The sequence below is a fragment of the Abramis brama genome (genome assembly GCF_963993115.1).
Source record: "Abramis brama genome assembly, chromosome: 8".
NCBI lineage: Eukaryota > Metazoa > Chordata > Actinopteri > Cypriniformes > Leuciscidae > Abramis > Abramis brama.
In genome coordinates, this window is record NC_139970.1 from 44,281,295 (window position 1) to 44,352,154 (window position 70,860).

General features: G+C 38.3%; 2 protein-coding genes across 3 annotated transcripts; both read left to right on the forward strand.

Annotated features, from left to right (window-relative positions):
• The first annotated feature begins 8,126 nt into the window (after positions 1-8,126).
• LOC311087991 (uncharacterized protein) lies at positions 8,127-40,673 on the forward strand. Its single transcript, XM_084121597.1, has 18 exons — positions 8,127-8,343; positions 10,640-10,669; positions 10,926-10,967; positions 14,737-14,784; positions 19,782-19,844; positions 22,125-22,157; positions 22,289-22,330; positions 23,357-23,398; positions 24,913-24,939; positions 25,052-25,093; positions 28,091-28,246; positions 31,738-31,824; positions 31,900-31,947; positions 32,483-32,533; positions 33,397-33,429; positions 38,188-38,304; positions 38,422-38,472; positions 40,040-40,673. The coding sequence occupies exons 1-18, from the start codon at positions 8,280-8,282 to the stop codon at positions 40,066-40,068; spliced, it is 1,005 nt and encodes a 334-aa protein (XP_083977723.1). The 5' UTR covers positions 8,127-8,279; the 3' UTR covers positions 40,069-40,673.
• Positions 40,674-41,636: 963 nt separating this feature from the next.
• arsh (arylsulfatase H) lies at positions 41,637-60,577 on the forward strand. Of its 2 annotated transcripts, none has more exons than XM_084121640.1 (11): positions 41,637-41,808; positions 42,015-42,099; positions 42,179-42,322; positions 43,082-43,203; positions 48,678-48,800; positions 51,792-52,215; positions 54,212-54,348; positions 55,630-55,752; positions 56,544-56,706; positions 57,841-57,962; positions 58,335-60,577. In XM_084121640.1, exons 2-11 carry the CDS (start codon positions 42,071-42,073, stop codon positions 58,697-58,699), a joined length of 1,752 nt encoding a protein of 583 aa, XP_083977766.1. In that variant the 5' UTR covers positions 41,637-41,808; positions 42,015-42,070; the 3' UTR covers positions 58,700-60,577. The 2 variants fall into 2 exon arrangements, with proteins under 2 accessions (XP_083977766.1, XP_083977767.1); XM_084121641.1 differs by having other exon boundaries at positions 42,049-42,099.
• Positions 60,578-70,860: the final 10,283 nt, after the last annotated feature.

Here is a 70,860-nt window from a genome sequence, read left to right on the forward strand (position 1 = left end):
ATATATTGAACCCTGCTAAAGAACAAAGAGTTTTTAAGCATATAATAATAATAGACCATTTTCAAGATTATCAGCCGATAACTGTTTGGTTAAAAACACTGGATGGTTTTCTCAACGCTCACTTCCGTTGAAGACACTCATTCTCCTGTAAAACACTCGTGAAGTTTCAGTGCCAGCTGTTCCACGACTAAAGCCCTGTCGTCTCAGAGAATACAGGAGGACTGCGTTTATCCTCAGAGCAGAATCAGCAAGAAGTGCTGACAAGTTATGAGAGAGAGAGAGAGAGAGAGAGAGAGAGAGAGAGAGAGAGAGAGAGCAAACATTTCCATGCCATGCTGTTCATTACCAGCCGATGTTAAAGCATTCACCGGTGCCACACGTTACGCTTCTGACTATCCGATTCAGGATGACTTTGCCATGATCCAAATTATTTGCCATATATTTGCTCCAAATACTCCGTTTTCCGTGCATGAGCTGAGAGAAAACTGAAAGGCAATTAAATAAGTCTTGCTGTATATTTCACAATGACCTTGAGATTAGACAGTATAGTGGGCGAGTGAGGATATTCATCATTAGGATATTAAGTAAAGATCATGTTCCATTAAGATATTTTGTAAATTTACTACCTTAAATATATTAAAAAATATATTTCTGTGAGTGAATGCAGCACAATCGCCAGCATAAATGAACAAGTTTAAAGGAGATTTTCTCAATGTTTCGATTTTTTTGCACCCTCAGATTCCAGATTTACAATAGTTGTATCTCGGCGAAATATTGTCCTATCCTAACAAACCATACATCAATGTAATGCTTATTTATTCAGCTTTCATGTGATGTATAAATCTCAATTTTGAAAAAAATTACCCATAAGACTGGTTTTGTATTCCAAGGTCACATATGACGAAAATATTAGATTTTTTTTTTAAATATGTTAAATATGAGAGAAAATCAGGTTTTATTTTATATGAAAAAAACCAGCAAAACAAAAAGCTGACAAAGAAAACATTGACTACAACATAATCAGTAATTAATATTTCATTGGTTCTCTCTTGTTTTTGCATATATGTTCATAATTTCTGGCCAAATTATTATCACAAATAAAACCATCGACTCCAAACACAACTACTACAAAATCTTTAATAATATTAAATAAAGCATGAAGATGTGAATTTTCCTCGGCCGGTCGTCACTCATGTGGGCACAACAGGTCTCAAGATCACCACATAATGAATTACAACAAATTATACAACTACTATATGCATATCCAACCTTACCTGGACATATACGGTACACTCAGGTAAAGCGATATACTATATATATAGCAACTCTCCACTGCTTGATTGTTTATATCATCACAAAATGTAACTATAATATCACCAAACTCTATTTATATTCTGTTTTCATGGATTTTAGTTTGCATCACATTGTTTTCCTGCGTTCTGTTCCTGTTTCCTTTGTTTCCAACGTTCCGCTCTTCATTTGTTGTTATGGTTACTAATTACGTTGCACACCTGGTTCTGGTTAAGTTTGTCATTGAGTCTTGTCATCACTCTGTCATTGTTTTGTAATTTAATTAGTTGCTTCTGCTGTAATTGCACTGAATACTGTATAGACTGTAGAACAATTCTATATAAAACAAACTGTTACCCACTTTTAGTAGCTAAATAAAATAAAAATGTGTGCAATGTAACCACACGGAATTTGCCGGCCATGTAAACGGAGCATTTCTAATCCAATTGAAATCTGGATTACACCAACAGGCAGTTAAAAATGTAACTTTACATAACGGTTGACTCATATGGTCTATTTATAAACCCTTTTCTTTGGCGCATCCATGTCTGACTTTATTATATCTCCTGTGTCACACAGCAGCTTGGCTGGAAGGAACCCGACTGACAGCTGAAAGTGAGCGTTTGGCGCTTTCGCAGGAGAGAAACATGGACTGCTTCAGATTCGTCCCGAGAGAACCCGTTCTGGCCCACTTTCTATGATTGCCACTCGATTACGTTTCCAGGAGTTCCTTATCTCTGATGCCTCCTCCTCTACCTGACCAAACACAACCTCGCTGCCTTCTCACGGGCAAGACACCCGCCGGCCAGATGATGATCCTTAGACACTTAATATTCAGTAATATTATCCATTTGACTGCATTGACACATTCATATTGAATGAGGTCTAAAGTACAGTATAGTGGCCTAAAACAGATGTCCAAACTAGGAAAATGTACATCTTCAACCTTTATTCAAATATTATTAAAGATATTATTGAAGTCATATTGCGTAGTTGTTCTTGAAGTCGATTGTTTTATTTGTGATAATCAGCCGACATCATTTTTGTGCAGACTGTCATACAAAGAAATTATGAACACATGCAAAAACAAGAGAGACCCAACGAGATAGGTTATTAATAACTGATTATGTTGTAGTCAATGTAAGCTTTTTCCTATCAACCTTTTGTTTTTCTATGCATTTTTCTGTTTTTGCATAAAATCAAACCTGTAGCTGTATAGTTTGCCTTTTTTGCTAAATCATTTTGTCAGATAAATACCTTAACCAAGTTTAGTGTTTTGTTCTTCCCTCATATTTAAAATATTTAAAAACATAAAATATTTTCCTCATATTGTGATGGTGCTTGTAGGGTCATTAAAAACAAATATTCCCTCCAGACATCAATTTCTCATTTATGGTCATAAACATGCATGCAAAGTTTTGAGACTTGTTGTGTTGTGAAATGACAATTTTAATGTTTGTGCGCAATTTCATGGTTAACCGCAGATGCACAGACCCAAACTAAAAATGAAAAAATTATGTATTTTTTGTGTCCGTTTATCAACTACACTCCGAGGGTATTTAAATTTACATTCATGCATTTCACAGACACTTTTATCCAAAGAAATGTACACGTGTTGAAGGAGTACATGTTTATCAGTTCAGGAATGTTAATTTCACTGGGAATCGAATGTAAGATGTTGGCGTTGCTCCACTGTTTGAGCTTCAGGAAAGCACACAAAAATAAAAAAAATAAAACATATGTGTGAGAAGTAATATTAAAGGTTTACTGTTTTACCTGTTTTTGCTGCTGTTTTTCAGTGTGATTTTTCACGAAATGCATTGAATCTAATTAGTGAAAATATCGTAACCAGGATTCGAGCATACAATAAATCATCCGATTGCCAATGCATCCTCTGAATGGAGATGAGAATGTAAGCAGAATGACATTTCAGTGATGCACTGAAGGGTTCCCTCAATACTGCTTTGAAACACAAATAAATATAGATTTATGTGGAGCTTTTCATATACAAGCTAGTCTTACAAAGCATTGCCTTCAAAGGACTGAATAAAGGGATTCAGATCAAGTGAATTCCCAGCATGACCATCAAAACCTGTTGAGTGACAGACAGGCAGACAGTGGTGAAGCACTGGACCAGCAGGAGCACTTGATATGAGTTACCTGGGGATGCACCTTCTGTCTGTTCCCATTCCAGACCACACTGGGAATGACAATAAACTTAACCATTTCAACCCAGATCTATTCATGCCTCACTCAAAAACACTTGATTTGACATATGCATTAATAAATTTGCCCAACTTTGCCAGATTAAATTCTATTCTGCTAAGTGACTGCATGGTGTAAATGCAGTAAAATGTGACTGATTCGTATGAATTCGTACGATTTGTCTAAACCCCAGTGACCTTTAGGTTTAGGGGCGGGGTCAGGGGTAGGTCATTCGTACGAATTCATACGAATTGGGCAACTCGTAAAATAATCGTACAAATTCGTACGAATGAGGTCGTATGAATTCGTACGAATTAACCACCTCGTAAAATTCGTACGAATTGCCGTGAAATCGGGTTGGAACAGCAGTGTCAGTGTTCGTGAACCCTGCTGAGATGAGTTCAACAGTGCGCTCCTCAAACACACTGCAGTGGGGGATATTTGCATCTGCCCTTGGGTTCTCCTTCACAACCCATAATGGCCATTTTAACCAATAATGTGAGCATGTAGAGCATGAAAATATGCATGGTTCACATAGAGTTTAGAGCGCTTCAACTAACGAGAGATGTTAGAGAGATTAAAGGCACGCGTTTAAGGATTACACGAAGACAGTAAACACGGTAAAAGAAGAGTGTTTTTCGCGATCTCTATAGGGAAGTAGCAAAACCTTATACTCTTTATACAGGCTGTATGTCTCCTCAAGTCCCAGATCTGCAACGATGAAATGAATGAAATGCTTTTACCAAGTTTACAGACCACAGACTGCGATAAACTGCTGCAAAGCTGCGGTCAGAGCCAGGAAAAGAGGAACGTTTAATCCAAAACATTAGACAAATATTAGTAGCATGCAAGTTAAAAAACAAACAAACAATCGATTGCAATAGCAAAATGGTATAAGAATTGGTTAATTTGTGAAGATGCTGTTTGCATGCGTTGGACTTTTGTTTAGTAACTTGTTTTCGACAATGGAATCTGCGTTGAAATGCTTGGAAACTGAAATTGGACTCACCGTTATGCTCTAGTGATCTTATCGTTAATAGGCTATGGGTTTTATTAGCTATTTTGGGGAACCGATTCATCACGTTCTAAGAATATTATTGTTTAATTTATTTTTTAATAAACATAAACTACCCTTAGCAGAACGTGCATGCGAGCAAAATGTGTTCCTGAGCGCAATGGATAACGAATGCATTCAATTATTCGTAAATAAGCGCGCGCGTCGTTCATTGTAATGAACAATATGCTTGAGTCACTGCAGAGTGACATTTCTATCACTTCAAAGCGTTCAATAGTGAGATATAACGGATGTAATGGAAAACGAACGATGCATAACTCATAATGATTTCTATCCACTGTTATTTCGCGATGCAGGAAAGATAAGGTGTTAATGAGGAAGGACTTACCGAGGTCACCCTGACTTCTCCACTGATCAGTGCTTCAGATGCCGTGATCACAGTCCACGTCTCTGCATATATACCACAGTATTACATACAGGATCAGCAAAATGGCAAAAATAAACAGCGCTACAAGGATAGCCTTAGTCACTGGTGATATGAGAGACTGCATTTCAGTTCAATTCGCAACAGTCCACTGAGGCGCATGGATGCTCTACCATCTGAGCAGATCTTTGGGTTTTGATGGAATCTCCTGCACTAACATTCCCCGCGAATTATTCAGAGCTGAAGACATCACGAGCGATCATCCAGAGAAAGGCAGATTGTCTTGATCATGTTGGAGAGGAGAGACTCAGAGGCTCTGGTGTGGAACAGGTTGATTCGCCTTTTCAACTTCATCAAATGGAATTGTCCAATGAAGCTCTGCGTGAAGGGGAGACCGCATTGACTCTCATTGATTAATTTAGGGTTTAAAGATTTCTGGGGCGCATGTTGGGTCGTTTTGCGGAATCATTTTTGCATATGAAACCAAATGTAGGCTAAACTATGTTTTTACTTTAACAAAACACTTACTTTGTGACATGTTTATGACACAACTATAAAATTCCAAATGAGACAAATCACTGTTTCGTCAACATCTGATGGTTGATGGTGAGTGTTCGTGGTTAATGTTGCGTCGAAAAGATTGTATTTACGAGCTGAACGCACATGAACGCTACCACAGAGTCGTAAATAAGAGTGGGAAGCTCGGGATTTTCTTTAAGCCCCGATGTTTACGAGTTGGGGGCGTGTCAGTGAGAGACGTATATTATTTAGGCCTATAGCAGTGACATTGTCCGGCTTTTTTATTTACAACAAAATGCTAATTCCCGGCACAACATATAATTACATTGTAATATAACAATTTAATTGCTCGTGTGCAACGATAAAGTCTACAGCGACTTAATTAAAAACATTAAAAAAGCTAAACAGACCTGATGCACATTTTTGGTGTTTTTAGGAGTAGGGTTTAAAAAACCTTGCAGCATTTTTGTGTGTTAAATAGGCTAAGAGAATGTAGGCTACACCGCCATCTTGCTCCGACGAAAGGGAACCGACTTCCCACCTTGTAAATAAATACGAACTTCCCGGGAGGACTTTGACAATTGCTGATTTCGCGAGCGTCTAATAATGCCAGTTGAAATTCGCACACTGATTAACTTGTAAACTAAGTTAATACACTGTAAAAATGTTTCTTACAGTCGTAAATAAAACAACGATTATTGTAGTGCGTATTAAGAGAAAATATGCTAGGCTACTATATTTCAGTCTCGAAATTTCACATTTACTTGCCTTTTTTTGTGAAACTGGGCAATTTCTTGGGGAAACTGTCTCTAAGTAAATCCTACTCCATTTCCCCCCCCCCCCTACACTTTTTGTGCTTACTTACAAACCACAAAGAAGAAGAAAAAAAGAACAAAAAAAAGAACTGTTCTCTGGACTAATGTTGGAGGATCAAGTCACACCCTAGGCTACATTACATATTATGTAAACAAAGAATTTTCATTTTGTAAGTTTTACTTCATGGTTTTACCAAACCTGTTTTAAGAGATAAGCTGTTGGATTATTAACTCCTGAGCGATTTGTCCATTGCGGATCTATGGCAAGCTGTTTTAGCTTAAAATGTCCCCAGCCTCACTCGTCGTAATTCCATTCTAACTAGTAAGAATTAAATTAGAGAGCTCTACAAATATTTTTTTCCTAGACATGTCTCCATTGACTTCCATTTATGTATTTTTAATACAGAGCTCTACAATTGATTTATTAGTAAGAATTCAAATTAGAGAGCTCTACAATTCAATTCTTAATACCATAGGTCCCGATTCCACGGTCGAGCACCCACATTAGAGAGGTCTCTAATTGAATTCTTACTAGTAAAAATGCAATTATGACAAGTAACTCTGGGAACATTTTAATACATTTTTAACATTTTAATCCTATAATGCCCTTTTCACAAGATGTAAAATAACTGTCACTAGAGCGCCTTTTGAGATCAGAGGAGTGAGGTTTTACGTTAGAACGCCTATTGAGATCAGAGGAGTGAGGTTTTACTCGCACAGCGACTACTAGCTGGCCTCCGTTACACTCACCCCCCTAAACCTCACTCCCATCCAGGTCACGGCACCAATGTAACCCCTCCACCCGGGTCCTATTCGCCCTGCTCTATGCGGGCCTCGAACCCGGGTCTCCAGCGTGAGAGTCAGGCGCTCTAACAAGGAGGCTAAAAATAAGATAAAGAACAATAATATTGATCTCCTGCATTGACACCATTATGAGAACTGAACTGAGCTGGACTGACATCATGGTTTTCTCCAGAGGCTATCTATTGTAAAAAGCACTAAATAAATAAATGTGACTTGACTTGTCCTACCGTTTGTTGTAGTCCTTAAAAAGCGATTTCTGTAAAATAAAATATCTCCCTTTGCTTTGAACTTTGAGCTTCGTAACTTTGCAGATGTTGTTTATGCTCAAACAGCAACATTACACACTAACTAAAGTTAAGTTAAGTTAAGTAAGAAAAGTGAAATCATAATCAACCACCCTTTTAAGCTAAAACGGCTTGCCACACTGTTCGCCCGCTGGGTGGCTCAAGTTCAATAGTTATAGGTTTCCTAATCGTTGCGAAGGAACTTCCCCAGAGCAACGAAACGAATGAATGGAGCTGTGTCTTAAAACCTAGAGGCATGGGTGGGTTTCTAGCAAGCAGAAAGCCAAAACCGATGCCTAGGTAGGCAGCTCACTGGGTTTTAAAACAGCTCCATTCATTCGTTCGCTTCGTTGTTCTGGGGAAGTTACTTCGCATCGTTCAGGAAACGTTTATCGAGACGCGCTGTTTCGCGGGTTCGGGTGTGTGTTGCACGGAAGAGGGCAAAGGGCTTTCTGTGCATGTAACACATGGTTGAATTGTTTATGCATGTCAAGAAACACCGCTATGAATTTAAATTAGGTTTCTAAAGGGAAACGAGACAGAAGGATCAATAACCTCTCTCAACAGAAACGCCATCCACTGCGCTATATGTCTATATGCATGCTTGTTGAAGCTATGTCATGATGATATGATACAGATACAGGAGGGGGAGGAGGGGATCCTCGTGCATCCTCCGTGCATGAGACTTTACTGAGAAACAGAGTCAAACCTGCAATTGGATCCTACACAAGTCAATCCCACATGTGGGTGGGCATTAGATTCAGAGCTGCACACCCAGGAAAGTTTGTACAACAAAAGGTTGTCGGAAAGTTGCACACCAACCACATGCGTGCGAACACGAAGTGTACTACGAAAATCTACACGCGTTAAAAGCATTAAGATTCGTTTAAGACCTCATTCAGCTCAGTTTCATTCAAGCCACAATGATGTCATACGTGTGGATTTTCGTCCTTGGAAGTTTAATCGTGACTGGAGTAAAGATGCAAGGTAAGGAACAGTTTTGCCAGAAGAAAAAAAAAAAATCTTTCACGTTTTAAAGAAAAGTAGCCTACCAAAATTTGCTAACACTTTATTGTACAGTGTCATTGTTACATATGTTACATGTAGTTACTATATTAATAACTATAAATTATGCATTATTAAACCAAACCCTAATTATAACCATAGAGTAAGTACATGTAGTTACTTAATATTACTCAGTAATGTATAATTACAGTGTAACAAAGACACCTTAAAATAAAGTGTAACCCTAAGTTTCTTTGTTTTCTGCCTCCATGCTTGTTTAGTGTGTATTTATGAACTATACATGTATTAATATTGTATAAATTAATACATATCACAAAGAGAGAGTCCTAGATGAAATGGGAAGCATGCATGTCTTTGTTTAGTAGAGTGAGTCTAGATCAGCTCCAGGATCACGTGTTTGGCATAAAATGACTATTAATATACATATATATGAGTGTAAATTCAAGCATTATGAGTTATGTGTTATTGATCACTAAAATAAGACCCTGTGAGAATGACTTGTTAGACATGCTGAAGCATGAAGTCTTACCCAGCTCTTTGTACATTGTGTTCTTGACTAACAGCTTTGGCTGCTCAGTCTCTCAATGACTTCATGCATGTACAACACTTCTGAAATATTCACAGGATGGAACCAAATGTTTGGGATCAGGAGGAACGACTTTTAAAAAAGGCCATTAAAAATCTGAATATTGGGGAAACATGTTCCTTCTTAATGTCTATGGCGATTTATGGGGGTGTTTGCTGCAAATATGTGAAATTTCATCCAGATGTAGACGGGAGACACGCATTTAGTTCAACGTTGTAAATTGAGAAAGACTGAGGTGTAGTCCCAGAAATTCAATCTAGTCCCAGATGTAGACACACCCTACACGGAAAACGCATTGGAGTTACGAAAGGGATGCTTTTGATTCACCCGAGGGAGTTTGCGTGCCTCTCTCTCTCTCCCCAACACACAGCAATGTCTAATGCATTCATTCCTACAGCCTTGGAGTTTTTATTTTGCGAGGGCGACCGTCTTTGTTCACAGGCTCCTGTGTGTGTTTGTGTGGACAGGTGTGTCTCCATCCTCCTCATACTCACAGAGTAAACTTCTTTTGTCTCTTAATCTGACAACTGTGCCAAAAACCTCAAAGAGCGGCGGTTGAAATTAAAAGCCTAGGGAAGTAAATCACTTAAGTGTGTTGAATTCATTAGCAATTGTGGAAATACAAGCAGGATTTCGCTTGAATTGAAAGATGGTGGATCTGCGTCATATTATAACCCCAAAAGCGTGAAGTTCATGTGTGAGTTCCCTAATAAAACAAAGCCAATGACAGATTACACAATCTACATTTGCATTAAAACTGCAGCTGTGTCTGGTTCAGTCAAAGATCATTTTAAACCAGATCTCTTCATTAGTAGCAGACTTATTCCTCATTACATTTTAGAATAATAGTTATTTTGATATCAAAATTGTGATCACGTTATGCCTGATAACCAATTGGTACATTTTAAACTTTTTTGTCTGTAAAATAAATGAAAAATAAAGCAATAACTACTAAAATCAGTTGTTTTAAATGCAACAAGTGAGTTTGTGCATCATAACATTTAAATGTACAGTACGAATAAAAGATTTAGATCGATAAAGATGTTATTACTAGCACTATTATTTGTAATATCTGTTAATAGTCACACTTTAGATTCTAGTCAATTTTCACTATTAACTACGACTTTTGACTCAATAAACTCCTAATTACTGTTTATTAATAGTTAGTAATGTCGTTTTTAAGTTTAGGTATTGGGTGATTAAGGGATGTAGATTATGATCATGCAGAATTAGGCATTAATATGCGCTTTATAAGTACTAATAAACAGCCAATATGCATGATAATAAGCAACTAGTTAATAGTGAGAATTGGACCCTAAACTAAAGTGTCACCCAGTTAATATTATTTAATGAACTTGAGCTAACATGAAATATATAGTTGTACTTTTATTAACTAATGTTAACCAAGATTAATGGATGCTGTAATGTATTGATCATTGTTAGTTATTGATGATATTAATATTGTGATGGGATTAGTGTAAAGTCTATATACAATAACAGGTGAATTTGTGCATCGCAATATCATGAAAAATGAAAGCTTAAATTAACTCAGCATGACCAAACGTATGACTGGTGGTGTAAATGAACCAGTTTTTACTGGATTTATTAGTTGTTTGGGAATGCTAGGTTCAGTCGAATGTTATATAACGCTGTTTTTTGCCTGTTTTTCAGAGGATGGAGAGGAAGGTGCTGAGAATGGCGGTAAGTTTTGATCATAATAACTGCCAAAGCTGTTTAGCGAACACACCCTTCCCCAGAAAACTTCCTCTGCTCTCTGCCAAAGCAATAAAAAGCAGAATTGGCAAGATTTTACAGCTCTAACGTCAGGTTTATTTCACAGTACCTCATAAGAGCCGTGTGTTTATTCAAGTGAACCTTTTGACGTTGTTCAATATATCACCTGGCACACAGTAAACATGATAAATATGGGTTGCTAATTTACCTATCTCACACTCAGAGTCTCCGGCGGATGACCTTGCTGAAGCCGTTCCTGATGAAGGTGATGATAAGATTCTTATCTCTGAATAATACAGTTCACAGCCGTGCTTCTCAACTGGTAACAGGGAGGAATGATGCCAGAAACACAATTAATCAACAGATGATATTAGAATTATCAGCTTTTAAAAGTGGAAACCCTTCAAATGTCCTTCTTGGTTGTTGACGTCAAAGACTGAATTGGAAGTCAAATTAAATAGATGTCAATGTACACAGACAGCCCTCATGCCTAAAAACCAGCAGCTAAATGAGAAACAAAAGAAAATATGACGTAGATGATATAGGATATGGGTTTGTTATTGTCGCTACTTGATATCCAACAAAACAAATCTGCGTCCTGAGGCGAAACCAGTTGAGAACTATCAATCTACATCATATAACTAAAAGAGTGAGATCTCTATCATGGGAGAAATTTGCGGGTGTGATTGAATTTACAGGAACGTCTCTATCGCATTTCATTCGTGTTGTTGAAAGGATTACGCGTCCTATAGATGCCCATTTCTGATGAAGTGCAGATGTGGGACAAAATATCACTTTAATACACCTTTGTACTGTAATATCTCGGACCTAACTAGGAAGTTGGTCCATTCTTTGCTGTTTCTTACAGATGTATTTTGATATTACACCATTCTGCTGGAAGAAACATATTCTAATATAAAAGTTGCACGAAAAAAAAATATATATATTTTTTTTTTAACGGCTTCAACTGAAATAATGTTCAACCAAACTACACTGAGTTATAGGAACTTCATAATTTGTAGCATAAACACAATTTTTTACATTTAAATTAAATAATTCAATCCAGTCCTGTACAACAATGTTATCAAGAGAATTTAATCAAGTGACTTATTTATTTTTTAAACTTACACTACCAGTCAAAAGTTTAATGTTTATGAAAGAGTCTCTTCTGCTCACAAAGCTGCATTTATTTGATCAAAATACAGTAAAAATTGTGAAATATTATTACAATGTAAATCAGCTGTTTTCTGATTTGACACATGATCCTTCAGAAATCACTCTAATATGATGATTTGCATATTTTTTGTGGAAACCATGTGATACATTAATATTCAATAGTTTGGGGTTTGTAAATTGATATTGATTTAAATTGATAAAGTGTCAGTAAAGACATTTATAATGTTGCAAAAGATTATATTTCAAATAAATGCTGAACTTTCAATTCATCTAAGAATCCTGGAAAATAAAATGCATCACTATTTCCACACAAATATGAAACTGTTTTCAACATGGATAATAACAAGAAGTGTTTCTTGATCATCAAATCCTCATATTAGAGTGATTTCTGAAGGATCATGTGACACTGAAGACTGGAGTAATGATGCTGAAAATTCACAGGAATAAATTACACTTTACTATATATTCACATAGAAAACAGCTGATTTACATTATAATAATATTTCACAAATTTTTACTGTATTTATGATCCAATAAATGCAGTCTTGGTGAGCAGAAGAGACTCTTTCATAAACATAATATTTTTTTAATGATTCCAAACTTATTTACAACACAGATGTACACTTGCTCTCTTGGCACACACACACACACACACACACTATTAAGACTCCTCAGATCCTTCAGTCATTACGCAGAACAGTTTACACAGCGTCCTGTAAAACGGCCTCATGTTCTCAAGCAATGGATACGATCAGATGCCGTTCTCGAGACGTGTGCCCGTATCATTAATGATTCCCCACCATTTCTAACCGTTGGCAGACATTTCTGGCTTTCTCCAAATATAAACCACTGACCAGGTTTTGTGCTCTGGAACGCCCTGTTCTAAACTTCATCTTTGTTCAGAGCATGAAGTGAACTTTTTGTCGTGAAGCTCTCAAAGGCACCGATTCAGAGTTGTTGTTTGCTTTTTTCAGTAACTAGTTAAGAACTGTCTTTCTTCCACCAGCATTTCTTTCTAATGCTGTAATGACTAATGGGCCTGTTCTTCGACTCATGCTCTGAAAACACATATTAAAAGTGTTTAGAGCGTTTTAGATATATTTACTCAGAGTTTAAAGGTATAGTTTACATCAAAAGACACCTTCATTTGGGCATCTGTGATTGTATCATAAGTTCTTATCGGGGTTAACTAAAAATGAAAACTTTTTCTGCGTTTTGGCCGTTCAGTTACACTACAAGAGCGTTTTGGGGGCCTGACAACGCAAACTATTGAAAATGGGTTTCAAAGTGTATGTTTTCGAAAACGATACCTTTATAGTCTCCTTGTAAACTACAAAAACAAGAATTTGTTAAAGCGGTGATGTCATGTACATGCGTGTCACATGTTAAGTCTATAGAAATCCTATGTCTATATTTACAAAGTGACATCACCATCTACTGGCCTGACAACAGAATACAGCGTTTTTAGTTGTTTGCGCGGGTGAATGATTATTGTTTTGACAAACAAGTTGTTAACTAGAAATAGGAAAACTAAAACTGAACTACAATGATTAAAAATCATTGTCAGTAATTAAAATAAAGCTGAAATAAAATATATCAATAACATTTAACAAAAAAAATTAAATATTGCAGAAAAGTTGAAGCACTAAAATGACCAACTGGAAATAAATACAAATTAAAACTGAAGTAAAACTATTAAAAGTCATGGTTACACTTTATTTTAAGGTGTCATTGTTACAGTGTAATTATATGTCATTATGCATAATTTACTGTTATTACTATGGTAAGTACATGTAACATATGTAACAAGGACACTGTAAAATAAAGTGTTACCAAAGTCGTTTTCATTAAAATAAAGCTGAAATAAAATATAACTATTAAATTAAAAATGAGAAATATTGCCTAGAACTAAAGTTACTAATTATATAAAAAACTAAAACTAAGTCATTTTCAGTAATTCAGATAAAGCTGAAATCAAATATAACGATTCAATTAAACAAAAATGAGAAATGTTGCCTAACTGAAATAAGTTGAAGTTGAAGAAGTACAGTCGCTAAATGGAAATAAATAAAAACTAAACTGAACTAAAACTATTAAAAATCATTGTTAGTAATAAGCTGAAATAAAATGAAACAAAAATAAGAAATGTTGCAGAAAAGTTGAATCACTAAAATTACTAACGGTCTGGAAATAAAAATGAAAACTGAACGAAAACTATTAAAAGTCGCTTTCATGAATTAAAATAAGAAAATTGAGAGGAAGATTATCACTAAAGAGTGACATAAAAACATAATTTCACTGTATAAAAGTATATGATCAATAAGTTATGACAACATATGTTTTTACAACTCATCAAAATAAGCGATTTCAAGATTCAATACAAGAATCAACTCATTTTTCAACTCAAGTTCAAATTCATGTCATTTTTAAGTCAGTTTAATTCATTTAAGTTGAAATGACTTAAACATCCAAGTTGACTGTGCTTAAAAATTGAAGGCAGCAACTTTTACTACAGAGTTGAGTTTAAAACACTTGCTTTTTTGATCATGAAAGTGCAGGAAACAACACGAGAACGAGTAAATACGATCCTTTAAGATAATTTATTATTCTATCCACTTTCTTCAGTGATGTTTCCGTGTAATGATGTTTGTGATGGTAAATGTCTTCAGCTCTTATTGTATTAATATTAAGCTAGTGTCATTTGATATTGGTAATGGACGGCTCTTGTGAACGTGATACGGGGGGCCTTGAACAGGTTTGTTCTTGATAAACTCAACGGCTGAATGTTTCTAATCTTACAGTAGAAACTCAGAACTGTCCTGACATGTAACATATGGATTATATATATATATTTGCAGACAACACACCCGCGGAAGATTTACCGCCTGCTTCAGACGACGGAGAGCGTGAGTATCTGATTTATCGTCACCTGTGCGTTTGAGGAAAGATGAGCCAAAGGTTGTGTTTCGCTCGAGGCGCGAGTGAGGCGCCACGTGTTAAAGTATGAGGTCTGAAAACCACTGATGTCACTGTGAAAACGTATATGATCAATATAAGTTATGACAACATATCTTGTTACATTGCTTTAACTCTTCAAAATAAGTAAAGCAGTTTTCATCTTTTTTTAATAAGTTATACAAGATTCAACTCATTTTTTTAAGTCAGTTTAATGTAATTTAAGTTGAAATGACTTAACCATCCAAGTTGATTGTACTTAAAAATTTAAGGCAGCAACTTTACACTGTAAAGATTTGAGTTCACTGAAATTAAAAATTTAGTTAATACAATAAAGGAGATTGGTTTAATAAATAGAAACTCCAAATATTATGTTATCTGAACCACATTAACTTAAAAAAGGAAGGTACCTGGTTGCCTTATGCCAGGTTCAGATTACACGATTTCTTTGTCTGTTATGATAATCACTAGCCGCGTTTCCATCACCCTTCAAATTGCGCAAATTGAAATTGCGAATTGAAAATACGCCCAATGGAAACACATGAATTTCGCACAAACTCCCATTTATCGCAAAAAAGTTTTTCCGCTCGCATGAGGTTTTTTTTTTGGCAATTCGAAAAAGAAATATTCCGCAAAACTGCGATGGAAACAGTTTTTGTGCATGTACAGGTCACCTGACGTAGATGACGCGGTGTGTTTGGACAGAATACGAGACTGAGTTCTTTATTAAACTCATATAAGACAAAAGAATTACAGGATTAATAGAATAATGGATTCTAAACCTCAAATAAATGCCACAATCAAGACCTCACAGCAGTTCTGAGTGAGAAACACCCAGAAACTCCTCATATGAGCCGCTCACAGCTATAATAAGGGTCGTTCCTCACCATTAATGCTTGAAAACACACATACATCTCCTTCAATTAATAATAATGGCCAGTGCAGTGGCTGGGATATAGTACATAAACCCATAGATATCCATATAAAGGCTAGATGTCTTATGGCGGAGTCACTTCCGGCATCACCGGCGGCCATCTTGCCACAGGGAAGCTGTGAATTAAGGTGAGTGATCAGCACGCACACAAATCCTCTTATCTCGCTGAAATCTTTACGGATTTACAAACGGTTTGGTTTCTTACAAACATTATTAAAGTGGCTATAATTCTTTCATATGGAAGTCCATTGTTATAATTATTCATATGTATGCAGTATCATAACTACATCTCTGACGTTTATAACAAACCAAACCGTTTGAAAATCGGTAGAAAATTTAGCAAGTTATGGTTATTTAAAAGTACATGCACCATGTTACGAGTGAGCGAGCACCCTGTGGTAAGATGGCCGCCGTGTGCGGACGTCGACCTCCATTAGCCAGCAGCGCGCACGAGACATCTAGCCTTTATTATATGATATCTATGCATAAACCTACCAACGTCCTTTGCAATGGTTTTTGGAATGATTTTACTTATCGCGAGAGGAAAAATGAAGTTTTAGTCGCGTAACATCGGTTAATGGAAATGCCGTCATTTCGCAATAGTTTTTTGTCGACATTTAGAAAAAAAACGCAAAAGTTTTGCGCAAATCTGTAATGGAAACGCGCCTACTGTGTCAGATTAGCCGGTTTTGACTCCTAAAATCTTGTGTCATGGACAAGAAACATGTCAGACTACGGGCGTGTCTAGGATAAGCCCCGCCTCCCCTGAGAAATGATCTGTCCATCTGATGATATATTAGAAACGAAAAATGTTCGCTATTTTTTTGCTAATTCTGACCTTGTGTTCTCCTTCAGATCAAGGTTCATAATGGGACCGTTCGGTATTTATGGAATGGACCACTGGTGGAAAATAGGGGAGGGTCATGTCTGTTTATTCTTTGTTGAGGGGAGGGTCATCCAACTTTTGTATTCATGAAAACAGCAACATTTCAAAGTGGCTTGTTTTGTGCATATTTTTCCATCGCTAGCAGATGGGTCTGATGGGTCTCTTCTGAAATGGCCACCATAACAGTGGAGTGTGATGAAAGCAGAGGTTAACGCCTGTTTCACACATAGGCCGACTCTGTGTGCAGTGTGAATGCGGTGCAGGAGCAGCTCACGCTATAGTGCTTCACATATCCTGAGTTTGCAGTGCGTAAACCACGGCTGTACCACACACACACACTCACTATTTTTAGTTCAAATCCAAGTTATCAGCAACTTTTATTAAACAAAAGTTTTGTCAACATTGCGATTCTCTTTGTACACATATACACTCTTTAATAGACGTATTCACGTTTAAACACAATTTAAACAACGTATCATTCAATGCATTACTTATATATAGATTTATATATTAAGTTGCTCAAGCAAGTGGGAAAATATTTAAACGTACTAATATTAAAATCGCAAACATTTTAAATTAAAACTTAAAATTGACAAAAATTCGTGCCTTTTCTTTTGCATTTCAATTTTAATATAATAAATCTTGCATGTCACAAAGAACTTGTTTTTCCACCTCCACGAATGAGACGAGTGCTGTTCATTGTCGCCTTGTTAAATTGTAGTTTTCCTTGCTTTACCCCGGTCTTAAAGTAAAAAGATGACTGTGAAAAATAGTAGTATTTGATTAAATACATTTATATAAGTTGACTATATATCTCAAAACTCCTCCGGTAGTCCCTTAAATAAAAAACAAACAGTCCCTAATCAGAACGTTAATTAAAAAACTGTAGCCTATTGCTTGTCTTATGAATCTTATAAGAGGCTACAAGTATTAGCCTGGTTCTACCAGACTCTCGTACATTTCATTTGTACAGAGAGTCTGGCCTCTCTCCATTGAGAAACGTTTACTTCCTTGAAGGCGGGTTCTCTGTTAAAGTTCAAAACTATTGGATCTGCCCAGAGTCACTCAGGATCTGCCATAGCCAATCGCTAACGTGTGGTCGTCCGAAAGATCAGAGGATTATGTTTAGAATAAGATGTCTATCTTTTATAAAGTTTATAAAGCGACGAGAATACTTTTTGTGCGCAAAAACAAACAAAAATAACGACTTTATTCCACTATTCATTTCCTTCTCTCTGTTCCTCGAGTCTTGATAGAGCAGCGCGTCTGTGTTGTACGTCACATGTAGGCTCACTATTGGCCGACGCTAGTCATGTGTGTGATCACATCAACGTCATCGTTCTCAGCCACTCCCTCTGTTCGCTGATTGGTCCTACAAAAAATTGATTTCTGGAAACCTAAGAATATACAGCAGTCCCAGACGTAGTACTGAAGGAAAATGAAATTGAGCGGAAGTGCGTAGGAGGGCGCAGCCAGGCTATACAAGTATAGCTCCTAACTGGCGAATTTAAGAGAAACTCCTAAAAATAATGGGCGTGTCACTTTATTTCCATAAGCACGTCTACGTCTGGGACAGCTTAGAAGAACAAACAAATGAATTTACCTCTTGTCTATACAGACGTGACTTCAGATTCGTTTAAAAACTCTCTCGTCCTTCTCGGGAGCCTATACTCGTGTAGCACGTCTTCTCACAAGCAGACATCTGTCACTCATCATCAGGCAATCACAGTGATCTGATAAATATGAATCTGTCAATAATAAAAATAATAATAATATCATCATCATATTATTAATGTTGACCTGGTTTAACTAACTGTTCAGTGATAGCCCTATAGTCTAATAGGAGTCCTGTGCCTATCTCTGGGTTGCTGGCTTAGAAGAAGATCTGCACTGAAACAGATTGTGTGTAGTATAGCTTCATTTTGTGCCGATTTGTCAATTGTTTATGTTGCCCCCCCAAACAAGCCAAACCCCCCCCCCCCCCACCACCCCCCAATGACATCCTGGTAACCCCTCTGCTACACGTTGCTTCCCGACAAGTCATTGTGTGCCGTCTCACACACACTCACACACACACTCACTTGCACACATACATACATACTCACTCACTCACTCACACACACTCACACACACACTCACTCACTCGCGTGAACACATACACACTCACTTGCATAGACTCAATCGCACACACACTCACTCACTCACTCACTCACTCACACACACACACACACTCACTCACTCGCGTGAACACACACACTCACTTTCACACACTCACTCGCACACACACTCACTCACTCCGTGCACAATCGCACACATACATACACACACACACACACACACACACTCACTCGCACACTCATTCACACACATAGATACACACGCACTCATTTGCGCGCACACTCACTCGCACACACTCACTCACTCACATACACACACACACACTCACTCATTCTCACACATAGATACACTCGCACTCACTTGTGCGCTCACTCACCCTCACTTGCACACACACACACACACACACACTCACTCGCACACACTCACTCACTCACATACATACACACACACACACTCACTTGCACACACACACACACACACACACTCACTCACTCGCACACATAGATACACTCGCACTCACTTGTGCGCTCACTCACTTGCACACACACACACACACTCACTTGCACACACACACACACACACACACACACTCACTCGCACACACATACACACACACACACACACACTCACTCGCACACACTCACTCACTCACACACTCACTCACTCTTGACTGAACCCGTCATGGAGGGCCGAAAAAAATTAAACATGCTAGTCTTTTTATCGTGGCGCCCGTTCTCGTTTACGAATCCCCACGACACTCTGCGTCAAACCGGTCGAGTCGTGTAATCTGAACCAGGCATTCAACTTTTGAGTTAATAAAATAAAGGAGATTGGTTTCATAAATAGAAACTCGAAATAATATGTTATCTGAACCACATTAATTATCTAAGTTGATTTGACAAAAGATAAAAAGTTGTGATTACAAATCATGAAAATATAATATTTCTACAGTGCAGGAATCAGTAATGTTCAGATCTAGTGTCACGTCTCTGACTGTGATTGTGTTACAGACGCTGAACCTCCAACTAAAGAAACAGGGGATAAAGTTGTGGATGAAGTCACAGATCCTACAGGTACACACACACACACACACACACACACACACACACACACACACACACACACACACACACACACACACACACACACACACACTGAAATAAAGCACTTTACAGTGATTTTACCATTAATAAGAGGTGTAGCTAAACTAAAACACACTGTTGTTCTGCAAATGAACAGCCAGAACACATTAAGGGTTTTCTGTGAGAGCGGTGTGTGTTAGCAGCCGCTAAGTTAATAACTAATGATCTTTACAATGGAAGTGAATCAATCAAAACTAACTTTATCTGGACAATAACTTTATTCTAGATCTGCTGTAAAGCCTAAACAATCTCTGTTACTGTAATCTCCTGTTATCACTGTAAAGCTGCTGTGAAACATCTATATTGATAAAGCGCTGTATAAATGAAGGAGACTCGACTTGACTTGATTTAAAACTAGTGCTGTCAATCGGTTAAGAAAATTAACTCACTTAATCACACATTTTTTCTGTGATTATTCGCGATTAATTGCAATTAAAAACACTTACGTTTTTATAGGTTTACATTAGTTTATATATTTTATAATGTAATAATTTCACAGTTAATCTCCACATTAATGTAGAGACAACATAAAGACAGTATATTTTAAATACTTGTACAGAAATGTAATAAAGTTATCAAACAGTCTGCACTGCATAAATTATAAATGAAATATAGACTAATCCTTATTAAAGCTACAGAAGTACTTTAGTCAAGAGCAGAGTCATTTTCTCTGTTTCCTTTGTTCTTTGATTGCGTTATTGTTCGTTCAAGCGCGAAAGAAACGTTTTCTGGCGCGCTGTCTGTGTGCATGATACTGCGCGTCGTGTGTGTGTGTGTGTGTGTCATGACTGGACATTTAAAGGCAGCGCTTTCTCTTTTGTCTTGTCCCACTTGAATGGTTTAAAAGCATTTGCATGAATAAGAGCCCGAAAACAACATCAAGACTTTGTAAAAGGGCATAAAAGGTCCTCTTTAAAAGTTGTTTTCATAAAACTGAAATAAAATAAAATATAAATATTACCTTAAAAACTTCATGTGGCTTTCAAAAATGACCAAATGTGGCTTTCAGTCAAATGAATGTAAATTATTTTAGTTTGATAATGATAATTTTGTATTTTTAAGGGATTTTATGATACTAAATTATATTTATGCAGTAGTTATAATCCATTTATTCACTTTTTGAGCATAGACCTGAACATTTCCAGCTTAAACTCTCATAGATATTTAATGCTTTGGATCACAGACTGAAGTTTGGTCTCTTTGGAAAGACGAAACTAGGCAGATGAAAAAAGGTAAAAAAATGTGAACTTAAAAAAAGGTGATAGAATTTCAAAATTACAAAATAAAAAATTCTATTTTTAATTTTTATATTAATTATATTTATTTTCCTAAACAGGTTGTACTCTAAAAATGTGAGAAATCAAATCCATAAAAGTTGTGTTCCAAATTTGAGGTTGATCCAAAAAATGAGCTTTCAGTGATATTTTGTTTGGCCAAACGCTTCCACTAGACGAAATTCGTTTCCCATTCATTTCATTTTTGACCACTCAGATTAAAAGTGTGACTATTTTTTCAGGACCATTTACCTTTTTGATTCATGTCCGTGATTTTTATGTGTGTGTTCACATAGAAGCGCCAAAACTAAGTTTTGTACCAATTTCATTGAAGTTTTGTTTTGAAAAAAAACAAAACATAAATTTTTTCAGTCAAAAAATGACCGAACAGCACCAGAGGGTTAAACAGAAATCAGAAATGTTACCTTTCGCAACTAAATGAAATAAAGTTGCTAACTGGAAATAAATAAAATTGAAAACTGAAGTAAAACTAATTAAAAATCAAAATTAAAAATTAAAAAAATTTTCAGTTATTGAAATAAAGCTGAAATAAAATAAAATAAAAATATTAGATGAAAAACTTAAACTAATTTTTTGGCAACTTGAATTACGTTTGAAAATAAATAAAACACTGAAATAAAAATAAATTAAACCTAAATAGAAAGATAAAAAACGAATACAATGACAAACACAAACAACATTACTAAAAATTAAGGTAAAATTAAAATGAAAACTATAATTATAAAAATAAAAGCTATTTGGCTCAATGCAATATGCAGTTTGATGAAAGACTACAATGATTAATAATAATCAGAATATTCTGCCAGGTAACATAGTCTGTTAGTCAATGCATTCATACAGAATGCATATTCATCAGAGTCGATATAATGATACACCTTGAAATATTGTGATTTATTGTCTTTTGTGTTGTTAATAGAGACAGAAGCTGAAGAGACAACGCTTGATTCAGGTACAGGTTTCCAATACTAGACTAGTGTCAACACACTTATAACGCCTGAACAAAACTAAATCACCACATCACCCAGATCTGCCATGTTTGAAGGTTTTCATCTCGTGTGTGTGTGTGTGTGTGTTTCCCAGGTGCTGCCGAGGACGAGCAGCCAGCGACAGAAAAACCAGCAGGTAAATATCACTGAAATAAAGAGACACAAATAACAGACGATAACAAGGAGATATAATATAATAAAAACATGAATATTAAAATCAGGTGTAGAAAACCTGGATATACAGCAGTGGCCAAAAGTGATGTTTGTTTTTAATGACCCTGTATGTTCAATGAAACCATCCAAATATAAGGAAAATATTTTATATTTTTTTAATATTTTAAATATGAGGGAAGAAAAAATACTAAGCTTGGTAAAGTAATTTATTGGACAAAACTATTTGGCAAAAAAGTCAAACTACAGCTACAGGTTTGATTTTAGTATGCAAAAAAAAAAAAAAGCATACATTGATTACAACATAATCATAATCAAATTAATATTTCGTTGGTTCTCTTGTTTTTGCATGTGTTCATAATTTCTTTGAATGACAGTCTGGCCAGAAATGTTTCATGTTTCATAGCGTTATTATCACTAATAAAACATCGACTGCAAGCACAACTACACAATATGACTACAATATCTTATATAATATTTGAATGAAGGATGCAGATGTGAATTTTCCTAAGCATCACTTTTGGACGCTAATGTATTAGAAAATTAAAAAAGGGCCTGTAAGAATCATGAACAAAATCAAGGGAATTTCTCAGAGATAATTCTAGTTATCCTCAGCCTTAAAATATTCCATCGCTAGAAGTTGCTCTTTCCGTATAAGAGGATTTTTAAACTATCCTGTAATCATGAAGGACTGGAAAAGTCATAGAAATTCATCGGGCCTGTAATAATAATGTGGTTTTGACTATTACATTTTTTGCCGTTTCGGTAAGAGTCAGTATAGCCGAGATGTAGTGAAAAAACAGATGCAATGTTTAATATGTTGCTCGTGAAACACTAAACACAATAACAGTGAGTCGGACAATCATCCCGTTCACACATTCCTCCAGGATCGATGTTATCAAATTAAGTGATGCTATAACCACACATATTTCAAATAAACAGTGATCATCATATGCATCTGACTCATATTTCCCTGACTTTGCTTCATCAGCTGAAGAGGAACCTGCTGAAGAAGAGGCTCCCACTGAAGCAGGTAGAAACACGACACTTCTCTCCACATGTCTTTCCACCAGCTCTGCTCAAAGTGTGTGTGTTATTGACACTTGTGGCGAGTGCTTTGGCAGTCCAGCTTTGTGGCATTCTCAAATTGCTTTCCCAAAAAGGTATCTGGGACATTTTTCTTCCCAAACTCATCCTTATTTAGTTTTTTCCCCAAGCTTATAATAGTAGGGTGCTCTTTTTTTCTTTTTTATGCTTTTTTTCAAATATTCACTTTCATATAGGGTGTAATAGAGCTGTTTATGAATGTAAAAGGTCTGCAAGGTTTTAACGATCAGATAAAGTTATTGTCACCCAAAAGAAAGATTCGATTCTGAACTGCAGAAACGAGTCGTCAGTTTTTTTGTTTTGTTACATACCTGTGTAACAACGTAACATATTTGCATAATGGTCTTCATTGGCTGTCGGTGAACGATGTCTACTTAGCTCCGCCCTCAAACACTAGTTATATCTGAGACTGGAAGAGTTTGGATCGTGTTGTTCAAATCCACTTTGACGATATTGATACGGTAAAACCCACGCCATCGTTTCTGAGATGAAATTCAAATTTGCTAATGGCCGTTTCATTTTCAACACGCGCTGTAAGCGGTCGACCAATCACAACAGACTGTGCCGTCTGACCAATCAGAGCAGAGCATCTCTCAGAAAGGCGGGGTTTAGAGACTGAATCTTTGATCGTACTGTTTCAGACACTGAGAAATGAGCTGATGCTGCTAATTATGAGAAAATTAAAGTGTTTTTTGACTTTGGATGCATGTAAATCAATTGTAGGAGACTCCAAAACAAAATTAGGAACCTTTAAAATAGCATAAACGGGGCTGAAATATTATGTTTTTATGTTGTCAATTCATATTTGTCTACAAAACTCATTTCTAAAGAATTTACATCAATGGAAATATACATATAATATAATATAATAATAAAAATTACGTGTGCATGCAAAAAATATTCAATCCTAAATTTAAGATTTATGTATTTGAATTGCATATAACATTAACTTGTGTTTAACAATTGAATAAACTTAATGTGATGCATATTTGTCAGTCATAGATAAATGAAACAGGTTATATTTCTGCGATTGTTCTAAACGTGTTTTAAATACGCAATAACCAGATATATTTATAATCAATACATCCAATTTCTTTCAACCTCATACTGAATATTGCTTGTTCCACAACTAGTCATATTCATACCTTTTAACTGAATAATATGTTTTCACAACGAACAGATGTATGCTGAATCTAAGCCATTTGAATAAATGCATTTTGAAAATATGATTATTTACATCAAATCAAATAGATGCAAATAAATAATAAACTGTTTTTTTAGTGCAACTTCATTTATGCATGACATTAAGTTTTTAGTGTATGTTAACGGTGTAATGCAAATGGATGGACATTTTATATGCAATTCAAAGCCTAAAATATTTTTTGAGTGCGACTTAAAAAACATATTGTACTGATCATTGTTTTTTTCTTTGTCGTACAGTAGATAAAGCCATCGCACCTGAAACAGGTTGGCAGAAAGTTTATATTATGTTTTTGCACGTACTGTACATTTGTAAACTGCTGTTTTAAGATTATTTTAAGTTTACAGACGTTGAATACTCGCTTGCTTTGGTTTTCAGAAGCTGATCCACCGGCTGAAGAGACTGACCTTACTGAACAAGGTTTCATTTATTCTTTTATCTCTCAGTTCGGTCTTATCTTCTTTATCTCACAGTTTGATCTTTTCAAAGCCACAAGTTGACGTCAGATATAAACTTTGCTTTGTTTTTGTTACATAGAAACAAAACGTTTTTATTAACAACTTTTGATAGCCACAGTTAAACTATAACAGAGTCATTGCATTACTGTAATGTTATATAAATGGTTACATCAATCTTGAGATATTAAAAAAATGTCTGATTTCATTAAAGAAGTTCTTAACAAGTTCTTATACACATGCACTGCAAAAAATGATGTTCTTCCTCAGTGTTTCTGTCTTGTTTTCCAGCACAAATATCTAAACATTCTTAAATCAAGATACATTTACTGGAGAAGCAAAATGACTGAAGATATTAAGACTTGTTTACTGAGTTAAAGTGAGTTAAAATAAGAAAAAAAATCTGCCAGTGGAGTCAGAAAAATAATCTTGTTTTATTTATTTATTTTAAGCATAAACTCACTTTTTTTCAGTAAACAAGACATATAGACGCAAGTGTGTTTTGCTAGTTTCAGCCCGACGCAGTTTTCATTTTTACGTCCTGCGCCGCGTTGTTTAAATAGCAAATGCATTTGTTCGCCCATGGGCCGCTGGTCTGAAAACTGTTCAATCTGTCCAGACTGCGGGCGAAGACTAAAGTACGCCATGTTCTGGTACGTGAGCTGCTTTATGCTGATGATGCTGTCTTTGTTGCCCACTCAGAGGCAGATCTACAACTACTCTGCTCATCTTTTGCCACTGCATGTCTAGAGTTTGGTTTGCAGATTAGTCTTAAAAAGACAGTTATCCTTGCCCAACCTGCAACCCTGAACCCTACAGTATACATTAACAACACATGTCTATCTGTGGTAGACAAATTCACCTACCTGGGTTCCACAGTATCAAACAACAATAACCTTGACGCAAAGCACCTTGGGAAGGCATCATCAATGTTTGGAGAATTGAGCAAGCGTGTCTGGCACAACAAGAACCTCTCATTGCTCCTCAAAGTCTGTGTATACCATGCATGTGTACTTAGCACCTTACTATATGCAAGTGAGACATGGACAACATACAGGAGGCACGAACATCGCCTTAACGCCTTCCATGTTCGCTGCCTTCGCTCCATACTGGGTGTATGCTGGAAGGACCATGTGCCAAACTCTGTCATACTTGAGAGAACTGGTTCCAGTGAACCATCCGACTGGGCATATTTATCGAATGAATGACACCCGCCTCCCAAAAATCTTGCTATATGGCGAGCTGGCAAATTCCCCCCTGCAAACATGGTTGCCCCCATCTATGTTTTAAAGACGTCATTAAGAGGGATCTTCAGGCCTTCTCCATCAACCTGGACAACTGGGAGGCACTTGCAAATGACAGACCCAACTGGCGCGCAGAAATTAACAACGGCCGCAGGGACTCTCAGGAGGCCTACAAGTCATTTCTGGAAGAGAGACGCTCAAAACAGGAAGCAGTTCGTCGCACTCGACATGGATGGCCATAGTAGTAGTAGTATAGGCTTATTACACACACACTCTGCTTATTAAACACACAGGGACGCACAGCGGCACACAAACATGCCAAATATTAACATTAAAAGGATTACAATGTAAAAGATTATTATCGTGTACATAAAGATATGGTGAATCCGGCTTGTCCCGTAGATGTTCTGCTTGCGCACTTTGACTTATTTCAGCACGACTGCAGCGGCGGAGGTCTTCATTCCCGCGCGGCTTTATGGAGCGTGTTTTTTTATTTTAGCAAAAAAAGTGTTTATTCAATTGATTTGTCCAATGTTTTTGAACTGACAAAATGTAAAAAAATAAATAAATAAATAAATTAAAAAAAGAAAAGAAAAGAAAAGAAAAGAAGTTGAGACTTTTACAGTGCAGCATAAAAACTTTAAGGGCCCTATCTTACACCCAGCGCAATGCAGCGCCAAGCGCGACACAAGTGTGTTTTGCTAGTTTCAGCCCAACGCACTTTTCATTTTCACGTCCTGCGCCGCGCTGTTTAAATAGCAAATGCATTTGCGCCCATTTGTTCGCCCATGGTCTGCTGGTCTGAGAACGAGTGTGTGTTCTGGCGCATTGTTGAGCGTTGCTATTTTGAGGAACTGAAATAGACTGAACCATTGACCAACTGAAACCTGCTCTAAAGTCAATGGCAAATATATATTTGTTGTTATTTAAAGGTTTTTGTTGTTATTTTGTTGTTATTTATTGTCGTTAGTAATGTGCGCCTATAGGCAGGTCCACACCGTGCGTACACTCTGCTTATTAAACACACACTCTGCTTATTACACACACAGGGACGCACAGCAACACACAAACATGCCAAATATTAAAAATAAAAGGATTACAATGTAAAAGATTATTATTGTGTCCATAAAGATATGGTGAATCCGTCTAGTCCCGTAGATGTTCTGCTTGCGCACTTTGACCTCGCGCACGAGCAGATCCGTCTGTGCTCTGGAGACGCGTTCGGTCTTTCCACTATCAGATTCCGTCATGTAAACAGCGAATCCGCCATGGGCGAGCGCAACTGGCATTTAAAGGGAATGGGAGATGAGACTCTGATTGGTTTAACGCACGTTACACCCAAAACACACCCATTACTCATTAAGAGAATAGAGACAACCCTTTTAGACCAGCGCCGGGAGCACCGACCATTTTTCCCGTTGTTAAACTAGCAAAAGTGGATTCGGACACGCTCTAAGTGAACTTGCGTCCTGCGCTTTAGACCATGAGCTTAGATCGTTAAAATAGGGCCCCTAATATCTTAATTCATTTAGCTTTTCCAGTAAATGTATCTTGATTAAGAATGTTTAGATATTTGCACTGGAAAAAAAGACAGAAATATGAAGTAAGAAAAGCATTTATTGCAGTGAACATGTTTTCCCATCTTTATCATCACAGATCTTTGTCTTGTTCGCTGGTTTAGACTACATCTGAAAAGAACATCTGTTTCTCTTTATCAGAAATCACGGCAGAAGAAGCTACAGGTGAAGTAGAAGAACAACCAACGCCAGAGAGTCCAGACCAAGAGGAACCGGTCCTGGAGGACCCGGTCCAAGAGGAACCGGACCAAGAGAAACCGGACCAAGAGGAACCGGACCAAGAGGAACCAGATCAAGGTAACAAGGAAATGTCATAAACATGCATTTTTAAGAATATTTCCTGTCTGAATGCTTTTGTGTGTGAGAGAGAATGCTGGAAATGATAAAAAATAGGCGTGAGGATTCAATCAGTCTCTTTGTAAAAATGGATTGACGTATTCCTCAGGTTCATGGATCTGTTACAAAACCTAGTGTTGCCTATTTTAAGACATCATAATAAGATATCACATTTTGACCAGATTCAAAGGCAGAATCACATCTATCCTTCGAAACTGAATTGAAATGAAATCAATATTAAAATTATTGTAAGAACCCAATCTAATTAGAAATAGATACAGTGTTGTGCGTTTTGTATTTTTATGGAAACTTGTTTCTGCCACGGAATAAAAAAAGTAAAAAAATGGTACTTGCGACTTTTTATCTCAGATATAATGCAATTGTGAGATAAAAAGTCATAGGACATTTTTCACAGTTATTAACTCTTTCCCCACCAGTGTTTTTTAAACAGTGTTTTCATTTGCACAAAACTTTTATTGTTCCCCACAATATTTTGTTATATAATTATGTAAACAGTCAATATATGAAAAGAAGGAACAGAGCCTCTGCTTTAAAAAAAAAAACTAGCTTCATGCATTCTTTTTGTATCTACACTTGAATGTGAGTAAGTTTGGTTAGAAAAAGCAACATTTTGAAGAAAAGCTGAGAAACTTGCGTCCGGATGCGATTCAGAACGATGATCATAAACACAGATGGAGAAGATCGAGTCCATCAACACCTCAAAGCTTTACATTCTGTAACGTTATGAATTTTGAATTATATGCTGATATTTTACATGTGCGTCAGCATTGCTTCTATCGCTTCTTCTTCTCCTGTGTTTTGATCCAGAGATTCAGTTCTCTTTGGCGAGAAAGAGTTAAGATCATAAATCCAGCTAAATTTAATGTACATTTATAACAATATACTTAAAATGATGTTGTTGTTTTCCAGCACAAATATCTAAACATTCTTAAATCAAGATTTTATTTTATACATTTTACAGAAAACAAAAATCTTCTGTCATTTTGCTTCTCCAGTAAATGTATCTTGAATTAAGAATGTTTCGATATTTGTGCTGGAAAACGAGACAGAAATACTGAGGAAGAATATCATTGTTTGCTGTGTGATGATGATGATAACGCAGCAACATGTGAATGCCAAACTAATAATATTACTTGTGCTGAGGGCTGTTTTGTAAGAGTCACTTTTTATGGAGAATATAACAAAATCACTCACTTATGAGCTTCTGATTATGCTGCATTAGGCGATGGACTGGGAGGTTTGTGAAGCTGAGGGGTTTCCAGTGTCCAGTCAGTGAAATGAGTTTGTTTTGCTGGTGAAACCGGTGCGTTTCTCTCTGCAACTGAAACACATGCAAACATGGTCAATTTAACACTTATTACAGAAACTTTGATTAGATACTGGGTAAATCTCATGAACTTTACTTAAATACAATAATTTAACAACAAACAACAACAAACATTAACAGCACAACAAAAGTACAACAAATTCAATCATAATGTTAAAATACTTAAAAAGTTAAATAATATGTAGTCTTTCATTACCTTTAGGAGAATTTGGAGAGGAAAATGTGCTTAATTGTCATGAAAATGGGGTCACATGTCACCCCATAATCAAAAAATAATATATATATATGAAATATAAAAATGTATATTTAGCATAAAAAAAATTATGGCTGTTACCTTTTTTTTATACTGCAACATTATTTTAATGACAATTAAGCACATAAATTCTCAAACTGTAATGCAATGAAAAAAAAACATTTATTTAAATTTTAAAGTATTTTTAAGTTATGGTAGTATTTGTTGTACTGCCGCTAATGTTTGTTGATTTCAAATAATTAATGAGAATAATAGGAATAATAATTAAAATAATAAGAATTAAAAAATAAAGTACATATTACAGTAATGAGAATTTGGTTGAAAAAGCATTATAGTCATGAATATAAAATAATCAAGTGAGTAATTTTGATGTGATGTGTGTTACTGTCTTTCCGCGTGGCAGAGTAATTTAATTCCATTTTATATCTGACTCCATTTTATCACGACCTCGAATTTAGGTTAGATTGCCAATTGGTTATTGGTCAATTATATAATAGTTTAGCAGCGCATTTGATTATTCTTTTCAACTCTTTACTTATATTTTACCCGTTCATATTAGGAAGCTATGTCGCTCAGAGGTCCTCACGCCTTGTTTAACACGGGTCTCACGATCACAAGCTCGTCAGCTTCGGTTATCAAACAGAGGTAACTGCGATATACCTGAGATCAGTCACATTCACGCTTACACAATCAAATATATTTTTAGTGGTTGCATACACTTGAAATTAAAGTAATCTTTACTTCAGTAAAGGTATGGCCACTATTACAGATATAAGTCAACCAACTTTACTTGTCTATAATAGCTTTGGATTGGCCATGTCGTGATTTCCCACACACACTTATCTAAAGTAACATTAAATTAAAACAGAGGTAAGACACCCAGATTTAGGTTGGTCAAACAGCACTTTTGCTGCCCTAAACAGAAATTAACTTCTTGTCTTTGCAAACCAAGTACACTTGGTCACTAATCTGACGCAAAACTTGCAGTAACACACGAATCCGTTTAATCTACTTGGGAAAACAATTTCAGAGTCAGTCGGAATAAAATCAAATGTAACAATTTTACTATGTCAGGTAAATGTATCATGCCAATTTCATAATCCGTTCAAAGATAATCAATACAATAAGATCAAATGCTCAGAGATAAAGAGTAAAAGATGAAGGTGAAACCCAACATTTTGAAAAATACATAATGCTGAAGTCTTTGAGATCCTTGCACATTATGGGCTGATGTGAGTTACAGAATCTCCACGAGCCTCTTCAGCATCTCCCTAAACACTCAGACCAAGGCAGAAACCTCTTTTCAAACATGAGTTCACTGTGGGAATTTGCATTAATCACCGTCCCAGACTTACTGGAGACAGAGGTTGATTTACATGGAAACATTTGCTAACAATGGGAATTTACATGGAATTTACACCTTTGAGAGTAGGATGCCATTTGCCTGGAAGACACACCTTCCTCTGTGTGCCAGTTATCTCTAAACTCTTAAAACCTTACTACCTTTTGGTTTCCTTCTTTAGGAATGAGACGTTTGTACCAGTCGCAATGAGACATTTCAAATGATACCACACATGTGTAATACTGTATGATAATTATTCACATTAAACCATATAGATTCTTGGGTGAATGTTGGTGATCTCAGCATGAGAGAGAAGGAGTGGGGGAAGAGGGAAAGAGGGAAAGAGGGGTAGATTAGGATGATTCTGAGGTGAGACTTTCCTTTGCCCTCTCTTCCAGTTTTTGCAGTCTTACACTTTTCATGAGATTCACTGGAATATAGTTATTTTGTCGCAGTGTTTTCTGGACTAAATGTCATATTTTGTCTGTAATGTCTGTGTTTTTTCTTAGACTCCGGTGTCGTAACAGAGGAACCAGTGAATATTGATGAACCAGTGAATATTGATGAAGAAGTGAATACTGATGAAGAAGTGAAAGGTTTGACTCTGGATTATCAGTAATGGAGTCTGACACCATGAAAATGTGTTTACATGTGCTTTTGTGTTTCTCCAGTTCAGTCTAGAGGATTTGATCTTTCTGATGCTTTCAGTGAAGATACAAGTAAGCAATAATCTCAAAGCTTTAGTGCATTTGTGTATTTACATTCTCTATCATTTAACAGAAACTACATCCATTATTCCTGAGCTTTCACCTTCAGAAGTTTGGATTAATTAATAAATAAATTAGTGCTGGGCAATGATTAATCGCATCCAAAATAAATGTTTTTACATAATATACAGTATGTGTGTGTACTGTGTCTAACTATTTTCTATATATAAATACACACACATGCATGTATATATTTAAGTTTTTTTTTTTATTTATATATAAAATATTTATATTTACATATAATATAAATTATGTATAAATATATATACAGTATATACATGCAAATATTTCTTAAATAGATATACATATATCATGTAAACACAAACTTTTATTTTGGATGCGATTAATCGCGATTAATTGTTGCCCAGCGCTAATATAAATACAGCTAGCATATTTAACTTTTTAATGCATGCTATTCTGAATGCTATGAATGTATAGAATTAATACATTTCAGACAGAGTGATTAATGAGAGATTTCTGCTCACAGAAGAGGTTAATATCGGAGATGCAGACAAGCAGAGCGCAGATCATGGCAAAGGTACGCCACTTTTTGTCATATTTACGTGGTGTTTTGCATTTAGATCTTACATCTTTAAACTTATTATGCATTATTTTCAGGTTTGGTCAAATCAGTCGAGTCTGGATTAAATTATAAGCCTTTCAAAATAACCGCTCAAGGTCATAAAACACTCAAAATATATGTGTTTGTAGTCAATTAAATTACTTTTTAATGTTAATCAAAAAAGTAAGGGCAAATATAACAGCCATTAAAGTATAAAAATTCGATAATCACGGTTTCTGTACACTGTAAAACATTATTTTATTCCTCAGTGTTTCTGTCCTGTTTTCCAGCACAAATATCTAAACACTCTTCAATCAAGATACATTTACTGGAGAAGCAAAATTAATCCTTGATTACTGAAAAACTGATCTGAAATTAAGTGAGTTTATGCTTAAAATGAAAAATAATCTTGTTTTCCCTTTGAATTAAGATGATTTTTCTGCCTGCATTGGCAGATATTTGTTCTTGTTTTAAGCAGAAACTCACTTAATTTTAATGATTATTTTCAGAAAACAAGACTTAGTATCTTCAGTCATTTTGCTTCTCCAGTAAATGTATCTTGATTTAAGAGTGTTTAGATATTTCGGATGGAAAACAAGACAAAAATAAAGTATTTTTTGCAGTGTGCGTCAAAGTGACAAACAACTCATCAGGCTTTTATAGGCAGGATTTGTTATCTTTCCCAGAAACATGGAAAAATAGATCATAAAAAATTGTAAGCAATGCATTATATTTAATGTATAATGTCTAGGAAACATGGTAATTGTATTTTCTTCATATTTCACAATGGTTATTGCCAATATTTATGTTTAATCTCATTGTTCTCTCTACTTTTACAGCTCACAGTGCAGGAGCCGCTTCTGGGCCAAAAGGTATCATACTTTTAAATTATATGAAATAATATTTAATATACACAAGCTCGAGGTTTTTTCCTCGTGTCTCTGTGATCTTATGGTCTGTAGATGTGGTTCTGGTTCCTCCATTGTGTGTCTGTGGGATTATTTTCACCCGTTTTATGATCACGCAGGTGAACATTAGTAATTCTCATAGACTTTAGTCGGGTAAAACGAGGCTGTGAGGGACAGACTTAAAGTCTTTACATTGCCAAGCTCTGTATAAAAGTCGTAGATCACATCATTTTCACAGCAAACGTTTCATCAGTATGTTGTTAAACAACATTACAATCCATTGAACACACTGCATTTCTATTCCTCACAGCCTTATTCCTGTTCCTAAGAATTAACAGCTATCCTGATTAAAGTCTATATTTATTGATGTGAAAGAAGCACTGAAGACAATGAAGCATGACTTAACAAACACAATTAATAACACGATCATCATCCGCATGAGTTGATCATCTATAATACCTGCCGCTCCACCCAATAACACACACAGAACAAACACACATCAGCTGATACACACGTCACGTTTGCGTACAACACACACATTGACGTTATAAAACACAAACAGTCTGACTAATATCATCTAACATGCTTCATGACTGAAAGAACACAATAGGAGTGGCATGTTGAAATTATGAGATGAAGACAAAATTACAGCATATTAGTCGAAGTCATAATTACAAGAAAACTGTTATGAAATCAAAAGTCAAAATTATGAATTATCCTATTGGAGATTCACATTTTTAAAACAAACACTCTGACTAATATCATCTAATATGTTTCATGGGAGAAATAAATAATATGAGTTTGGAGCGACGTGTCAAAATAATGAAATTGAACATGATACAAAATATGATAAAAAAAAATGGAAATTGACATTAAAGTGAAAATTATGACATAAAGTGTTAATGGAATTGAGAGATTAAAAAATTATCAATTATCCATTTGGGTTGACGTTATAAAATAAAAATTCTAAATAATATCATCTAACATGTTTCATGGAAGAATGAATATAATATGGGTTTGAAGTCACGTTGAAATTATGAGATGAAAAGTCAAAGTTATGACATAAATCTTTTAATTTCACCTTTTTAATCTCACAATTGGCAATTTATTTCATAATTATGACCTTTTATGTCAATTTCCACTGATAATTTAAACTTTTTTCTCACAACTATGACTTTTTTATGACTTATGTCATCCTTTCGATTTTGAGAAAAAAGTTAAAATTATCAGTGGAGATTGAAATAAAAGGTCATAATTATGAAATAAAAAATCTAAATTGACGGAGATTGACGTTATGGAACAATAACATTCTGACTAATATCATCTAACTTGTTTCTTGGAAGAGTGAAAATAATACAAGTTTGGAGATGAAAAGTCAAAATTATTATTATTATAAATTACGAGATTAAAAAGACGAAATTATGACATAAAATATCATGATATTGAGATTGAGGTTATAAATAAAAGATTCTGATCAATATTATCTAGCATGTTTCACGTTTGAACGGTTTGGAGCGACATGAGCGAGTCGGTGACGACGTGATGATCGTGAGTCAGTTTTTCCTTCATTATCTGGGAACACGTGTTTCCTATCGGGGTTGTTGTGTGTCTGTGTGTGTGTGTGTGTGTGTCTGAGTGTGTCTGTGTGTGTCTGTGTGGTTGTTGTGTGTCTGTGTGTGTGTGTCTGTCTGTGTGTGTGTCTGTGTGTGTGTCTGTGTGTGTCTGTGTGGTTGTTGTGTGTCTGTGTGGTTGTTGTGTGTCTGTGTGTGTCTGTGTGGTTGTTGTGTGTCTGTGTGTGTCAGTGTAGTTGTTGTGTGTCTGTGTCTATCTGTATCTATGCGTTTCCTCTCGGGGTTGTTGTGTGTCTGTGTGTGTGTGTGTGTGTGTGTGTGTGTGTCTCTGTGTGGTTGTTGTGTGTCTGTGGTTGTTGTGTGTCTGTGTGGTTGTTGTGTGTCTGTGTGGTTGTTGTGTGTCTGTGTGGTTGTTGTGTGTCTGTGGGGTTGTTGTGTGTCTGTGTGTGTCAGTGTAGTTATTGTGTGTCTGTGTCTATCTGTATCTATGCGTTTCCTCTCGGGGTTGTTGTGTGTGTGTGTGTGTGTCTGTGTGGTTGTTGTGTGTCTGTGTAGTTATTGTGTGTCTGTGTGGTTGTTGTGTGTCTGTGTGGTTGTTGTGTGTCTGTGGGGTTGTTGTGTGTCTGTGTGTGTCAGTGTAGTTCTTGTGTGTCTGTGTCTATCTGTATCTATGCGTTTCCTCTCGGGGTTGTTGTGTGTGTGTGTGTGTGTCTGTGTGGTTGTTGTGTGTCTGTGTAGTTGTTGTGTGTCTGTGTGGTTGTTGTGTGTCTGTGTGTGTCTGTGTGGTTGTTGTGTGTCTGTGTGTGTCAGTGTAGTTGATGTGTGTTTGTGTGGTTGTTGTGTGTCTGTGTGTGTCAGTGTAGTTGTTGTGTGTCTGTGTGGTTGTTGTGTGTCTGTGTGTGTCAGTGTAGTTGTTGTGTGTCTGTGTCTATCTGTATCTATGCGTTTCCTCACAGGGTTGTTGTGTGTCTGTGTGTGTGGTTGTGTGTGTGTGTGTGTGTGTGTGTCTGTTGTGTGTCTCTGAGGGAATAAAGTGCAGTTGAGTCTCTTGTTTTGTTCTCTCAGGATCAGTAAATCAGGTTCAGTCTTGTCTTGTCTTTCTCCTCTTTGAGGGCTTTTCCCTCCGTCACTGCATGGAGGGACCGAACTGATGTTTCTCTGCAGCAGGGCATTGTGGGTAATGCTGCATTAGTGCCTGTGATAAACAAACCTTTGCCAGGTGAAAAAAAAACCCCTTTTATATTGAAGATAAATGCTCTAGTTTTCCTCTTCTCTAAAACGTTCAGTCTCCAGTTTTGAGCCTCAGACCTCCTGTAATACAGACACTTATAAAACGGTTAGTTCCAATCCTTGATTCTGATTGGTCAATAGCTGTGCTTTATTCACGATAAAACACGGCTATGACCGCTTCACCCAACGGTTCTATTTATCACATATTTACCCAGTTCCTCATGGGACTCTCATGCTTGTTATGTAAATTGCATATCAATATGATCCATGTGACAAAATCATGCAACACTTGTCAATACCTTCTAAAGAGGTTTCACGTGAAATGTCTTTTTAAACTTACGGAAGCCTATTTTCATCACATAAAAAAAATAACATTCTTTGGTAAATCATAATTATAAGAAAGAAAGTCAAAATTGTAAATTAAAAGTCAAAAATATGAGGAACAAAAGTCAAAAGTGTGAATTAAAAGTCAAAATCCTGATGAAAACAGTCACAGTTATGACATACTAAGTCATAACTGACATAAGAAGTCAAAATTCTGAGATAAAAGTCATAAAAAGTCATTGTTTTATGTCATAAATTTGAATTTTTATGTCACTTTTTATGAGTTTAAATGGGATTCCATGTAAATCTGAAGTGGCTGTATTCTAATGCTGCCATCTAGTGGATCATTGTGTGAATCTCTGGTTACTGCCTATCCACTGATATTATACAGTATAAACATCATTAGTGTTTTTGAGCTTGACAGACTGATGCTGGAAAAGAGCTTTGTGAAAACTAAAGAGCTGCAAACAGGTTCAGAACGATGATTAGGAGACCATTCCTCTTTAATCTGTGTTTGATCTGACTTCAGTGAACGAGCAGATCTTTTGTGTGTGTTAGATTGGGTGGAGCGGCAGGTATTATAAAAGATCAACTCATGTGGATGATGATCGTGTCATTAGTGGTGTTTAAGTCAAGCATCACTGTCAGTAGTGCTCAGTGTTAGGGGTTAGCCAAAATCCTGAAGTGAAACCTATTTTAATGCAGGAACCTGAGTTATATCTACAGACCAGAAGATCAGAGGTGCGAGAGGGAACTCTTCTCATGCAAAACAGTGAATTTCCACCCAGAACCCCCTTAACAACTACCTAGCAACACCTTGGCAACCACCCAGAACCCCCTAACGTCTATCTAGCAACGCCCCTAGCATCCACCCCTACAACTACGTATCAACATCCTAGGAACCACCCAGAACCCTCTTGTGACTACATAGCAACACCCTAGCAACCACTCAGGACCCCTAACAACTACCTAGCAACAACCCAGAACTCCTTAATGTCTAGCAACACCTTAGCAACCACCCCAACAACTACCTATCACCTTATCAACCAGCCAGAATCCCCTAACGAATACATGGCAATGCCGTAGCAACCACCCAGAACCCTCTTATAAATGCATAGCAACTCCCTAGCAACCATTTAGAACCTCTTAATGACTGCCTAGCAATTCTCCATTAACCATGACTACCTAGCAATGCCCTAGCAACCATCCAGAAAACCTTAATGACTACCTAGCAATGCCCTAGTAACCACTCAGAACCCCGTTGTGATTACCTAGCAATAACTACCTAGCAACCCACCCAGAACACCCTAATAACGCCCTAGTAACCACTCAGAACCTCCTAATGATTACCTAGCAATGCCCTAGCAACCATTCAGAACACCCTAATGACTAACTAGCAATGCCCTAGCAACCATCCAGAAAACCTTAATGACTACATAGCAATGCCCTAGTAACCACTCAGAACCCCGTAGTGATTACCTAGCAATAACTACCTAGCAACCACCCAGAACACCCTAATAACGCCCTAGTAACCACCCAGAACATGTGAGCAGCCGTATAGTAACATACTGTGTGGTTTGGTTTGGTTCTGTTCCAGACAGTGGATCCGGTACAGTTGTTGGTGTCGTCTGTGGGATTGCAGTAGCAGCTGTTGGTGCCATAACCGGATACTTCACCTATCAGAAGAAGAAACTGTGCTTCAAGGTCCAGAGAGGTCAGTGGCTCGCCTCACGCTCTAGAGGAGAATCAGAAGCACATGATCATAGTTACTCGTCATATGCATCTAGTCTGTATGTTAATTGTTGAATGAGAACATATGCTTTCTGTTCAGGCGACCCAGAGAGCGCCAAAGAAGAGAACGGCACTCAGAGCGACCCACAGGGTGAGCCAATCACAGCTTATTACACCTTTAAAACATGTTTTTCACTGAATATTGTTACATATATGGCATTAGATAGCAGCATAAAATACACCAACCACATAATCATGCATAATTTTGGCATTAAAATAAAATAGTTAACTCTTTCATACAATAAACAATTCCAGTACTGTTGGTTTGCCACATGATGGAAAACCCCCGTCACATGATGTAGAGCCGAACCTGATTCCACCAAGAGCAACATGTTCCTGGAACAACATTCCAATCAACCAATCAGATTTGAGGGTCAAGTTTACAGTTTATGTTAAGTTTAGGCTGACAACATCAGTTATTCACTTATCATTTCACTCTGATTTTAGGGAGACGTTATGGGTGGGGTTAGGTTTAGGGGTTGGGAAATGGTTAGGATTACATTTTCGGACAGGAATGTTGTTCCAGGATCAACAAAATATGTCGACGCAGAAACGTATCCAACTCTGCAAAATCAGGACGTGCTTAGAGCTGCACGATTCTGAACAAACTAAACAAAATAACACACTAGAGGTTCTGACAACTGTTAATTACTGCAGTCTATTTAAAATGTTTAATGAATCTGAATGAATTATTTAAAAAAAATCAGGTTGAGTGAATGATTCAATGACTCACTACTTGTTTCATTACTAGATGAATCAGCATTTTTTGAACGAATCTCTTGAATGATTCAATGACTCACTCATAATGACTTCACTTGTTCCATTACTGGATGAATCAGCATTTTTTTAAACAAATCTCTTAAATGATCCAATGACTCACTCATAAATACCTCACTTGTTTCATTACTTTTAATTAAAAAAAAATTAAAAAAACTTTTCATTACTAGATGAATCAGCATTTTTTGAACGAATCTCTTGAATGATTCAATGACTCACTCATAAATTCCTCACTTGTTTCATTACTAGATGAATCAGCATTTTTTGAACGAATCTCTTGAATGATTCAATGACTCACTCATAATGACTTCACTTGTTTCTTTTACTAGATGAATCAGCATTTTTTTAAACAAATCTCTTAAATGATTCAGTGACTCACTCATAAATACCTCACTTGTTCCATTACTAGATGAACCAGTGTTTTTGAACGAATCTCTTGAATGATTCAATGATTCACATTTTTAACAGTCATTTGTCGCCACCTACTGGTGTCATGATGTAATTGACACAATCTTTATTTGAAGCATCAAGCTACTTTCAAAAGGTGATTTACTCTATTTTGATCACTCCCGTAGACATCAGGGTTTCTGTCCGAACTATAAACCTTTATCTAGTACTTCAGTGATAATCTGAATGATTGTAAGACAGAGATAATGATAGTGTGTGGTTGAAAAGAGTGTGTTTGTGAAGCTGTTTCATGACAACGACTCTCTCTGGCTCAGAACGCAGATCTGAATGTTCACTGTGTGATTCGACAGAGACGAATCGTTGTCATTTAGGAATAATATCGCTCCAGACCGCAATCTTTTAACTGTTAATCGCTCTATACTACACTGCATTTATGCATTCTAACACGGATGTTTATTCTGTTTTTCATGCAGTTTTAAACACCCTCCTGGATTCACCCTAACTCTGCCGGTGAACGCGGGTCTGCGGGCCGAGGATTCCCATGAAGCTACTGTGAACCGGTGCACATTTGAACAGCACATCATAACTACTCGTTCTCATCTCGAGAATCAGAGTGAACTTCACAAACAATTCATGTGTTTTCATGCATTCACAGTGCAGCACAAACGTTCATTTAGAGCTCCTGACGCAGATTATTCTTTCATAACACCCTTCTCCCACTGCTTCGACTGCAGTTCTGAACTAGCACATAGAACTGTTAATAACTTGTTTTGAATGTAATTTCACGTAGTTTGAATGGGACGGGATGCGTGCACGTGTATGCATGTGTAATTCGACAGCCTTTCTGGAGAGGCATTTCATTGCGTTACTTTAAAAAGTGTCATGTAGTTTCATTACTGTGTCTTTAATCACACCGTTTTGTTTGATGTTTAATTGTTGCCGCTGATATTCATAAAAAGCAAATCTCACACCCTGGAATGATTCACTTTGAAATTGTGTTGTCTGACCAAATAGAATTCATAGGATTTTTTTCTTTCTATTTTGTTTTTGTTATTTTAAATTCTGTAAATAATTGTTGAGTTTAAATAAAGGGTTGGTTACATTAAATGACTATGTACACAGTTGATTGCACACAGTTTCATAATGCAATGATTTAAAGACACAAACCAGAACTGCACAAACATCAAATGCCAATCATATAACTTTAGAGGAAATATTATTCATTATTGTAGCTATATAACAATAATAACAATGCAAATTATAAGTTATAAGAAAAAGGTTACACTATTTTAAGGTGTCAGTGTTACAGTGTAATTATACATTTAAGTACTGAGTAGTAATAATTAACTAAATGTACTTACTATAGGGTTAATTGCATGAAATCATGCATCATTTAAAGTTATTACTACAGTAACATGTGTAACACTAAAATAAAGTGTTACCAATAATAATAATAATAATAGCAATGATTTACATTGTGGTATAATGCATAATATTATTACATTCAATGTTACAGAGAAAACAAGTAAAACATAAATGAAGTGTTCTCTTTAGAAGCAATTAACATTCTTTGAGGAATTATTTCTCATTATTGTAAACATGGTGAATTCAGGATTAGTTCATAATATTACTACTAATAATAAACTCAATGTAAATAATTATTAATAATAGTCGCAGTAATTTTCCTTGTGGTATTATGCATAATAATATGCTAAATGTAGAGTCATATTTTTTAATTATTGCACACATTTAAATAAATATTTGAGTTGTGCAGAAGCAGCTTTTCCAGGCAAATAACATGAGCGATGTGAAAGCAGACTTTGGCACTTTGGTAAAAGACTCTTTGTTCGAATCTACCGTACAGTGTCGACTATCAGCGCACACTGTTTTAACACACTCTGTTTAAAATAAAACAAACAAGTATAACAATAACACAGACATGTGTTGAACAAACTGCACTCATTCTGTTCACATTAGCTGATAATTATTAAATAAACCGAGTTCGTATGGTTCGCTCATTAATATATGCGTTTATATATGAGTGTTTACGGTAAGTGCGTCTTTCGCGAGTGCTCTGGGAATGTGAAATATCCTGTCGGTAAAAGAGGGAATCAAGTCAAGTCACATTCATTTATATAGCGCTTTAACAACATAGATCGTTTCAAAGCAGCTTTACAGTGATAAGAGGAGAGTGAGTGTAAATCCTGTGAAGAATCGAGGAAACTGACTTTTTTAAAGCAAGGTAAGCATATAAAAGAAACCTAAAGAGAGGATCTGAGCTGACATGTGTAAAGAAAGCAGCTGCATGATATTAAACGCATGTATGTTTGTATGATCCTGCTGTTAATGTTCAGAACTCCAGCAGAAGCGCGTGCGAGTGTTGTCATTTCCGTGATCACGTGTTATGATCATTCTGCACACCTCTGTGTGTTCTCCTTCTGCTCACAGATCAATCTGAACATGTCAATCATCTCACCTGCAGTTTAGAGGAGCTTCGTCTCCAGATGCTGCTGATGGACAACACGAGCTTAAGGTTTCGTGCATCTGCAGTTTCATAAATCATAACACACGTGTTGTTGTTAGAGAAACTGAGCTCTGGTGTGCTTTTGCAGGTTTGTTGCTGGTTTACTGGTTCTGTTCCAGTCCAGCTTGTGTGTCACAAACGCAGATCCTGATTTCAGACCCAACTTCGTCCTGATGATGGTGGATGATCTGGGCATTGGAGATCTCGGCTGCTATGGAAACGACACCATCAGGTGAATGAAACTGCACTTAATAAAAGAATAACTGGATTCTGTCATCATTTACTCAGCCTCATGTTGGTTCAGACCCGTATGATGTTATTCTGTCCTAATATGAAAGGAGGATTTATAGAATCTTCATGCAACACTTTTTTTTTAAATGAATGCAGGAGTTTTTATGCTTTTTGGCAAAAATAATAACTGCAAAATCATTAGATTACAACAAATGTTAAACAGGTGTATGTAATATGCTTTATGCATATTTTAAAAGCTTTAATAATAATAATAATAGTAAAATGATATTTGCTGCAGTGTAAAAACTGTGCAAACAATATGTTAAATAACTTTATATGTTAACACAGTCATGCCATTGTCTGGGCTGATCTTTAGAGACCCACCAAATGGTGTCATTTATTGTTGCTCCTGTATTAATTAATATTGATTAAAGGATGAACAAATCTCTGTAAATGGGGTCCAAAAAACAAACTTGAGTTGACCAAAACGAGATTATTTTCCTGACCCCATTGGCAGATATTTGTCTGATATTTCGCTTCATTCTGATCAGATTTTCAGCATGAAATTCCTAATATTTTCAGTCATTTTGCTTCTCCAGTAACTGGATCCTGATTTAACAATGTTTAGATGTTTGTTCTGGAAAACGAGACAGAAACACTGAGGAAGAAACTCATTTCTTGCAGTGTAGGTTTGAAACATTGTAAACTGTGTTTTCCACTAGTGTATTAATGCGCAGATGTTGTTGTGATGTGTGTGAAGGACTCCGAACATCGACCGTCTGGCCGCCGCCGGGGTGACACTGACCCATCATATCTCCGCGGCTCCTCTCTGCACTCCCAGCAGAACCGCTTTCATGACGGGCCGCTACGCTCTCCGCGCCGGTGAGGAAACACAGCCGTCCTTTATACAGAGGAAACATTATTTGTGAATATGATTTCACATAATGCACAAATATATAAGAAAAAATGACACTTTACCAGGGCCGGATTAAGAATTCAGAGCCCCCCCTTAGGCAGGCCAAATGTAGTTTGTCCAAGGACTTTTTAATTAGGCATTTACTCCCTTAAGAAAATTTTGTACATTTTAAGGTTAAATGCATCAATCTGGTGCACTTTGAGAGCTCAAAATTAAGAGCTTCAACCCATGAACTGTGCACTTAAAGGCACAGTATAGCATTTTTCTCCACTAGGGGTCGCTAACCTATTTACAATAACAAAGTTGTAGATTGATGACGCAACATTTGCTAAGAATTATGGATCTTGTCGTCAACGTCAAGCCGACCGATCTAATAATGTTTATGGATGACTGAATACATCGATGCTTTTATCATGACTGTGATATGAAGCAATATCAGCTCCACAAGCGACGCGAGTCCCGCGGATATAAAGGAATATGGACATTTCATTCTACCGAACTACACGCGAGTGCAGAATTACTGCTCACAGGTCAGTTTATTAGACAAATTAAACTTGTGAGGTAACGCAGCGCTGTTTCACCTGGTCTAACATTACACTAGCACACTAAACTGCATTTGAATGTGTTGAAATGTATGTGTTAGTCTGTCTGTATGAGACTAGCAGTAAGCTAGATCAACATTAGAATAACATACAGATCATATTCTGACATTTTATCATTGTTGAACTATATAACATTGATTAGTTTTATGTAAATGTGCTCACCTGTTTAATAAAGTACATGTAGGAGCGGTCGAAGTCTCGGACGTGGAGCTCTCGTTTATATACTGTCTATGGGAGCTCTCGGCATCTCGAAAACACCGCGCTGATATTGATTCTTGTTTTAGTTCTTCTTGTTTTATCCAAAGTCTGCTTGCCATGGTCCATAATGTTTGAACGAAACAACAACAGCGTGCAAATAGACATTGCGAACTCCACAGTTGTCTGCGTCAGTCGCTTTGGTTACTATCAGACGGCTCTGGTTCATAGCTCTGGTTGCCATGGCAGCACGAGCGGAAACCAGGGACAACGCGGATATGACACCATTGGCGGCGACAAAACGGAAATAAAGAAACGGGACGTTTCTCGAATTAAATGACAAATTTCTCCTGGTTTGAAAGTTGTTGGAAACAGTCGGGATAATGTAAGTACACAACTAAAAAAAATATATAACATAGATATAGTGATTTTTGCTATTTTTAAAGCAAAAAAGCTACATATTGTGCCTTTAAGGATACTTAATTAAAGTCTTGTGCTGTTTTATAAAGGCACAAAGCCATATCACGGTTTCAATTTTAGTTCATTGGCAAAATATAACGCTAGAGACCTTTATGTTAGGCTATAAATTTTACATCTCATATGTGTTGGGAAAAGGGAGAAGAGTGAATTCGGCAAAAGGCGGATTCGAACTCGGGTCGAACGCAACTTTCAAGCACCTCACGCTTGACCTATGACCTATGCCACTGCAGATGTTTAGTGGCGGGCGTCTTTTTGCCAAAAACACAGGCACTTAGTGCACATATACACTCCGTTATCGGAAATGTCTTTTTTTGTCTATAACCCTTTTCTTCCACTTGCTTGGGCCCCATAATGCCCATTGGATAATCTGGCCCTAGGTGCCCCCCTATTGGTTGGTGCCCCAGGGCACTCGCCCAATCCCGTCTATGGATAATCCGGCCCTGCACTTTACAATCAGATTTAGGGGCAGATTTACTAAACAGGGCAAATTAGCATGAGAGCGCAGATTAAAGAACACAGATCATTTCCATAATGACCAACACAATCTAGCAGGTAGCGTCTGGTTTAAGACGGGCTTTTTTTGGGCGGTAAATAATGGCGCAAACACTAGTCCATTGACAAGCGCAAACCTTAGTAAATCACCTTGCGTGATTAATTTAAATACTCTCCTTCCATGAATGTTGCGTCTGAAAGGGAAACTCCTACAAAGGCATATGCAATAATATCAGCCAGAAGAATGACCCTGTCCTCACCTTTTCAGCGCTGATTCTTCACTGCGTGTCTTTATAAATCCTGACAGGAGTTTTTAACGCCGAAAGAGGGTTTGCGCTGGAGCAAGCTGTTAGTAAATCTAACCCTTAGTTGGTTAACAACATTAGTTGATATGAAATAACAATGAATAATACTTCTACAGCATTTATTAATCTTAGCTAATGTTAATCTCAACATCTACTAATACAATATTATCAGGGCTTGATATTATTTTTTGCTCACCTGATACTGTGGCTTTCCAAAGTTACTCAGTATTTTCACTGGCCACAGTTTTGACATCGATACCATAAGGGAAAAACTGCTGTTTAGATATTTTTAATATCATCTCATAATTTGGCTGCATGTTTATTAGGCCGCTGTCACTTTAAGACCTGACGCACTGATCCATTATACTGTTACCAGCCCGTCTACGGAGAGCCTGGCCACTCCCTATTAACTCCTATTATACCGAATTGTGGTTGTAGTTCCACCAGAGCTCCACTGGGGGCGATCGCCCATGAGTGCAGAATGAATGGGAGTCTATGGGGCTAGACGGCTAAATGTGTCCCTTTCACCCGATTGCCGTTGAGAAATCTCAGATTTGATTGTAGGTTTTGCAAGTTCAACATGGGTTATAGGTCGAAAGTTGAATGAACGAGTACTTATGTCCTTTCGATTTCTTATGGGTTGAGTTGTTGTTGCCCATAACACGCTAGCATTCTGCTAATGAACGCTCAGTGAAGGACTGATTACGACCAGAGATAGCGCTAGATGGTATTTTAAAACAACAAAACAAAAACTCTTCTAGCATGTGTGTTTGCCTGTGTCAGCTGTGTTGTGTGTTTGCCTGTGTCAGCTGTGTTGTGTGTTGTGTGTTTGCCTGTGTCGCTGTGTTGTGTGTTTGCCTGTGTCGGCTGTGTTGTGTGTTTGCCTGTGTCGGCTGTGTTGTGTGTTTGCCTGTGTCGGCTGTGTTGTGTGTTTGCCTGTGTCGGCTGTGTTGTGTTTGCCTGTGTCGGCTGTGTTGTGTGTTTCCCTGTGTCGGCTGTGTGGTGTGTTTGCCTGTGTCGGCTGTGTTGTGTGTTTGCCTGTGTCGGCTGTGTTGTGTGTTTGCCTGTGTCGGCTGTGTTGTGTGTTTGCCTGTGTCGGCTGTGTTGTGTGTTTGCCTGTGTCAGCTGTGTTGTGTGTTTGCCTGTGTCAGCTGTGTTGTGTGTTTGCCTGTGTCAGCTGTGTTGTGTGTTTGCCTGTGTCAGCTGTGTTGTGTGTTTGCCTGTGTCAGCTGTGTTGTGTGTTTGCCTGTGTCAGCTGTGTTGTGTGTTTCCCTGTGTCAGCTGTGTTGTGTGTTTGCCTGTGTCAGCTGTGTTGTGTGTTTGCCTGTGTCAGCTGTGTTGTGTGTTTACCTGTGTCGGCTGTGTTGTGTGTTTGCCTGTGTCAGCTGTGTTGTGTGTTTGCCTGTGTCAGCTGTGTTGTGTGTTTGCCTGTGTCAGCTGTGTTGTGTGTTTGCCTGTGTCAGCTGTGTTGTGTGTTTACCTGTCAGCTGTGTTGTGCGTTTGCCTGTGTCAGCTGTGTTGTGCGTTTGCCTGTGTCAGCTGTGTTGTGTGTTTGCCTGTGTCGGCTGTGTTGTGTGTTTCCCTGTGTCGGCTGTGTTGTGTGTTTGCCTGTGTCGGCTGTGTTGTGTGTTTGCCTGTGTCGGCTGTGTTGTGTGTTTACCTGTGTCGGCTGTGTTGTGTGTTTGCCTGTGTCGGCTGTGTTGTGTGTTTGCCTGTGTCGGCTGTGTTGTGTGTTTGCCTGTGTCGGCTGTGTTGTGTGTTTGCCTGTGTCGGCTGTGTTGTGTGTTTACCTGTGTCGGCTGTGTTGTGTGTTTCCCTGTGTCGGCTGTGTTGTGTGTTTGCCTGTGTCGGCTGTGTTGTGTGTTTACCTGTGTCGGCTGTGTTGTGTGTTTGCCTGTGTCGGCTGTGTTGTGTGTTTACCTGTGTCCGCTGTGTTGTGTGTTTCCCTGTCAGCTGTGTTGTGTGTTTGCCTGTGTCAGCTGTGTGTTTGCCTGTGTCAGCTGTGTTGTGTTTACCTGTGTCAGCTGTGTTGTGTGTTTGCCTGTGTCAGCTGTGTGTTTGCCTGTGTCAGCTGTGTTGTGTGTTTGCCTGTGTCAGCTGTGTTGTGTGTTTACCTGTGTCAGCTGTGTTGTGTGTTTACCTGTGTCGGCTGTGTTGTGTGTTTGCCTGTGTCGGCTGTGTTGTGTGTTTGCCTGTGTCGGCTGTGTTGTGTGTTTGCCTGTGTCGGCTGTGTTGTGTGTTTGCCTGTGTCGGCTGTGTTGTGTGTTTACCTGTGTCGGCTGTGTTGTGTGTTTCCCTGTGTCGGCTGTGTTGTGTGTTTGCCTGTGTCGGCTGTGTTGTGTGTTTGCCTGTGTCGGCTGTGTTGTGTGTTTGCCTGTGTCGGCTGTGTTGTGTGTTTGCCTGTGTCGGCTGTGTTGTGTGTTTGCCTGTGTCAGCTGTGTTGTCGATGCCTCGAGAGAAAAGAAAGTGCAGTGAAGTGAGTGACTGAAGTGACTGAAGGATTGCCATAAAGCAGTATCTCTGGTCGTACGATGTGTGTGACGTCATTGACATTTTAAAAGACTTTTTAAAGCAAATAAGTGACTCAAAAAAATCTAACACCCAGCAATATACCTTTGCATCTCCTTTCGAATACAACATTAAAATTACTAGACAAAAAATTATATCCTGAGAAAAGTGGATTTTGAGGGGTATAGCGCCATAGACCTCCATTCATTCTGCACTCGTCCTGTGAGCGCCCTCATGTGGAGCCAGAGTGGAACTGCAACCAGTTCAGAAGCCGGAAGTTTACTGAGAGTGAAACTCCTCCCCTTATTAGACATTTTCTGCTGTTACACATGTTTACATTCACTTAAAACAGAACTGACTGTGTTTACGTGAATACTCTGCAAGTTTTGACAACACTACATTGCACTTAGTTTATTATTTCAGATGCCCTTTTAAAAGACTACAATTGAAAACTGTATATATTATATATAAAATTCCAGTTATTAAAGTCAAAAGCTGTACCTGTTGACATTACAGGGTTCCTACGCAGTTTGGAAAAAAATGGAATCAAGTAATTTCCAGGTCTGGAAAAGAATGAAAAAAAGAAAACCGTATGGAAAAATATTTGCGTTTCTAGACTATTTCCCCTATTCAGTTTTCAGAAATAACACAGAGGAATGAAATCACTGCAATCACTCAATGTTTATATCATTTATCAGCTGGAAACGATCGTTCTGAAAGTGATTTCAGTGATATTGTTCCTCTATAATAGTGGTGCTGTGGACTCCGAGTCTCAGATTGAGTGTTTTATACAGTGGTGTGTGTGTGTGTGTGTGTGTGTGTGTGTGTGTGTGTGTGTGTGTGTGTGTGTGTGTGTAGGTCTGGGCAGCACAGGTCGAGTGCAGGTGATTCTGTTCCTCGCTGGATCAGGAGGACTTCCTCCGAACGAAACCACCTTCGCTAAACTTCTGCAAAAGCAGGGTTACACCACCGGCATTGTGGGTAAGACACTTAATACATACTAGTTTAAGGGTGAATCAGTCCATAAATTATAATATACATAACAATTATTCAATACATAAAGAAAAATATTTATGCATGTAGTAAAAACGGTAACACTTTACAATAAGGTTCATTAGTTAACATTAGTGAACTACATTAGTTAGCATGAACTAATAATGAACTGCACTTACCGGTATATAGCATTTATTAATGTTAATTTCAACATTTATTAATACTTGTTAACATTAGTTAATGCACTGTGAACTAACATGAACAAACAATGAACAGCTGTATTTTTATTAACTAACATTAACAAAGATTAATAAATACTGTAACAAATGTATTGCTCATGGTTAGTTCATGTTAGTTAATACAATAACTAATGAACCTTCATTGCTGTAAAAATTATTATTATTGCATGCATAAAAAATGATAGTATGCATAAAGAAAACCATTGAAAGTTGCTTAAAAATGATCGTATACTCACACTCATGTTGTTCCAAAACCAAATGAGTTTTGATGAATGTTGGTTTCTCAAAATATATTCTGTTTTGTTCCACAGAAGAAAGAAAGCAGTGTTATTTTAATATCATGGATATATAATTGATATTTTGAATTAGTTTATATTTTTACATTTTCTGTTTTCACTTTTAGTTTTTAATGTCTTTTTTTTTTTTTTTAATGTCACTTTTAGTTTTAGTTATTTTATTTTATTTCAGTTCACCTAAAACATTAGCATTGGCTCATCATTTACTCGCCCTCATGTCGTTCCAAACCCATAAGACTTTAATTCATCTTTGAAACACAAATAAAGGCATTTATAAAGAAACCCGAGAGTTTTCTGTCCCTCCATTGACAAGAAACCAAAACTTAGAAATCCACAAAAAAAGGTCATAAAGGCGTCGTAAAACAATCCCATTTAAACTGAGCGTTTTAATCTTGTGTAGCGATATGATCGTTTTGTATGATGAACAGGTTTAATAGGGTGAGTAAATGATGACAATATTAATTTTTGGGTGAACTATCACAATTATTTTATTTCGAGTAAAAGCGAAGGTTTCAGATTTAGTTAACGATAACTCTAAAAGAGAGTCATACAGGCTTGGAACGACTCGAGGAACTGAGAGTAAATGATGAGCGAATGCACATCTTTGGGTGATTTTTTTTATTTATTTTTTGCAGTGTGACACATTTTAATGACAAATAAGCACATTTCCCTCCCATGTTATTATGAGTTCTCTCATTTGGTTGTATGACTTCCTGAGGTGGTGAAATATATAATGTATATAATTTTAGCATTAGCCTGTAGACTGTCAGAAGGACACTTGTTGAGCTTTTTTATTGGCTTTTTCCCCCCCATTACATATTTATTTCAAATTTCTTTATTGGATTTTTCTGCATGGAACATCAGATCAACAGATAACAACACTGGCTTTATGAAATTATCATTCCACACTGTTATTAATACCCCAATACGAACCTCCTTCAAATCAGCAACCAACATCTTCCAATAAGGGAAATATAAAGAAAAACAACAATGCAATATTGATATCTTCACAAACAAAACACTTTACAAAAATATAACAAAATATATTTTAAAAAGTTTTGGGCAGGGAAGGATTCTCATCTTAAGTGTCTTGAGAGTTAGCCAGTAAATAATCTAAAAAGGGGCGCCACAGTTTATCAAAGGTCCAGTGGTTATTAAAGAACCAGTGAGTGACAGTCTGATTTTTTCCAATTTAATGCAAGTGAACACTTCTTTCAGCCTTGTATCAAGAGAAGGGGATGAGGCATGTTTCCACTTCAAAAAGATGAGACGTCTCGCTAGTAAAGTCTTTTGAACCGGTACTGAAAGGTTCCCATCACATATTATAATTCATCATCATAAATTAGGTGTCGTTCGAAAGCTTAAACACTCAAAAATCATCCTGTGAGAACTGTTAACAGGTGAAACTGAGTTTGATGTTCACTCTTTAGGTAAGTGGCATCAGTGTTGGAACTATAAACGTATCCAGTTCTCTGTGATAATCTGAGTTATCGTACGACAGAAATAATGATACTGTGTGGTTGAAAAGAACATTTGTGAAGCTGTTTCATATCTATACATGACAACGGCTCTCTCTGGCTCAGAACGCAGATCTGAATGTTCACTGTGATTTTGTCAAAGGTTTAATAGACAGAGACGAATCTCTGTCATTGAGGAATACGATCGTGTGGGTGTTTGAATAGATAATATGTGTTATTGAAGTGCTTTCGCTTCTGCTATAATGTGCAAAAAAAGGGTGGCGGTTAACAGGTTAAACTGTGATTTTGATGTGTTCACTCTTCAGGTAAGTGACATTTAGGTGTCCTTGGTGTTGTTCGAAAGCTTAAAACACTCAAAATTCATCCTGTGAAAACTGTTAAAGGGGTGGTATAATGCCCCTTCACAAGATGTAAAATAAGTCTCTGATGTCCCCAGAGTGTGTGTGTGAAGTTTTAGCTCAAAATACCCCACAGATATTTTTATATAGCATGTTAAAGTTGTTACATTTTGAGGGTGAGCAAAAACACGCCGTTTTTGTGTCCCTTTAAATGCAAATGAGCTGCTGCTCCCGGCACAGGGGGCGGAGCTACAAGAGCTTGTGTGTGTGTGTATGTTTATGTAGCTTATGTGTCATTTATTAGCATATTCAGTCATGATAATCTATAAATTGCGTTCCCGGGGACGGGGTTTATGTAAATTTTCGGGTTAGTGATGTCACTAGGAGGAAGCTTGTGTAGTCTCTACCAGCCGATGGTTGTAGTCCTTAAAAAGAGATTTCTTTAAAAGCAAATATCTCCCTCTGCTTTGAACTTTGAGCGTTGTAACTTTGCAGATGTTGTTTATGCTCAAACAGCAACATTACATACTAACTAAAGTTAGAAAAGTTAAATCATAATCAACCAGCCCTTTAACAGGTTAAACTGAGTTTGATGATTGTCTTTACGGTGTGTTCACTCACTCTTCAGGTAAGTGGCATTTGGGAGTGAACTGTGAGAGCAGGAACGATCACTGCCACCATCCCAACAATCATGGCTTTGATTTCTTCTACGGGCTTCCCTTCACCTACTTCAACGACTGCCAGCCTGGAGAAGGGAAAGATGTCCTGGTGGACCTGCAGGAGATGCTGCGGAAGATTTTTGGGCTGGTGGCGCTCGCGTTCCTCACGCTGCTTCTGGTCCGGGCCGTCGGGCTAATGCAGATCCGCCTGACGCTCGTGGTGTTTCTGGCTGCTCTGTTGCTGCTGAGCTTCTTGGTGCGGTTCGTGCCCTTCGAACTCCTGAGGACCTGGAACTGCATCATCATGAGGAACGGCGAGGTGGTGGAGCAGCCGCTGAACCCGGAGACGCTGAACGCGCAGCTCATGAGGGAAGCGGAGCAGTTTGTGGAGAGGTGGGCTGAAATTCTCTAATTCTGACATAAGAATGCTGCTAGCATGTTGCTAACATGATTTAATGCATTGCTAGCATGTTTTGACAGGTTGCTAACATGATTTAACACATTGCTAGCATGTTTTAACATGTTGCTATCATGATTAGCATTTTGCTAAAATGATTTAACATGTTGCTAGCATGGTTAACATTTTGCTAACATGTTTTAACATGTTATTAGCATAATTAGCATTTTGCTTACATGATTTAACATGTTGCTAGCATGATTTAACATGTTGCTTGCATGAATTAGCATGTTGCTTACATGATTGAACATGTTGCTAGCATGATTTAACATGTTGCTAACATGATTAGCATGTTGCTTACATGATTGAACATGTTGCTAGCATGATTTAACATGTTGCTTGCATTTATTAACATGTTGCTTACATGATTTAACATGTTGCTAGCATGAGCATGTTGTTAAAATGATTTAACATGTTGCTAGCATGATTAGCATTTTGCTAACATGTTTTAACATTTTGCTAACATGTTTTAACGTTGGTAGCATGATTTAACCTGTTGCTAGCATGAATTAGCATGTTTCTTACATAATTTAACACATTGCTAGCATGTTTTAAAATGTTTTAGCATGTTGCTAGCATAAATTAGCATGTGTCCAAATATTTTACATTTTGTTTGTTATCATTATCTTCAATGAAAAAAAAAAATGCACACATATAATTAAAAGTCTAAATTAAAAGTATTTATAACAAATACTAACCATTATATATCGATTTTATTATTATTATTTTTGGTAAGCAAGCACATAGCAACTGCCTAGCAACCCTTCAGCAACTACCCAGAACACTAGGCAGCCGTCAGGGTCAGTTAGAGCAGCTCGAGCGGTTTAACCGCGGTCATTCACTAACGAACGAGTACATGACTGAATGTGTCAATCTTTAGTATGTTTGTTCAAAAGGCTTGAGGAAAAGACACTTACTCATTTATGATTAACAGTGAATCGCACACAAACATGTTCAGATCACATTTAATCCCAACATCAATATATATATATATATATATATATAAAATAAATTCTAAAATTTCTTTTAACATCATAAAAACATTTTACATTTTGTTTGTAATCATTAAAATCTCATTAAATATTACTGTAATACAATTAATTAATTTATACTTAAATCAAAACAAAATTAAGCAACCACATAACAACTGCCTAGCAACACTTAAGCAACCACCAAGAACACCCTAATATCATCCTAGCAACGCCCTTGCAACCACACAGAACATCATAGTATAATCCTAGCAACCATCCAGAACAGCCTAGTATCATCCTAGCAACCACCCAAAACACCTCAGTATCACCCTAGCAATTCCCTAGCAATCACCCAGAACATCATAGTATCATCCTAGCAACACTCTAGCAACCACTCAGAACATCCTATCAACCACATATCAACTACTTATGAACACTTTAGCAACCAGCCAGAAGACCCTAGCAAACAACTGTACATGCACTGAGTCATTTAATTATAACCAATTAATTTACCACAATGTAAACAAATGTATTTTTATCACTCTTTATCAAGTATTTTACAATTTAGTTATTGTTTTTATTACTGTAATAAAAATTTGATTAGTTTACAGTGAATTAATTTGTTCTATTTAAATGTCACACAATGCAAAACAATCTTTAAACTTGATGTAAACTTGATGTCAAATTATAATTTCTCATTAGTTTCTTTTGATTTTGTGCTAACGTGTTCTTGACATGTTTGCTGAGGTTCACCTGTGAACAGGAAGCTGTAAAGCTCATTTGCATGCATGCTTGCTTAATAATGTGGTAATTCAGACACTAGACCTGTCCGGACAGATCAGCTGTTCGTCTCCCGGCGTTCACACGCCCTCGATTATGGAATGTTTTTTTGTGCCTGCCGTGGGAAACGTCTTTGGTTTCTGTTTAGAGTGATTGTTCCTCATGTGATTTATGATGTCAGAAACCGAGACGGGCCCTTCCTGCTCTTCCTGTCGTTTGCACACGTGCACACGCCCCTCTTCGTGTCCGAGAGATTCGCCGGGAAGAGCAAACATGGGCTGTATGGGGACAACGTGGAAGAAGTGGACTGGATGGTTGGTAAGAGATGGATTCCTGTTCTTTCCGACCCATGCTAACAGTGATAACAGTAAATAGACAAATCAGTAACCACCACTCTTGCATCACCCTAGCAACCACCTAACAACACTATAAAAACAACCCAGAACACTCTAGCATCACCCTGGCAATGCCCTATCAACCATCCAGGACACCTTAGCAACCACCTAGCAACACTATACCAACAACCCAGAACACTCAAACATCACCCTAGCAATGCCATAGCTACCATCCAGAACACCCTAGCAACACTATAGCAACAATCCAGAAGACTCTAGCATCACCTTAGGAACCACCTAACAACACTATAGCAACAACCCAGAACACTCTAGCATCACCCTAACAATACCCTAGCAACCATGCAGAACATCCTAGCTACCACCTAGCAACACTATAGCAACAACCCAGAACACTCTAGTATCACCATAGCAATGCCCTAGCAACTATCCAGAACACCCTAACATCAACCTAGCAGCACTATAGTAACAACCCAGAAAACTCTAGCAGCACCCTAGCAACCATCCAGAACACCCTAGCAACCACCTAGCAACACTATAGCAACAACCCAGATCACCCTAGCAATGCCCTAGCAACCATCCAGAACACCCTAGCAACCACCTAGCAACACTATAGCAACAACCCAGATCACCCTAGCAATGCCCTAGCAACCATCCAGAACACCCTAGCAACCATCTAGCAACACTATAGCAACAACCCAGATCACCCTAGCAATGCCCTAGCAACCACCCAGAACACCATAGCAACCACTTAGCAACACTATAGCAAGAGCCCAGAACACACTAGCAACACTATAGCAACGACCCAGAACACTCTAGCATCACCACGAACATCATAGTTATCACCTAGCAACACTTTGGCAACCACCCACAACACCCTCACAACCACCTATACATGATTGTATTGCATTGTGGCATTTAGTAATAATTGTGCAAACAAATAAATGTTTATTACTGCAATAAAATATTAATTAAATTGTAAAATACTTTAAAATGTAATATTTTTTCTATTGATAATAAAAATGAGATTTGTTTCCAGTACATCACTTATAATAAAATAATTATTAATTATAATTAAATGTCATAATGCCAAACAATATTTAAAAAAACATTCATGCAAAATATAACTTCTCTCTCTTTTCTTCTCATGAATCAAATGTAACAAATGTAACAATTAATGTAAGAAACATAAGAGATCCGGTCACGTGATCTCGACAGCTCAGTCACATCAGGTGTTTGATCACAGGTAGAATGATGGAGACCATCGAAAGGCTCGGCCTGTCGGAGAAAACCTTGACGTACTTCACATCTGATCACGGCGGCCACATCGAAGACCCTCAGAGAGGAGGCTGGAACGGGATCTATCGAGGTACCAACACATTCTGTCATCGTTTACTCAACCTAAACCTGCGTGAACCTGTGAAACAACCAGAGCTGACGTGCTCTTTACGAACATCAACACTGCTGGATGCTCTAACGGGATTGGATTTGGTTACCAATAATGAGATGTTTTACTGCTACAATAAAATGTCGTTCTAAATACACAAATCCGCCAAGTAAGAAGAAAGCATCATATCAAACCAGCAACACTTTAGAAACCATCCAGAACACTCTTGCATCACCCTAGCAACCACCAAACAACACTATAGCAACAACCCAGAACACTCTTGCATCACCCTAGCAACCACCTAACAACACTATAGCAACAACCCAGAACACTCTTGCATCACCCTAGCAACTACTTGACAACACTAGAGCAACAACCCAGAACACTCTTGCATCACCCTAGCAACTACTTGACAACACTAGAGCAACAACCCAGAACACTCTAGCATCACCCTGGCAATGCCCTAGTAACCATCCAGAACATCTTTGCAACCACATAGCAGCACTATAGTAACAACCCATAAAACTCTAGCATCACCCTAGCAATCATCCAGAACATCCTAGCAACCACCTAGCAACACTATAGTAACAATCCAGAACACTCATCACCCTAGCAACCATCCAGAACACCCTAGCAATGACCAAGCAGCACTATATAAACAACCCAGGTGGAGGAGTTCACGATTCACACATGGTGCAAAGCTCCAAAAAGAACATAAACACAGGCAAATACACAACATGATTCTGTGTTTTCACTGACCCTCGCATGTTTAGGTGGTAAAGCCATGGGCGGCTGGGAGGGAGGGATCCGAGTGCCGGGAATATTCCACTGGCCCGGGCGTCTCACCGCGGGTCGACAGGTGAACGAACCAACCAGTCTGATGGATGTGTTTCCCACAGTGGTGAAGCTCGCCGGGGGGGCGCTGCCGGAGCACAGGTACACCCTAGCAACCACCAGGACACACTTGCATCACCCTAGCAACCACCAGGACAACCTTGCATCACCTTAACAATGTCCTAGCAACCACCCAAAACACCCATGCATCACCCTAGCAACCACCAGGACACCCTAAATACCATGTAGCAACACATGAGCAACCACCAAGAAGTCGTAACCTTTATTTATAGAACATCCTAGCAACACTTTAGCAACCACTCAGAACACTCTAGCATTACCACAGCAACCACCATGAACACCCTAGCAACCACATAGCAGCACCTAACCACTCAGAAGTCAATACACCTTTATTTATAGAACACCCTAGCAACACTTTAGCAACCACTCAGAACACTCTAGCATTACCACAGCAACACCTTATCAACCACCCAGAACTCAAGTCACCTTTAATTTTAGAATACCCTAGCAACACATTAGCAACTAGCTAGAACACTCTTAGCATTACCACATCAACACCATAGAAACCCACCCTGAACACCCTAGCAACCACCCAGAACTCAAGTCCCCAATATTTATAGAATACCCTAGCAACACTTTAGCAACAACCTAGAACACTCTAGCATTACCACATCAACACCCTAGCTACAACCCAGCAGTCAAATCCCCTTTATATATAGAACGCCCTAGCAAAACTTTAGCAACCACATGGAACACTCTAGCATTACCACAGCAACACCCTAGTAACCACCCTAGCAACCACCCATAACTCAAGTTACTATTATTTATAGAATACTCTAGCAACACGTTAGCAACCACTCAGAACACCCCAGCAACACTTTAGCAACCACCTAAAACACTCTAGCATTACCACAGCAACACCCTAGAAACCACCCTGAACACACTAGCAACGACCCAGAAGTCAAGTCACCTTTATTTATAGAACACCCTAGAAACACTTTAACAACTACCTGGAACACTCTAGCATCACATTAGCAACACCCTAGCAACCACCCAAAACAACCTAGGTGCAGCCTCACAACCACATAGAATACAGTAGCAACTGTCTTTTTTGTCTAGATGTTTATACTGTATGTGTAAAGGAATGGTCCCGAATGTTGTGAGCATCTTTGTGTAAGTGTGTGTGTGTGTGTGTGTGTGTGTGTGTGTGTGTAGGATCCTGGACGGTCATGACCTGATGCCGCTGTTAGTGGGAAAAACCAACCGCTCACAGCACGAGTTTATGTTCCATTACTGCGGCATGTATCTGAACGCTGTGCGCTGGCACCCGCACGACAGTGAGTGACACACACATATATATATACACACACACACCGCACGCACAGATACTCACACACACACATGCACACACTCACATTCAGATACATACTCACACACACACACACACACACAAACACTCACACACATGCACGCACACACGCTCAGATTCTCACTCACACACACAGACACTCACTCTCACTCACTCACACATACTCACACACACACTCACACACACACTCACTCTCTCACACACACACACACACTCACTCATACTCACACACACACACACACAGACACTCACACACAGACACTCACTCATACACACACTCACAATGATATTTGTGTTATTAATCATGACTATTAAACACTAACCATGACTCCCTCCTCAGGCGACTCCATCTTCAAGGTCCACTTCTTCACACCGAACTTCTCTCCCGCGGGAGCCGGCGGCTGCTACGACACCGGAGTGTGTATGTGTCACAGGGAGTTTGTGACGTACCACGACCCGCCGCTGGTGTTTGAGCTCCTCAGGGACCCGTCGGAGAGTCTCCCGCTCACACCGGAGGCGGAGCCGCGGGTCTCAGAGGTGCTGGAGTGTGTGAGACGGGCCGTGGCGGATCACCGCAGAACACACACTCCGATGGAGAATCAGCTGACCTGGAAACACACCCTGTGGAGGCCGTGGCTGCAGCCCTGCTGCGGGACCTTCCCATTCTGCTCCTGCTCAGAAAATTCAAGTCACCTTTCTTTATAGAACACCCCAGCAACACCCTAGCAACCAGCTAGAACACTCTAGCATTACCAAAGCAACACCCTAGCAACCACCCAGAACTCAAGTCACCTTTATTTATAGAACACCCTAGCAACACATTAGCAACTCACACCGGAGGCGGAGCCGCGGGTCTCAGAGGTGCTGGAGTGTTTGAGACGGGCCGTGGCGGATCACCGCAGAACACACTCTCCGATGGAGAATCAGCTGACCTGGACACACACTCTGTGGAAGCTGTGGCTGCAGCCCTGCTGCGGGACCTTCCCATTCTGCTGCTGCTCACACACACACACACACACACACACACACATACCTACCTCTGCGGGACCGTCCCCTTCTGATCCTGCTCACACACACACGCACACACTCTCTCACACACACACACACACACACACTGAGGGAATAAGAGAGGGAAGGATGTGATCATGTGACTCGTGCTTTAAAAGAAGGGAATCTTTAATAGAAAGAGACATTGTCGTGTCTTCATCATACATGTCTGAAAGTACTGGGTAAAATATTTAAACTTCTTACACACACACACACACACACCTTCTTACACACACACTGTTGCCTTTGGCTTGCTCAGTTGGGGATATTTGGGGATATTTAATTTAATTAATCAATCAACAATACTATTGATCAGCATTACCAAACGTGGACGTTTTCCACTAGAAACAAACATTGATTATTGTGAAAAGCGCTATATAAATAAACTTGACTTGACTTGACACACACACACACACACACACTCACTCAACCTCACACATTTACACACACACACACTCTGACATTGTTTACATTCAATATTAAACATTTTTCAATGACATTTTACAATAAGGTCCCATTAAATAACATTACTTAATGCATTAATCATTAATCATTAAATATTAATAAACACTCAAATTTGTCACCAATAGTTAATGCATTAACCAACATGAACTGACAATGAGCAATATATATATTTACAGCTTTTAACCTTTGCAAGTTAATAATATGTTCATGATCATGCATTAACCAATTAACAGATAGTAATTTTAAAAATGCACTAGAAAAAGTTGAGATAAGATTGAATAATATTTATAATACAAGATTTATTATTGTTAGTTAATGTTAACTAAAATAGTTAACTAATATGTTAACAAATTAAACGTTATTGTAAAGTGTTACCAATTTTGTTTAATAAACCTTAAAATAATATTTTTGTATTCAGTAAAGTGTTGCGAACTCTTGTCCTGACATATTTACATTAAATATTAAACATTTTGGTTAAACTTTACGTAGTTAACTTGAGTTAACATGAGCTTACAATGAACAATATTTCTACAGCCTTTATTAATCTTAATGTTAATTTTAACATTTGCTCACGTTTTTAAATCAAATGTATGTTAACATTAGTTAATGCACTGCGAAATAACACATTTCTAGCATTTAACAATATTAATAGATTATCAATATTAATACATTTCTCATTGTTAGTTCATGTTTACTAACCTTATTGTAAAGTGTCACTCTTTTTTTTTTTAAAGGGGAAATTATATTTTTAGTAAATCTGAAATCAATGGAAGAATTCTGTGATGTTTTGTGGTTTTAGTATGTTTGTGCAACTTTAAAACATTCCGTCCAGTTTGATCATGATGTGTGTGTGTGTGTGTGTGTGTGTGTGTCTGTCGTCCAGCAGAGGGAGTTATCCCTGCAGAAGTGTTTAGAGAGTTTGAGATTTGACTGATTCTGCCATAAGATCACGTTTTATTATTATGGCAATCTGGGACATGATCATTGCAATAACTGTAATAGTATTGTTAATATAAAATAAAATTGTGCATTATAAGTATTATATAATTTTATATAATAAAAAGAAATTCATTGATGTTTATTTCTTTTGTGTTTCTCCTGAAGCATGTCCTGGAAAAGATGCACACACACACTCTCAAACACACACACAGACACTTTCTCACACACACACACACACACACAGACATTCAAACTTATTCTTCACTTTTCTGAAACTTCAACTGTTTTTGTGTGTGTGTGTCTCTGGTGTGTGTGTGTCTCTGGTTTGGGTGTGTGACAGTGCGTGTCTAGTGTGAGTGTGTGTGAGTGTGTGTGTGTGTGTGTGTGTGTGTGACTCTGGTGTGGGTGTGTGTGTGTGACTGTGTGTGTCTGGTGTGTGTGTGTGTGTGTGTGTGTGTGTGTGTGTGTGTGTGTGTGTGTGTGTGTGTGTGTGTGTGTGTGTGTGTGTGTGTTTAATGCTGCAAATTTCACATCTTTCTCTCTTCTGATCACCATAATTGATCTCTTTCTTCTTTTGGAAAGTCACAGCAATGCTATCTAAAAATATAGTTGTAGTTTCGGCAAGGAAACGCTCAATTGAGCCTGATAAATTTTTTATCCCATAAGAAGACACGCTATGGAAACACATTTTCCGAATAAATCCCTCAATAACCTCATGTGACTTCGCCTCAGCGGAGGCTGTGATTGGATAACTGGAGTAACCAGCGGACCAATCACATCGCAGCGTCTCTAATGTTGGTTTGGTGTTTCTGAAAGTGGAAGTGTGTGATGAGAATGATTTGGTGTAATTCACTCCAGAAGCGTCTCACACACACACACGAGTGTGTTCCCGAACACCAGCATCCGAACGCTAGAGAACATGACAGCGTTTACTGAGTTTCGTCTGACGCTCGAGACACTCGTTTATGATGGAGGGAGAAACAGCCATTAAAGCAACTTACAATTTATTACTGATATTTTGCAGCAGTTTCCCATGAAGTCTTGAACACGTGATGGAAACTTTGATTTATTCGCCAAATTACAAAATTGCATAAGTTAAATTCACAAATGAGTAACGATATTTGTTCTCTCAAACACATGGGAAAACGCTGCTTTATTCACACGTTTTATGCCATATTCTAATATTGCACAGACTGTCAGTTAAACTCATAACTCTGGAGGGAGACAGAGCTTCTGGCCACTTCTGCCTCTGAGAACCACACATGTGAAAAGTGTCCATTGATTTGTGTTTCAGACCTCCAGCAAATTACAGAGGAGAGTTTGACCTTTGACCTCTGGGAAATCTCATCCATCCATCTGTCCATGTGTCCTGTCATCATGTCTTTAGGACGGCGTATATCTCGAACTGTCCTCAGTTAAACAGCCGTCTCGAACTGCAGAAGTCTCAGGACATTACAAGACGAGTCTCACAATCATTCACTCACATTCATGTTGTTCAAGCCTGAGAGACTGTCCTTCTTCTATCCTTCTTCTGTCCTTCTTCTGTCCTCCTGTCCTTCTTCTGTCCTTCTTCTGTCCTTCTTCTGTCCTCCTGTCCTTCTTCTATCCTTCTTCTGTCCTTCTTCTGTCCTCCTGTCCTTCTTCTGTCCTTCTTCTGTCCTTCTTCTTCTGTCCTCCTGTCCTTCTTCTGTCCTTCTTCTGTCCTTCTTCTGTCCTTCTTCTGTCCTTCTTCTTCTGTCCTTCTGTCCTTCTTCTGTCCTTCTTCTGTCCTTCTTCTGTCCTTCTTCTGTCCTTCTTCTGTCCTTCTTCTTCTGTCCTTCTTCTGTCCTTCTGTCCTTCTTCTGTCCTTCTGCTGTCCTTCTGTCCTTCTTCTGTCCTTCTTCTGTCCTTCTGTCCTTCTTCTGTCCTTCTTCTGTCCTTCTTCTTCTGTCCTCCTGTCCTTCTTCTGTCCTTCTTCTGTCCTTCTTCTTCTGTCCTCCTGTCCTTCTTCTGTCCTTCTTCTGTCCTTCTTCTGTCCTTCTTCTTCTGTCCTTCTTCTGTCCTTCTTCTGTCCTTCTTCTTCTGTCCTTCTTCTGTCCTTCTTCTTCTGTCCTTCTTCTGTCCTTCTTCTGTCCTTCTGTCCTTCTTCTGTCCTTCTTCTGTCCTTCTTCTGTCCTTCTTCTTCTGTCCTTCTTCTGTCCTTCTGTCCTTCTTCTGTCCTTCTTCTTCTGTCCTTCTTCTGTCCTTCTTCTGTCCTTCTGTCCTTCTTCTGTCCTTCTTCTTCTGTCCTTCTGTCCTTCTTCTGTCCTTCTTCTGTCCTTCTTCTGTCCTTCTTCTTCTGTCCTTCTTCTGTCCTTCTTCTTCTGTCCTTCTTCTTCTGTCCTTCTTCTTCTGTCCTTCTTCTGTCCTTCTTCTTCTGTCCTTCTTCTGTCCTTCTTCTTCTGTCCTTCTGTCCTTCTTCTTCTGTCCTTCTTCTTCTGTCCTTCTGTCCTTCTTCTGTCCTTCTGTCCTTCTTCTTCTGTCCTTCTTCTGTCCTTCTGTCCTTCTGTCCTTCTTCTGTCCTTCTTCTGTCCTTCTGTCCTTCTTCTTCTGTCCTTCTTCTTCTGTCCTTCTATCCTTCTTCTTCTGTCCTTCTTCTTCTGTCCTTCTTCTTCTGTCCTTCTTCTGTCCTTCTTCTTCTGTCCATCTTCTGTCCTTCTTCTGTCCTTCTTCTTCTGTCCTTCTTCTGTCCTTCTTCTTCTGTCCTTCTTCTGTCCTTCTTCTTCTGTCCATCTTCTGTCCTTCTTCTGTCCTTCTTCTTATGTCCTTCTTCTGTCCTTCTTCTATCCTTCTTCTGTCCTTCTTCTTCTGTCCTTCTTCTATCCTTCTTCTTCTGTCCTTCTTCTGTCCTTCTGTCCTTCTTCTTCTGTCCTTCTTCTGTCCTTCTGTCCTTCTTCTTCTGTCCTTCTTCTTCTGTCCTTCTATCCTTCTTCTTCTGTCCTTCTTCTTCTGTCCTTCTTCTTCTGTCCTTCTTCTGTCCTTCTTCTTCTGTCCATCTTCTGTCCTTCTTCTGTCCTTCTTCTTCTGTCCTTCTTCTGTCCTTCTTCTTCTGTCCTTCTTCTGTCCTTCTTCTTCTGTCCATCTTCTGTCCTTCTTCTGTCCTTCTGTCCTTCTTCTTCTGTCCTCCTGTCCTTCTTCTTCTGTCCTTCTTCTGTCCTTCTTCTTCTGTCCTTCTTCTTCTGTCCTTCTTCTGTCCTTCTTCTTCTGTCCTTCTTCTGTCCTTCTTCTTCTGTCCTTCTTCTGTCCTTCTTCTTCTGTCCTTCTTCTGTCCTTCTTCTTCTGTCCTTCTTCTGTCCTTCTTCTTCTGTCCTTCTTCTATCCTTCTTCTTCTGTCCTTCTTCTGTCCTTCTGTCCTTCTTCTTCTGTCCTCCTGTCCTTCTTCTTCTGTCCTTCTTCTGTCCTTCTTCTTCTGTCCTTCTTCTTCTGTCCTCCTGTCCTTCTTCTTCTGTCCTTCTTCTGTCCTTCTTCTTCTGTCCTTCTTCTTCTGTCCTTCTATCCTTCTTCTTCTGTCCTTCTTCTTCTGTCCTTCTTCTATCCTTCTTCTTCTGTCCTTCTTCTGTCCTTCTTCTGTCCTTCTTCTATCCTTCTTCTGTCCTTCTTCTTCTGTCCTTCTTCTGTCCTTCTTCTATCCTTCTTCTGTCCTTCTTCTTCTGTCCTTCTTCTATCCTTCTTCTTCTGTCCTTCTTCTGTCCTTCTTCTGTCCTTCTTCTTCTGTCCTTCTTCTGTCCTTCTTCTTCTGTCCTTCTTCTGTCCTTCTTCTTCTGTCCTTCTTCTGTCCTTCTTCTTCTGTCCATCTTCTGTCCTTCTTCTGTCCTTCTGTCCTTCTTCTTCTGTCCTCCTGTCCTTCTTCTTCTGTCCTTCTTCTGTCCTTCTTCTTCTGTCCTTCTTCTTCTGTCCTTCTATCCTTCTTCTTCTGTCCTTCTTCTTCTGTCCTTCTTCTATCCTTCTTCTTCTGTCCTTCTTCTGTCCTTCTTCTGTCCTTCTTCTATCCTTCTTCTGTCCTTCTTCTTATGTCCTTCTTCTGTCCTTCTTCTATCCTTCTTCTGTCCTTCTTCTTCTGTCCTTCTTCTATCCTTCTTCTTCTGTCCTTCTTCTGTCCTTCTTCTGTCCTTCTTCTATCCTTCTTCTGTCCTTCTTCTTCTGTCCTTCTTCTTCTGTCCTCCTGTCCTTCTTCTTCTGTCCTTCTTCTGTCCTTCTTCTTCTGTCCTTCTTCTTCTGTCCTTCTATCCTTCTTCTTCTGTCCTTCTTCTTCTGTCCTTCTTCTATCCTTCTTCTTCTGTCCTTCTTCTGTCCTTCTTCTGTCCTTCTTCTATCCTTCTTCTGTCCTTCTTCTTATGTCCTTCTTCTGTCCTTCTTCTATCCTTCTTCTGTCCTTCTTCTTCTGTCCTTCTTCTATCCTTCTTCTTCTGTCCTTCTTCTGTCCTTCTTCTGTCCTTCTTCTATCCTTCTTCTGTCCTTCTTCTTCTGTCCTTCTTCTTCTGTCCTTCTTCTGTCCTTCTTCTGTCCTTCTTCTTCTGTCCTTCTATCCTTCTTCTTCTGTCCTTCTTCTGTCCTTCTATCCTTCTTCTTCTGTCCTTCTTCTGTCCTTCTTCTTCTGTCCTTCTATCCTTCTTCTTCTGTCCTTCTTCTTCTGTCCTTCTTCTGTCCTTCTTCTGTCCTTCTTCTGTCCTTCTTCTTCTGTCCTTCTTCTGTCCTTCTTCTGTCCTTCTTCTTCTGTCCTTCTGTCCTTCTTCTTCTATCCTTCTTCTTCTGTCCTTCTTCTGTCCTTCTTCTGTCCTTCTTCTTCTGTCCTTCTATCCTTCTTCTTCTGTCCTTCTTCTGTCCTTCTATCCTTCTTCTTCTGTCCTTCTTCTGTCCTTCTTCTTCTGTCCTTCTATCCTTCTTCTTCTGTCCTTCTTCTTCTGTCCTTCTTCTGTCCTTCTTCTGTCCTTCTTCTGTCCTTCTTCTTCTGTCCTTCTTCTGTCCTTCTTCTGTCCTTCTTCTTCTGTCCTTCTGTCCTTCTTCTTCTATCCTTCTTCTTCTGTCCTTGTTCTGTCCTTCTTCTGTCCTTCTTCTGTCCTTCTTCTGTCCTTCTTCTTCTGTCCTTCTATCCTTCTTCTTCTGTCCTTCTTCTTCTGTCCTTCTTCTGTCCTTCTTCTGTCCTCCTTCTTCTGTCCTTCTATCCTTCTTCTTCTGTCCTTCTTCTTCTGTCCTTCTTCTGTCCTTCTTCTGTCCTTCTTCTTCTGTCCTTCTGTCCTTCTTCTTCTATCCTTCTTCTTCTGTCCTTCTTCTTCTGTCCTTCTTCTGTCCTTCTTCTGTCCTTCTTCTATCCTTCTTCTTCTGTCCTTCTTCTGTCCTCCTTCTTCTGTCCTTCTATCCTTCTTCTTCTGTCCTTCTTCTTCTGTCCTTCTTCTGTCCTTCTTCTGTCCTTCTTCTTCTGTCCTTCTGTCCTTCTTCTTCTATCCTTCTTCTTCTGTCCTTCTTCTTCTGTCCTTCTTCTGTCCTTCTTCTGTCCTTCTTCTATCCTTCTTCTTCTGTCCTTCTTCTGTCCTCCTTCTTCTGTCCTTCTATCCTTCTTCTTCTGTCCTTCTTCTTCTGTCCTTCTTCTGTCCTTCTTCTGTCCTTCTTCTGTCCTTCTTCTTCTGTCCTTCTGTCCTTCTTCTTCTATCCTTCTTCTTCTGTCCTTCTGTCCTTCTTCTTCTGTCCTTCTTCTGTCCTTCTGTCCTTCTTCTGTCCTTCTTCTGTCCTTCTTCTTCTGTCCTTCTTCTGTCCTTCTTCTTCTGTCCTCCTTCTGTCCTTCTTCTGTCCTTCTTCTTCTGTCCTCCTTCTGTCCTTCTGTCCTTCTTCTTCTGTCCTTCTTCTGTCCTTCTTCTTCTGTCCTCCTTCTGTCCTTCTTCTTCTGTCCTCCTTCTGTCCTTCTTCTTCTGTCCTTCTTCTATCCTTCTTCTTCTGTCCTTCTTCTTCTGTCCTTCTTCTGTCCTTCTTCTTCTGTCCTTCTTCTGTCCTTCTTCTGTCCTTCTTCTTCTGTCCTTCTTCTATCCTTCTTCTTCTGTCCTTCTTCTGTCCTTCTTCTGTCCTTCTTCTTCTGTCCTTCTTCTGTCCTTCTTCTGTCCTTCTTCTTCTGTCCTTCTTCTATCCTTCTTCTTCTGTCCTTCTTCTTCTGTCCTTCTATCCTTCTTCTTCTGTCCTTCTTCTGTCCTTCTTCTGTCCTTCTTCTTCTGTCCTTCTTCTGTCCTTCTTCTTCTGTCCTTCTTCTGTCCTTCTTCTATCCTTCTTCTTCTGTCCTTCTTCTTCTGTCCTTCTATCCTTCTTCTTCTGTCCTTCTTCTTCTGTCCTTCTTCTGTCCTTCTTCTTCTGTCCTTCTTCTGTCCTTCTTCTGTCCTTCTTCTTCTGTCCTTCTTCTGTCCTTCTTCTGTCCTTCTTCTATCCTTCTTCTTCTATCCTTCTTCTTCTGTCCTTCTTCTTCTGTCCTTCTTCTTCTGTCCTTCTTCTGTCCTTCTTCTTCTGTCCTCCTTCTGTCCTTCTTCTTCTGTCCTTCTTCTATCCTTCTTCTTCTGTCCTTCTTCTTCTGTCCTTCTTCTGTCCTTCTTCTTCTGTCCTTCTTCTGTCCTTCTTCTGTCCTTCTTCTTCTGTCCTTCTTCTATCCTTCTTCTTCTGTCCTTCTTCTGTCCTTCTTCTGTCCTTCTTCTTCTGTCCTTCTTCTGTCCTTCTTCTGTCCTTCTTCTTCTGTCCTTCTTCTATCCTTCTTCTTCTGTCCTTCTTCTTCTGTCCTTCTATCCTTCTTCTTCTGTCCTTCTTCTGTCCTTCTTCTGTCCTTCTTCTTCTGTCCTTCTTCTGTCCTTCTTCTGTCCTTCTTCTTCTGTCCTTCTTCTGTCCTTCTTCTATCCTTCTTCTTCTGTCCTTCTTCTTCTGTCCTTCTATCCTTCTTCTTCTGTCCTTCTTCTTCTGTCCTTCTTCTGTCCTTCTTCTTCTGTCCTTCTTCTGTCCTTCTTCTGTCCTTCTTCTTCTGTCCTTCTTCTGTCCTTCTTCTGTCCTTCTTCTATCCTTCTTCTTCTGTCCTTCTTCTTCTGTCCTTCTTCTTCTGTCCTTCTTCTTCTGTCCTTCTTCTTCTGTCCTTCTGTCCTTCTTCTTCTGTCCTTCTTCTTCTGTCCTTCTTCTTCTGTCCTTCTGTCCTTCTTCTTCTGTCCTTCTTCTTCTGTCCTTCTTCTGTCCTTCTGTCCTTCTTCTTCTGTCCTTCTTCTGTCCTTCTTCTTCTGTCCTCCTTCTGTCCTCCTTCTGTCCTTCTTCTGTCCTCCTTCTTCTGTCCTTCTTCTTCTGTCCTTCTTCTGTCCTTCTTCTTCTGTCCTTCTTCTTCTGTCCTTCTTCTTCTGTCCTTCTATCCTTCTTCTTCTGTCCTTCTGTCCTTCTTCTTCTGTCCTTCTTCTGTCCTCCTTCTTCTGTCCTTCTTCTATCCTTCTTCTTCTGTCCTTCTTCTTCTGTCCTTCTTCTGTCCTCCTTCTGTCCTCCTTCTGTCCTTCTTCTGTCCTCCTTCTTCTGTCCTTCTTCTTCTGTCCTTCTTCTGTCCTTCTTCTTCTGTCCTTCTTCTTCTGTCCTTCTTCTTCTGTCCTTCTATCCTTCTTCTTCTGTCCTTCTGTCCTTCTTCTTCTGTCCTTCTTCTGTCCTCCTTCTTCTGTCCTTCTTCTATCCTTCTTCTTCTGTCCTTCTTCTTCTGTCCTTCTTCTTCTGTCCTTCTTCTGTCCTTCTTCTTCTGTCCTTCTTCTGTCCTTCTTCTGTCCTTCTGTCCTTCTTCTTCTGTCCTCCTGTCCTTCTTCTTCTGTCCTTCTTCTTCTGTCCTTCTTCTTCTGTCCTTCTATCCTTCTTCTTCTGTCCTTCTTCTTCTGTCCTCCTTCTGTCCTTCTTCTTCTGTCTTTCTTCTGTCCTTCTTCTTCTGTCCTTCTTCTGTCCTTCTTCTTCTGTCCTTCTTCTGTAGCCCAGATGTTTAGAAGAGCTGCTGTTTCCAAACGCCCACCGGGTTCATTACTATCAGACGTCGAAAGAGTCTGAAACCAAAACGTACTCTTCATTCACACAGCATGAACTATCTGAATTACACCGTAAAAACATTATGTTCAGAGTGTCCTTGTTACATATGTAACATGTATTTACTATAGTAATAACAGTAAATTATCAATAATTAACAAATCCTTTATTTAATATCACTCAGTAGTTAAATGTATAATTGCATTGTAACAATGACACCTTAAAATAAAGTGTAACCTGATGTTCTTCCTCAGTATTTTTATATTGTTTTCCAGTAGAAATATCTTAGAAAATTAAACTTGTTTTCTCTTTTATTTTTCTGACTCCATTGGCATATATTTGTTCTTGTTTTAAGAATAAAATCACTTAATTTGATACATTTTTCAGTAAACAAGACTTAATATCTTCAGTCATTGTTCTTCTCCAGTAAATGTATCTTGATTTAAGAATGTTTAGATATTTGTGCTGGAAAACAAGACAGAAACACTGAGGAAGAACATCATTTTTTTTCCTTGTTGAAAAAGCAACAAGGAAATCGATATTTCATTGAAACAAGACAGAAAATCAAGATAATGCATGTTTTTTTAAGGTGTCTGTACTTTAAGGATCATATACTGTAATAGTAAAGACTCCTTCAAAGCCTCATCATGCTCATACACATTTAACATCAGAGCTGCTTTTATTAGATCTCGGTGTCAGAAAGAGACACTTTCAGCAGCAGAAACATATCTGTAATGATTTATATCAATAACCATTCAGAAATTACCTTACATATACACTGACACATACACTTAAATACATTGATTTCACAATTAATTACAATGGAATGGAAAGTAACACTTTTTTTTTTTAATGAAATAATAACAATAACAATAGGGGAATACAGAGTCATACTTGAATCTATAAAAGAAATATGGTAACAATTCTGCATCTTGTATCAAAAATCAATCGTACATCTAATACATCAAGTATCCTTTTCAACAGCTGAGATGTCTTAACAGCTTTACGACTGTTCTGTATTAAAGTCAGAAACACATTAAATTAAAAAAAATTTTATTATTTTTTTAGAATTTACTCCAATAATCTTTGATTTACAACCTCAGTTATTGTGCTGATGAACACGTTCCTGTGTGTGTGTGTGTGTGTGTGTGACTGACTGACAGAGAGAGTCACTGATAACCAGTTGATTAGATTCATCCAGCTTTCCTCATGACTCTTGACGATTCTCTTGGGTCTTCATCATCTTATTGTTCTCTGTGTGTGACAATATTTTCATCAACAAACACTCACACCCTGTTTGAGCAAACTCTACAGATGCAGAAGACATGAAGGTCCATCTGGAGAGAATTAGAGAGAATATGCCTTGTGACAAACACAAACACAACAATATTCTCCCTCAAGACAACAGAGACGCCAAAACGCCTGTTGAAACAAAGAACTAAAGTTGAGTGCAAACAGTGTCTTTGTGCTCCAGACGCGAATCATCACACAAATCATGTGCGTTACTGAGGAGAGTGTGCAGTTACTTTACTAACAGATCAGATTCACCATTTGTACCTGCTGCACTAGACAACATCTGAATACACAGACACACAGTGAAGGATTAACCCGAACCACGCATACTGACTAGAAGATGCTGAGACACGAGGATGCAGGATTCGTCAACACCAAATATGAAGAAAACACCTAGCAACAACCCAGAACACCTTAGCAACTACATAGCAACACTTAAAAACAGCCAGAGCAGCTTAACTGCATAGTAACACCCTAGTAACCACATATCAACACTTAAAAACACCCAGAGCAGCTTAACTGCATAGTAACACCCTAGCAACCACCCAGAACACCTTGGCAACCACATATCAACACTTTAAAACACCCAGAGCAGCTTAACTGCATAGTCACACCCTAGCAACCACATATCAACACTTTAAAACACCCAGAGCAGCTTAACTGCATAGTAACACCCTAGCAACCACATATCAACACTTAAAAACACCCAGAGCAGCTTAACTGCATAGTAACACCCTAGCAACCACCCAGAACACCTTGGCAACCACATATCAACACTTTAAAACACCCAGAGCAGCTTAAATGCATAGTAACACCCTAGCAACAACCCAGAACACCTTAGCAACCACATAGCAACACTTAAAACACCCAGAGCAGCTTAACTGCATAGTAACACCCTAGCAACCACCCAGAACACCTTGGCAACCACATAGCAGCACATAAAAACACCCAGGGAAACTTAACTGCATAGCAACACCTTAGCAACCACATAGCAACAAACTTTCAAACACCCAGAGCAGCTTAACTGCATAGCAACACCATAGCAACCTCATAGCAACACTCTAAAACACCCAGAGCAGCTTAACTGCATAGCAATCCCTTGGCAA

Excerpts from the sequence above, each read along its gene's own strand:
- LOC311087991 (XM_084121597.1), top strand. The coding sequence starts at position 8,280 with ATGATGTCATACGTGTGGATTTTCGTCCTTGGAAGTTTAATCGTGACT. Across the intron at positions 33,430-38,187 it reads AGCCGCTTCTGGGCCAAAAG|ACAGTGGATCCGGTACAGTT; the intron begins GTATCATACTTT and ends GTTCTGTTCCAG. Across the intron at positions 38,473-40,039 it reads CACTCAGAGCGACCCACAGG|TTTTAAACACCCTCCTGGAT; the intron begins GTGAGCCAATCA and ends TTTTTCATGCAG.
- arsh (XM_084121640.1), top strand. The coding sequence starts at position 42,071 with ATGCTGCTGATGGACAACACGAGCTTAAG. Across the intron at positions 42,100-42,178 it reads ATGGACAACACGAGCTTAAG|GTTTGTTGCTGGTTTACTGG; the intron begins GTTTCGTGCATC and ends GTGCTTTTGCAG. Across the intron at positions 52,216-54,211 it reads GCGGAGCAGTTTGTGGAGAG|AAACCGAGACGGGCCCTTCC; the intron begins GTGGGCTGAAAT and ends TTATGATGTCAG.